Source organism: Lampetra planeri, chromosome 3 (genome assembly GCF_965212315.1).
Source record: "Lampetra planeri chromosome 3, kcLamPlan1.2.h2, whole genome shotgun sequence".
Lineage (NCBI taxonomy): Eukaryota > Metazoa > Chordata > Hyperoartia > Petromyzontiformes > Petromyzontidae > Lampetra > Lampetra planeri.
Window position 1 is genome coordinate 11,199,010 of NC_136109.1, and position 71,148 is coordinate 11,270,157.

Here is a 71,148-nt window from a genome sequence, read left to right on the forward strand (position 1 = left end):
TATTTGGGAGTTTGCGTGTCTCTCTCTCATCATCACGGAGGCTAGGAGATGTTGACTACCTCGCCTGGTGTACAGGAGGTCGTGGTTCGATCCCGACCCTGACGACGCCTCCTGCTGTATATTTGGAGTTTGCGTGTCTCTCTCTCATCATCACGGAGGCTAGGAGATGTTGACTACCTCGCCTGGTGTACAGGAGGTCGTGGGTTCGATCCCGACCCTGACGACGCCTGCTGCTGTGTATTTGGAGTTTGCGTGTCTCTCTCTATCATCATCATCATCATCACGGTGGCTAGGAGATGTTGACTACCTCGCCCGGTATACAGGAGGTCGTGTCACGAAAAAAATTAAAAACATTATTTATTAAAAAACATTTATTTATGTTTGCAGGCGGTGCTCACGGCGGCCTCTACGACAACGTGGGCGCGGGCGTGCCTGGTTCCCGTGGTTCCCGTGGACCCCACGGAGGCGTCCGCCGAGAAGGCGCCGTGCCTGGTGGACACGCCGCAGGGCCCGGCGCACGTGCACCCGTCCTCGGTGGCCCGCGGACTCCGAGGGCCCGGCTGGCTGCTCTACCAGGAGAAGGCAACGAGCGCACGGGCAGGCGCCGGGCGAGCAAGGCCGCGTCGCGTCACTCACGAGCGTGGCGGTCGTCAGCAGCCGTGATCAAACCACCGCTCCCCAGCCCCCCCCCTCCGCCCCCCCCCTGGCAATGTGTTGGATCTACATTGCATGTAGCAATGCGTTGGACCGAGATTGCACGTCGCAATGCGTTGGACCAATTTGCGTTCCCTCCCGGTTGAACAGAGACACTTAAACTTGACGCTTGAACGTAACGGATTCCCGACACCAAAAGTGTGAAATGTCTTTGGGGTTTGGGGGGTTTGGAATGCGATGTCTCAACTAAACACGAACTGTTGCTGTGTGGGAGTACGTCTCACACTTTTGCGTGTGTGTGTGGTGTGTACGGTACGTGCGTGTGTGTGTGTGCGTGGTGTGTACGGTACGTGCGTGTGTGTGTGTTTGGTACGTGCGTGCGCGCGCGATGTGTGCCGTGTGTGTTCGGTGTGTTCGGTGCGTGTGGTGTGTACGGTACGTGTGTGTGTGTTGCGTGCGTGCATGTGTGTGCGTGTGTGTTCGGTACTTGCGTGTGTGCGTGGTGTGTACGGTACGTGCGGGTGTGTTTGGTACGTGCGTGCGGTGCGTGCGGTGTGTGTGTGTGTGTGTGCGTGCGGTACGTGCGTGTCGTCGCCCGTCAGGTGAAGTACGCCCGCGTGAGCGTGCGGGACTGCACCCCCGTGGCGCCGTGCCCCTCGTGCTGTTCGGCGGCGAGATCGGCGTGCGGCACCGCCAGCGCCTCGTCACCGTCGACGGCTGGATCCACTTCCAGGTCAGCCGCGCGGTGTGTGTGTACGTGTGTGCGTGTGCGCGTGTGTGCGCGTGTGTGTGTGCGTGTGCGTGTGTGTGTGTGCGGTTGTTGTTGTGTGTGCGCGTGTGTGTGTGCGCGTGTTTGTGTGTGTGCGTGCGTGTGTGTGTGTGCGCGCGTGTGTGTGTGCGCGTGTGTGTGTACGTGTGCGTGTGTGTGTGTGTGCGTGTGTGTGCGTGCGTGTGTGCGTGTGTGTGCGTGCGTGTGTGTGCGTGTGTGCGTGTGTGCATGTGTGCGCGTGTGTGTGTGTGCGCGCGTGTGTGTGTGTGCGTGTGTGTGTGTGTGTGCGGCGTGTGTGTGTGTGTGTGTGCGTGCGTGCGGGAGCGGTAGTGTAGCGGTTAGCGCTACGCTGCGCTATGAACCCGGCGACCCGAGTTCGATTCCCGCTCATGGCCAACTCCACCAGTGACGATTATCTGAACCGGTCCTGGGCCTCCCCTAGGTCGACTCAGCCTCAAATGAGTACCTGGTGCGGTGTGTAGTGAACATCGCCACTGGGGAGACAAAGGCGGCCGGGCGTGGTGCTGGCCACCCACCCCCTCGTGTACCGTTACGGCCTTCGTAGGTGCTCGCTAACAGCACTTGCCCCTACAGTCTGTTGAGGCTATACGGGGGATCTTTGTCTTTGTGAGTGTGTCGTGTGCCGGCCTTTGTAAGTCCTCGCTAACAGCACTTGCCCCTACAGTCTGTTGAGGCTATACGGGGGATCTTTGTCTTTGTGAGTGTGTCGTGTGCCGGCCTTTGTAGGTGCTCGCTAACAGCACTTGCCCCTACAGTCTGTTGAGGCTATTCGGGGGATCTTTGTCTTTGTGAGTGTGTCGTGTGCCGGCCTTTGTAGCTGCTCGCTAACAGCACTTGCCCCTACAGTCTGTTGAGGCTACACGGGGAATCTTTGTCTTTGTGAGTGTGTCGTGTGCCGGCCTTTGTAGGTGCTACTCGCCGACAGCACTTGCCCCCAACATTCCACTGAGGCTATACGGTGGGGGGGGGGGGGGACCCTTTGTCTTTGTGTTGTTGTTGTTGTTGTTGCGAGCAGGCGCCAGCTCGCGTGGGAGTGATCTTCAGGGAGCTGCGCGTCGCCGTTGACTCGGTGCTTGAGCGCAAGATGGCGAATCCCAAGCTCTCACAGCAGGGTACGGGAGACCGCGCGCGCGCGGCCAAAGGGGCCCGCGCGGCCAAAGGGGCGCGGCCAAAGGGGCCCGCGCGGCCAAAGGGGCCCGCGCGGCCAAAGGGGCCCGCGCGGCCAAAGGGGCCCGCGCGGCCCAAAGGGGCCCCGCGCGGCCAAAGGGGCCCGCGCGGCCAAAGGGGCCCGCGCGGCCAAAGGGGCCCGCGCGCGGCCAAAGGGGCCCGCGCGGCCCAAAGGGGCCCGCGCGGCCAAAGGGGCCCGCGCGGCCAAAGGGGGCCCGCGCGGGCCAAAGGGGCCCCGCGCGGCCAAAGGGGCCCGCGCGGCCAAAGGGGCCCGCGCGGCCAAAGGGGCCCGCGCGGCCAAAGGGGCCCGCGCGGCCAAAGGGGCCCGCGCGGCCAAAGGGGCCCGCGCGGCCAAAGGGGCCCGCGCGGCCAAAGGGGCCCGCGCGGCCAAAGGGGGCCCGCGCGGCCAAAGGGGCGCGCCGGCCAAAGGGGCCCGCGCGGCCAAAGGGGCCCGCGCGGCCAAAGGGGCCGCCGCGGCCAAAGGGGCCCGCGCGGCCAAAGGGGCCCGCCCAGCGTGTCGCCTTGAACAATTCCGAACGCCGTTGTACGGCGTGTACACTGAACACGGGGGGGGGGGGGGGGGGGGGGGGGGGGGGGGATGGCTTTACACGTTGTGTGACGATTATCTGAACCGGTTCCGGGCCTCCCCTAGGTCGACTCGGCCTCAAATGAGTAACCCGGTGCGGTGCGTAGTAAACATCGCCACCGGGGAGACAAAGGCGGCCGGGCGTGGTGCTGGCCACCCCCAACCCCCTCGTGCGCCACCGTGTCGGCCTTAATAGGTGCTGCTTACTCACAGCACTTGCCCCAAACAGTCTGTTAAGGCTACACGGGGATCTTTGTCTTTGGAGCGGTGGTGTAGCGGTTAGCGCTACGCTGCGCTACGAACCCGGCGACCCGAGTTCGATTCCCGCTCACTGCCAACACCACCAGTGGCGATTATCTGAACCGGTTCCGGGCCTCCCCTAGGTCGACTGGGCCTCAAATGAGTACCCGGTGCGGTGTGTAGTAAACCGCCACTGGGGAGACAAAGGCGGTCGGGCGTGTGCTGGCCACCCACCCCCTCGTGTGCCGTTACGGCCTTCATAGGTGCTCGCTAACAGCACTTGACCCAACAGTCTGTTAAGGCTACACGGGGGATCTTTGTCTTTGCCTCGTGCGTGCGTGCAGACGAGCCCGCCATCAAGCTGCTGCTGGAGCTCATCCGGTCCGAGGCCGGCTCCGTGTGAAGTTCACCAACGGGTCAACCAGATCATCTGGGTCATCCAGATGGTCGGATATCATTGGCGTCTGGGTCATCCAGATGGTCAGATATCATCGGCCTTCAGATCATCTGGGTCATCCAGATAGTCAGGATCATCGGCGTCCAGATCATCTCCGATCATCCAGATCGTCAAAATCATCGGCGTCCAAATCATCTCCGATCACCCAGATGGTCAGATTCATCGGCGTCCAGATCATCCAAAGGGGACGATGGGCGCCAACTCCAAAGTGCAGCAGCGGCAAGTGAAGAATCGGGAGAGGTGTTTGTTGCGTGACCTTCAGCGTGTGGGCGGGCGAGCGGGCGGGCGAGCGGGCGGGCGGGCGAGCGGGCGGGCGAGCGGGCGGGCGGGCGAGCGAGCGAGCGACTGAGTTGTCATTGTTTTATTTTGTAACGACCTGCAAAGTGTCCCGAAGCGGTTGACTTGACGTCGTTGGGACGTAATGTGCAGGGGGCGACGTCCCGGTTTTATGACGTCGTCTGTGACGTCGTTTCTCGTTTTACGATGTTTTTTCGCGCGACGTCACGACGTTCGAGAGGCGCGTGACGTCACGACGTTCGAGAGGCGCGTGACGTCACGACGTGGGAGGTGTACGACGTCACTGGGAACCCCCCCCCCCCCCATTAACACATTTCACACGACGTCGCGACGTTCAAACCGTGCGACGTTCAAGGTGTGTGACGTCACGGCGTTCAAATTGTATGACGTCACGCGAAACCCCCCCCCCCTCCCGCCCCCCTCCCATTAACACATTTCACACGATCGTCGCGACGTCCGACGCACGTGACGTCACGGCGTTCAGAGTGCGTGACGTCACGGCGTTCAGAGTGCGTGACGTCCACAGCGTTCAAATTGTATGACGTCACGGGGTTCAGAGTGCGTGACGTCACGGCGTTCAAATTGTATGACGTCACGCGAAACCCCCCCCCCTCCCGCCCCCCTCCCATTAACACATTTCACACGATCGTCGCGACCGTCCGACGCACGTGACGTCACGGCGTTCAGAGTGCGTGACGTCACGGCGTTCAGAGTGCGTGACGTCACGGCGTTCAAATTGTATGACGTCACGGGGTTCAGAGTGCGTGACGTCACGGCGTTCAAATTGTATGACGTCACGGCGTTCAAATTGTATGACGTCACGGCGTTCAAATTGTATGACGTCACGCGAAACCCCCCCGCCCCCCTCCCATTAACACATTTCACACGATCGTCGCGTTGTCCGACGCACGCGACGTCACTGGGTTCAGAGTGCGTGACGTCACGGCGTTAGAAGTGTATGACGTCATAGAACCCCCCCCCCCCCCCGCAATTAACATTTCTCACGAGGTTCATCGTCATAATAAAGCCTTGACGACGGTTGCCGCTGTATCGTGATGTCATCGCTCGCCTGCGAGAGTGAGAGAGAGAGAGCGACACTTTTGACGTTTGCCCCGTGGCCGGCCGGGGATCGTAAGGGACGTGTCAAGCCGACCGGCACGACCCCTCCTCCTCGTTGTTGTTGTTGTTGTACGGGGGAAATTGAGTTTTCAGGTCCATACGGCGGCATTACAGCCGCTTTAATGCGGGCAAATTTTTTATTTCATTGCGATCTTGCATAGCCACCCCTCCGCCCTTCCCCCCCCCCCCTCAAGGCTTCAACATCAGAATTATAAATTGATCGGCTGTGCCCCCCCCCCGCCTCCCCACCTATCACGCGTGGCTTGCCAATCGTCTTAACCCGTGGCCCCGCCACCCATCCGCAGCGGGGCGAGTGGATTTCAGAATTGTTTCCGCCTGAATTCGACGGGCGAATGTGTTATTTGTCTTTATATATACGAGCTAGATACATTTGTATGAATGTAGAGATTGAGGACGGCCGGTCTTGTCTCCCGTACACGCGAGCATCTCTCATCTCGCGGTGTTTTACTGAGCGAGCGAGCGAGCGGTTCAACTTTGTGGGTCTCATCAGCAGCATGTTGTCGGCTTGTCTCACAGAGGCTAAAACCCCTCCCACCGGTTCAATTTTATGGGTCTCATCATCAGAATGGAGTCGGACTCGTCACAAACAAAGGCTACAAACCCTCCCACCGCTTCAATGTTATGGATCTTATCAGCAATTCGTCGGTAGGCTCGTCACAGGGGCTACAAACCCTCCCATCGATTCAACGTTATGTGTCTCATCAGCAGTTCGTCGATAGGCTCGTCACAGGGGCTACAAACCCTCCCATCGATTCAACGTTATGTGTCTCATCAGCAGTTCGTCGATAGGCTCGTCACAGGGGCTACAAACCCTCCCATCGATTCAACGTTATGTGTCTCATCAGCAGTTCGTCGGTAGGCTCGTCACAGGGGCTACAAACCCTCCCATCGATTCAACGTTATGTGTCTCATCAGCAGTTCGTCGATAGGCTCGTCACAGGGGCTACAAACCCTCCCACCGCTTCAACGTTATGGGCCTCATCAGCAGTTCGTCGGCAGGCTCGTCACACAGGGGCTACAAACCCTCCCACCGGTTCAACTTTGTGTCTCATCAGCAGCATGGAGTCGGGCTCGTCACAAACAAAGGCTACAAACCCTCCCACCGGTTCAACGTTATGGGCCTCATCAGCAGTTCGTCGGCAGGCTCGTCACGCAGGCTGCTGGGTCAGTGGTAAGCGATGGGGCTCTGGTGGCGATGGGAAGGCGCGTGCGTGAGTTCGCGTTCTTTCGCATCGGTTTGTGTTTTCACCACCCCCCCCCCCCCCCCCCACATTTTACAACATGAATGAAACCGCGTTCATGAATTAAAGACGGTGATAGAATGGCACCCACCCCCCACCGCACCGCCCACGCGTGTCCCCGACCCTTGTGTTTGACGCCCACGGCCCGCTTGGTGGGACGCGCGCGCTTCTGGATCATTCGGGACGATGTAAAGAGGAGTTCCACTTGACGACGATGATGACGACGATGACGATGCTGATGACGATGACGACGACGACGATGCTGATGACGATGACGAAGATGCTGATGACGATGATGACGACGATGCTGATGACGATGTTGATGACGACGATGGCGTTGGCGATGATGATCATGACGATGGCGTTGGCGATGATGATGACGATGATGACGATGGCGTTGGCGATGACGATGGCGATGATGATGACGACGACGATGATGACGATGACGATGATGATGACGATGATGATGACGACGACGATGATGACGATGGCGTTGGCGATGACGATGGTGTTGGCGATGACCACGACGACGATGATGATGACGACGATGATGATGTTGGCGATGACGACGATGACGATGGCGATGATGACGATGATGATGACGATGCGGTGACCACCGTCTTTGTTCGACGGCTCAGCCAGGAGCCGCGTGCTTCCGCCGCTGCGAGGACGACGATGAGCGGAGTTCGCGTGGCGGTGGCGGTGGCGGCGGTGGTGGTGGCGGTGGCGGTGGCGGTGACGGTGGCGGTAATGGTGGTGGTGGTGGTGGTGATGATGGTGGTGATGGTGGTGGTGGCGGTGGTGGTGATGGTGGTGGTGGTTGATGCCCCTTGACGAGATCAGCAGCGAGGCATTCTCGTGGTTCTCATTTGAATCGCCGTCGACCCGTGCGGTTTGTCATCCCTGTGTAATAATACTCTTGGAGACGGCTTGTGGAATCGGTCCTTTGATTTACTTATTTCAGTTCACAAGCACTCCCCGTTGCTGGCAGGCAACGGGGAGTGTGCAGACAGATCGCAAGAGACGCACCGCCACGTGGCACTCGGAGCCCCGCTCGCGCGTGGCCCCTCTCTCTCTCTTCGTTCCTCGTCTGACCACGTGTCTCTCCTCTCTCCCCTTATTGAATGCCTGGGTCACGTGGTACGCTCCAGCCAATCCTTAATAGTCCTAGGTTTATTCGGTAAAGTCACGTAGGTAAAAAAATGTAAATTAATAAAAGTAACATAAAACAAATTAAAAAATTCACGACGTTTCGGAAGCAACACAAGCCTCCGTCTTCAGGTGGAACCGTCACAGCCACGACAGCTGTATCGAGTACTCTCTTGCGATCTCTCATTTACTTGATACAGCTGTCGTGGCTGTGACGGTTCCACCTGAAGACGGAGGCTTGTGTTGCTTCCGAAACGTCGTGAATTTTTTAATTTGTTTCATTTTACTTTTATTAATTTAAATTTTTTTACCTACGTGACTTTACCGAATAAACCTAGGAGTATGAATCCTTGCAGTCACGAAAGCTTCAAATCTAGAATCCTTAATAGCCTGCGCTGAATGTTCCAGATTCCCCCGTCAACTCACCGGAACCACGCCCCTGACTTGTCTTCCCATTGGCTGAGGCCAAGACCAGCAGAACCAATCACCCTAGCTGACATCCCTCGATCACGCCAGGGCCATGCTCCCAGGCTCTCCCCCCATTGGCTGTGGAGCCGGACCGGCAGAGCCAATCACCACGTGAGCCGGACATAGGCTCTCATTACACCTGTATATCGGTGCCCGACCTTATTACAGGCCAACTCAGACCATATTGGTCAACCCGTGTCCTCTTATACATCTCAACGCTCATCCTACAGTCCCATCACGAGGGAGAAACGCAAAGAAATAGAGAAAGAAACCCCACGTGGTTTTTGCCCGCATTGAAACGGCTGCAACGCCGTATGGACTTGAAAACTCAATTTCCCTGTACAAGAATCTGGGGTAAACCGTACGGGTTGACATGGTATGATACACTACACTATACACTACACTATACACTACACTATACACTACACTACTATACACTACACTACTATACACTACACTATACACTACTATACACACTCCACTATACACTACACTATGAACTACACTATGCACTACACTATACACTATGCACTACACTATTCACTACACTATACCCTACACGACACTACACTACACTATACACTACACTATGCACTACACTATGCACTACACTATGCACTACACTATGCACTACACTATGCACTACACTATGCACTACACTATGCACTACACTATGCACTACACTATGCACTACACTATGCACTACACTATGCACTACACTATGCACTACACTATGCACTACACTATACACTACACTATGCACTACACTATACACTACACTATGCACTACACTATGCACTACACTATGCACTACACTACCACATACCTGTCAACCCCTTATCAGTGCCCTACCTTTTTACAGACCAACTCAGACCTTATTGATCACACCACGTGCCCCCTACTACATATCAACGTTCACCCTCACAAAGTCCCGTCGCAAGGAGAGAAACACAAACAAGCAAATAGACACAAACACATTTGTGTAATTGCCCGCATTGAAACGCCGCCGTACGGAGCTGCAAAACTCAAAATTCTCCGCGCAAAAATCCCGGGGTAAACCGCGCCCATCGATTACTGCTCGACAGCGTGCTAAGCGTCGTGACGTCACAATGAAAGCCGACGTCACAATAAGAGCCGACGCCATTTTCGCGTTGCGTCCGTGACGTCGCTACGCCACCGAACGGATCGGATTTGCGTCAGCGACGTCATCGCGCGCGCGCGCCGCACGAAGCGTCCGTGACGTCATCGCGTCACCCAAAGCGTCCGTGACGTTCGCGCGCCAACCTCACGTAGCGTTCGTGACGTGAGCGCAGCCCATCCTCAGCGAAGCGTTCGTGACATCATCGCGGTCACCTCTGCGTCCGTGACGTCACCGCAGGCACCTCAACCGTCCCGTGACGTCATCGCGTGCAGCCTCGGCGAAGCCTCCGTGACGTCGCCGCGCTGCCCACCTGACATCGCGTGCCGCTTCTGCGAAGTGTCCCTGACGTCATCGCAGCGTACCTCAACCGTCCCGTGACGTCACCGCGCTGCCCACCTGACATCGCGTGCAGCTTCTGCGAAGTGTCCCTGACGTCATCGCAGCGAACCTCAACCGTCCCGTGACGTCGCCGCGCTGCCCACCTGACATCGCGTGCCGCTTCTGCGAAGTGTCCCTGACGTCATCGCAGCGTACCTCAACCGTCCCGTGACGTCACCGCGCTGCCCACCTGACATCGCGTGCCGCTTCTGCGAAGTGTCCGTGACGTCATCGCAGCGAACCTCAACCGTCCCGTGACGTCACCGCGCTGCCCACCTGACATCGCGTGCCGCTTCTGCGAAGTGTCCCTGACGTCATCGCAGCGTACCTCAACCGTCCCGTGACGTCACCGCGTGCCGCCATCGGCGAAAACCTCCGTGACGCGCTCGCAGCCCCAAACACAACCTCGGCGTCCGTGACGTCATCGCGCGGCGGCCACCCACATACGTCATCGCCCAGACACGAACGTCCCTCTCGCCGAACGCAGCGGCCGCCGCGACTCGTCGCTGAGGAGATCTTTCTCGAGAGAAAGATAAAGAGAAGAGAATGGCCTCGTACCGGCTGCGCTGCTCGATCCCGGCACACGACATGGACGTGCGCGGCGTGACGCCGCTGCCGAACACGGCGAGCGGCGGCTTCGCTTCGGTGTCTCGCGACCGCACCGCCTGCCTCTGGGTCCCCGCCGCGGGCCCCGGGTGAGTGTGCGGCGGCGGCGCTGCTCAGGCGAGGCGCTAGGGCCCGCGGGGGATAACGAAACTTAGGCCTCGTCGTCGCTTGCGTGATTTGTTCACCGCTGGATGGATACGGAAGGCAACCAACCACCTCCATCCCACTCCTTCTTAATTATCCTTAATTAACGAGGCTTCACCGTCGTCCCCTTGTTGCGTGACTTTCTTCAATGCGGGGGGAGTTCGTAACGCAAACACCATTTACTTTGTGAGGGGCTTCTCCGCTGCTGGATGAGGGGAGCGAGCGAGGCACGCGGACGTCAACAACATCAACACTTTAACGCGTAGCCGGCGTCGTCGTTGACTTTCGCGCTCAAATGTTAACCATCGTTGAGTGGACGGGGGGGGGGGAGGTGTTAAATGGCGTACGCATTAAAACAATGTGTGTGTCGTTAAACCGGCCACCACCCGACTCGGCTGGGTTTGTGTCGCGTAAACAGAACCGCGGGTGCCAATTCGTTACGAGGATAGAGCACCACCAGCACCACCACCACCACGAGCACCACCACTAGCACCACCACTAGCACCACCAGCAGCACCACCACTAGCACCACCACCACCACTAGCACCACCAGCACCACCAGCAGCAGCACTAGCACCACCAGCACACCACCACACCATCACCACCACTAGCACCACTAGCACCACCAGCACAACACCACACCATCACCACAAGTAACACCACACCAGCACACCACCACTAGCACCACCAGCACCACCACACCATCACCACAAGTAACACCACACCACCACCAGCACCACCAGCAGCACCACCAGCACCACCAGCAGCACCACCACCAGCACCACCACACCATCACCACCACTAGCACCACCAGCACCACCACTAGCAGCACCAGCACCACCACTAGCACCAGCACCACCACACCAGCACCACACTACACCACCACCACTCTACCAGCACCACCATCACTCTACCAGCACCACCAGCACCACCACACCACCACCAGCACCACCACCAGCACCACCACCACACCACCAGCACCACCACCAGCAGCAGCACCACACCACCAGCACCACCAGCACCATACCACCACCACCACACCAACAGCAGCAGCACCACCACACCAGCACCACCACACCGGGCTTTGTTGTTGTGTATTGGAGGGTTAAAGCCGCCACCGCAGCGTTGACGATTCGAGTAGCCGCGTGACGTTCCGTTCGCACTTTATCCGTCGCTTTAAGACGAGGATGATATGGCGATGAGGAGGATTTCTCCACAAGACGATGATGCTGATGATGGTTGTCACGTTCCTCTCTTCATTCCGAGCTGAACGATGTCAAATGCCCGCTGGCAGGTCACGGGGCAGACCCAGGTGCCACGGGTCGACTGACTGAGATGAGTAGCTGATGCACCATCTGTGCCCCCTACTGTGCCAACTTGCTGTGCTTTAGCCACCCGGCGCTCCGCTCGTTGTTGTGAGCGTCGCTCATCCGCCCTCCGTTGTTGTTGGAGGGCGACTGCCTCCAACTGCCCAGTAGCGTCCTTCACGAGCCTCCTCCACAGAGGCCGATCCCGAAACACACACAGACACGCGCGCCAGGCCACATCATCGTCATGATGCCCAATTTTACGTCAGTACATTCTTGATTTGAAGCTTTCGTGACTGTAGGAATTACTCGTTGGTTCTTTCGGTAAAGTCACGTAGAAAGAGAAAATAAAATAAATAATAGATCACGACGTCAGCTCGTTGTTGCCGCGGTTTCGCATTCAGGTGGTCAAAGCGGAGTTGGAATCATCGCTACGATGATCTGAATCGTCGCGTGACGTCATTTATGGGCGGCCCCTAAGCGAGAATCGCCGATACGGCATAGGAACACCTTGGGAGCGACCTACCTACCTACCTGATCGTTAATCTCGACGGAGAGAGAGCGAGATGATGGAATCCTCCTGGGGACTTTCCGAACGTGAAAGCTGTCATTTTTCGATTTAAAGCTTTCGTGACTGCAGGGATTCATCTTCTTGGTTCTTTCGGTAAAGTCACGTCGAAGGGAAGTAATAAAATAATACAGAATAAAACATGATAAAATAATTCTCAGAATTATTTTATTATGTTTTATTTTTATTATTTTATTCTGAGAATTATTTTATCATGTTTTATTTTTATTATTGTATTACTTCCCTTCTACGTGACTTTACCGAAAGAACCAATAAGATCTATTTAAAGCTTTCGTGACTGCAGGGATTCATCTTCTTGGTTCTTTCGGTAAAGTCACGTCGAAGGGAAGTAATACAATATTATGTTATTATATTATTTTATCATGTTTTATTTTTATTATTTTATTACTTCCCTTCTACGTGACTTTACCGAAAGAACCAATAAGATCTATTTAAAGCTTTCGTGACTGCAGGGATTCATCTTCTTGGTTCTTTCGGTAAAGTCACGTAGAAGGGAAGTAATACAATATTATGTTATTATATTATTTTATCATGTTTTATTTTTATTATTTTATTACTTCCCTTCTACGTGACTTTACCGAAAGAACCAAGAAGATGAATCCCTGCAGTCACGAAAGCTTTAAATAGATCTTATTGGTTCTTTCGGTAAAGTCACGTAGAAGGGAAGTAATAAAATAATAACAAATAAAACATAATAAAATAATTCTCAGAATTAAATAATAAAAATAAAACATAATAAAATAATTCTGAGAATTATTTTATCATGTTTTATTCTGTATTATTTTATTACTTCCCTTCGACGTGACTTTACCGAAAGAACAAAAAAAAAAGCTGTCATTGGCAACTGCTAACCAAATCGAAAGTATGCAACGCAGAAGTTTCAAAGTGTCGCGGATTTATTTTTAAGTGTTGGTTTTAGTGTTTTGTACGCAACCAATGTCGGGTAAAACTATAGCACGTTTTCTTAATTTTACTAGGTATGGCCCACAGACCTTTTTATCACAAACGATAGCTCAACGAAGTGGCCTTATTATCGTCGTCATCATCCTGCGGTCGGTTATAGCAGCGGCCAAGTAACTCTAAACGCGTGACGTCGATTCTAAATGTGGAGGGGAAAAAAACGGAGGACCCGGTAGAAAAATCCACGCGACCACGGGGGGAGAGAGAGAGAGAGACACGCAAACCCCAAACATACAGCAGCAGGCATTGTCAGGGTCGGGATCGAACCCACGACCTCCTGTGTACCAGGCGAGCGAGTGAACATCTCCTAGCCACCGTGATGATGATGAGAGAGAGAGAGACACGCAAACCCCAAACATACAGCAGCAGGCATTGTCAGGGTCGGGATCGAACCCACGACCTCTTGTATACCAGGCGAGCGAGTGAACATCTCCTAGCCACCGTGATGATGATGAGAGAGAGAGAGAGACACGCAAACTCCAAATATACAGCAGCAGGCATCGTCAGGGTCGGGATCGAACCCACGACCTGTATACCAGGCAAGGGAGTTAACATCTCCTAGCCACCGTGATGATGATGAGAGAGAGAGAGAGACACACAAACTCCACATATGCAGCAGGCGTCAGGGTCGGTATCGAACCCACGACCGCGTGTACACCAGGCGAGGGAGTTAACATCTCCTAGCCACCGTGATGATGATGAGAGAGAGAGAGACACGCAAACTCCAAATATACAGCGGCAGGCATCGTCAGGGTCGGGATCGAACCCACGACCTCCTGTATACCAGGCGAGCGAGTGAACATCTCCTAGCCACCGTGATGATGATGAGAGAGAGAGAGAGACACACAAACTCCACATATGCAGCAGGCGTCAGGGTCGGTATCGAACCCACGACCTCGTGTACACCAGGCGAGGGAGTTAACATATCCTAGCCACCGTGATGATGATGAGAGAGAGAGAGACACGCAAACTCCAAATATACAGCAGCAGGCATCGTCAGGGTCGGGATCGAACCCACGACCTGTATACCAGGCAAGGGAGTTAACATCTCCTAGCCACCGTGATGATGATGAGAGAGAGAGAGAGACACACAAACTCCACATATGCAGCAGGCGTCAGGGTCGGTATCGAACCCACGACCTCCTGTATACCAGGCAAGGGAGTTAACATCTCCTAGCCACCGTGATGATGATGAGAGAGAGAGACACAAACTCCACATATGCAGCAGGCGTCAGGGTCGGTATCGAACCCACGACCTCGTGTACACCAGGCGAGGGAGTTAACATCTCCTAGCCACCATGGCGCCCGGCTCGATTCCCGGAGCCACGTTGTAGAGCAGCAGCGGGCAGTTGCGACAACATTCATTGTTGTTACGCGATTCCATGCTCCCAAATGTACATGCTCCCCCGATTTGATCCTCAGTTTGGTCAAACAACCGCTGGAGGCAGTGGATTAAGAGAAAGGGGGGACCCCGCGCTGTGCGTGCGCTAATAACGCGAGGGGGGCTGACCGCCCTCCCTGATTTGGCGGCGCAATTTGTTCGGACGGATCCCGCTGTGAGCCTTAAGCACGTACTCTTAGTTCTTTCGGTAAAGTCACGTAGGTAAAAAAATTTAATTTAAATTAATAACAAGTATAACCCGTAAAAACAAAGTTTTTCACTATAAATCCTTTATATGCGTGGCGGCTAGAGTCCTCTCGTCCTCTGGCTTGAGATGGCTGTCACCTATGGGTCAGATGATTGCATGGCAGCATTAAGCAATTGGTAATTAAATATAATATTTTTGTCCTAAAAAGTGTAAAATTTTGGAACAAAAATTTCCACGAACATTAATTGTCACGCACAACGAGTCTGTGTGCAAAATGTCAGCTCAATTGGATCACGGGAAGTGGGTTAAAAAACGACCGAAAGATTTGCACGGTCGCAAGCAAGCAAGTGAACTTAATATAAAGGATTTAAAAACAATAAAATCACGACGTTTCGGAGGCAACACAAGCTTCCGTCTTCAGGCGAAGCTTGTGTTGCCTCCGAAACGTAGTGATTTTATTGTTTTTATTAATTTTAATTTCATTTTTTTTTACCTACGTGACTTTTTTACCGAAAGAACTAAGAGGGTGAATCCTTGCAGTCACGAAAGCTTCAAATCTAGAATCCTTAAGCGCGTTCGTCAAGCGTCAAAGAAAAACACGAAATAAACCAAGGGGGGCAAATTTGACGGCCTCAAAGGTTTTTGCACCCTTAGCCCTGGCGCAAACGCTGTAGGGTGACATCCACCGCCACTTAAGGATCATAATCGGAATCTGTATTATTTATACCAGCGGAATCCGATGAGCTTTCAAGCTCTTGATTTTCACAGATGACCAGGAGGGGCATGGGGTAAGAACGTCACGACAACAGACAGTACAAAAACATGATAGGAGTGCAGAGTACGAGAAAGCTAAACAAATCACACTCAAAACACATCCAAATACAACAATAAACCATCCCCCTCCGACCAGGCAAAGCCCACCGACCCTGCCCACAAATGATAGCTCAAAACAAAGTGGCACATCCTTTGGGCATTTATAGCAGCCAAAATAATCTAAATAATCTTAGTGGCGGATGGCAGCTACTGATGCCGTTGTGTGTGTGTGTGTGCGTGTTACCCTGTGTCTTTGCGTCCTCAATTATTCCGCCCGTCGTGTGTGTGCGCGTGTGTCCGCGTGCGTGTGGGGAGTGGTAGTGTAGCGGTTAGCGCTACGCTGCGCTATGAACCTGGCGACACGAGTTCGATTCCCGCTCACGGCCAACACCAGTGACGATTATCTGAACCGGTCACGGCCTCCCCTAGGTCGACTCAGCCTCAAATGAGTACCTGGTGAGGTGTGTAAACATCGTCACTGGGGAGACAAAGGCGGTCGGGCGTGGTGCTGGCCACCCACCCCCTCGTGTACCGTTCTGGCCTTCATAGGTGCTCGCTAACAGCACTTGCCCCTACAGTCTGTTAAGGCTATACGGGGGATCTTTGTCTTTGTGTGTGTGTGTGCGCGTGTGTGCGCGTGCGTGCGTCTCCGCAGGTCCGAGTTCCGCGAGGCGGCCCGCTGGAAGGCGCACGACGCGTTCGTGTCGTGCGTGTGCGCCCTGCCGCCCTCCGCCGACTTCCCCGCGGGCCTGGTGGCGACGGGAGGCCACGACGGGCACGTGTGCGTCTTCGCGGCCGACACCGTCGGCCCCGCGTCGGTTCCGCTCTACCGGCTCGAGGGCCACGGCTCCACCGTGTGCTGCCTGGCGGCGGGCGGCGACGGCGGCGACGACGGCGGCGGCGGCGGCGGCGCCGTGCCGGCGTTGGCGGGCGTGCTCGTGAGCGGGTCGTGGGACGCGACGGCGCGGGTGTGGCTCCGGGACAAGTGCGTGACCACGCTGCAGGTCTGTCTTGAGCGTGTCGCCTTTGTGTGCGCCGCCTCGCAGTGCGCGTCGCCTGGCACGGGCGCCGTGGTTGACGTCGCCGCCGCTTGGTGGCGAATGGCGGTTGTTGTTTGTTGTTGTTTGTTGCTGTGTGTGTGTGGTGTGCGCGCGTGCTGCCGTGTGCTTGTGTGTCTTTGTGTGCAGTGGCATGTTTGTGTGTGTGTGTGTAGTGGCATGTTTGTGCGTGTAGTTGCGTCTTTGTGCGTGTAGTGGCATGTTTTTGTGTGTATGTGTGTGTAGGAGCGATAGTGTAGCGGTTAGCGCTACGCTGCGCTATGAACCCGGCTACACGGGTTCGATTCCCGCTCACTGCCAACATCAGTGACGATTATCTGAACCGGTCCCGGGCCTCCCCTAGGTCGACTCAGCCTCAAATGAGTACCTGGTGCGGTGTGTAAACATCGCCACTGGGGAGACAAAGGCGGCCGGGCGTGGTGCTGGCCACCCACCCCCTCGTGTACCGTTCCAGCCTTCATAGGTGCTCGCTAACAGCACTTGCCCCTACAGTCTGGTAAGGCTATACGAGGGGTCTTTATAGTGGCATGTTTGTGTGTGTATGTGTAATGGCATCTTTGTGCGTGTGTTTGGGTTGTGGGGAGCGGTAGTGCCGCGGTTAGCGCGCTGCGCTACGAACCCGGCAACCCGGCTTCGATTCCCGCTCACAGCCAACACCAGTATAGATTATCTGAACCGGTCTTGGGCCTCCCCTCGATAGACTCGGCCTGAACTGAGTGGCTGGTGCAATGTGTAAACATCACCACTGGGGAGACAAAGGCAGCCGGGCGTGGTGCTGGCCACCCACCCCCTCGAGCGCCGTGCCGGCCTTCATAGGTGCTCGCTAACAGCACTTGCCCCTACAGTCTGGTAAGGCTACACGGCAGATCTTTATCTCGTTTGTTTGGGTCTTTGTGTGCGTGTGTGAGTCTCTGCGTCTGTGTGATTCTGTGCTTGATGCTGTGTCTTAGCATCGGTGTGCTTTGTGTGCCTGTTTAAACGATGCCGTGTCTTGTGTAGTGGTTCGCGCGCTGCGCTACGAACCCGGAAAGCCGGGTTCAATTCCCGCTAATGGCCACCAAGCAGCGACGATTATCTGAACCGGTCCTGGTGCCACGAGCGCTTTGTGCGGGCATGTTGACACCGCCACGAGGGTGGCCACTCACCCCCCTCGTGTGCCGTGCAGCTCCGCTAATAGCACTTGCCCCAACAGTCCGTTGTGGCTATACGCGGGGCGTGGTCTTTGTCTTTGCACACCTGCATGTGCGCACAGGGGCACGGCGCGTCGGTCTGGGCGGTGAGCGTGCTGCACAAGCAGGGCGCCATTCTCACCGGCTCGGCCGACAAGTCCATCAAGATGTGGAAGGCTGGACGCTGTGAGGTCACCTACACGGGTGAGGCCGGAGGCTCGCGGCCGTCGATCCGTGACACATCCATCCGCTACATTCCATCTGTCGCAGTCCATACGTTGCAATCCATAAGTTGCAATCCATAAGTTGCAATCCATACGTCGCAATCCATACGTTGCAATCCATACGTTGCAATCCATACGTTACAATCCATACATCGCAATCCATACGTCGCAATCCATACGTCGCAATCCATACGTCGCAATCCATCAGTTACAATCCATCAGTGACATTCCATCCGCCACAATTCATCTGTCACAATCCATCCGTCACAATCCATCCATCACAATCCATCCGTTAAAGTCCATACGTTACAGTCCATATATTACAATCCATACGTTACAATCCAACCATTGTAATCCATCTTTTACAATACATTTATTGCACACCAACCATTATTATCCATACATTGCAAGCCAAACGTAAAACGTGAAGCTAGTCATCCGTTACAAATCACCGATTACAATCCATCCAACACAATCCATGGATGCCTACAACGATCAGGATGACAACAACCCAGCCACGTGAGTTTGATTCCTGGCCGCGATCAACACCGTTCACGCGGGTAATATCCGAACCGGTCCTGGGCCTCCCCTAGGTCGACTCGGCCGCGAATGAGTACCTGGTGCGGTGCGTAGTAAAACATCGCCACCGGGGAGACAAAGGCGGCTCGGGGAGGTGGTGGTGTTGGCCACAACCCCACCCCCTCGCGTGTGCCACAGTGCCGGCCTTCACAGCCGCCGCCGCTGCTGCTGCTGCTGCTACACGCCAAGTGCAACTCGCCCCAACGGTCTGTTAGAGGGGCTACGCGATTGGGAGCTTTTGTCTGCGTCGTTCACAGTAGATCTTGTTGCTGGGTGCAGATCGCGTGAATATAAACGTGTCGTTAAACCCGCCACCACCACCACCACCACCACCGTGAGGGAGTTTTGTGTCGCGTAAATAAAGCGTGGCCAATCCGTTACTAGTACAGTGCGCACACCGGTTGCGTGCTGGAGGCTCAAAGCCACCGCAACATTTACGGTTCCCGGCGCGACGTTTCGCCGACAGTCGCAGCCGGCGCTTGCGCTTGACGCGATCTCACCCGTTGGCGGCGAGAAGCGTCCTCCCGCTTACGCGCTTAGTAGACCGCCCTCTGTCGTCGTCGCCCGCGTTGTGTCTCGCCAAAAACTCAAGGCCACGAGGATTGCGTGAGGGGCCTCGTGGTTCTGGGCGGCGGCGAGGAGTTCCTGTCGTGCAGCAACGACAGCAGCGTGCGGCGCTGGGCGCTGGCGGGGCCCTGCCTCTCGACGCTCTACGCTCACACCAACTACGTCTACTCCATCTGCCTGCTGCCCAACACCTCCGGTGGGGGTCGCACGCGGTGGGGGGACACGGGCGGGTGGGGGGGGGGGGACACGGGGGGGGGTGGGGGGGGTACACGGGGGGATACGTGCACAGGGGGCGATGTGTACGGGGAGACAAGGATGGAGACATGCACGGGGGGAGACGGGGGGGGCAGGTGCACGGGGGGAGACGGGGGGGCAGGTAGACGTGGGGAGAGATATACGGCGACAGATATGGGGGTGGGGGGGGGACGACATGGCGGAAGATATGCATGGGGGGAGATGTGTACGGGGAGACAAGGATGGAGACATGCACGGGGGGCGATGTGTACGGGGAGACAAGGATGGAGACATGCACGGGGGGAGACGGGGGGGCAGGTGCACGGGGGGAGACGGGGGGGGGGGGGACATGGTGGAAGATATGCACGGGGGGGGAGGTACACGTGGGGAGAGATACACAGGGGGGGTGGTGGGGGGGGTGGTGAGACACGCACAGGGAGAGACACGGAGGACACACGGGGAAACACGGGGGGACCACACACGGGCAGGCAAGGGCCGCGCGGGAAGATACGGGGGTGGGGGGGTCAGATACGCACAGGGGAGACGGGGGGGGGGGCGACACGGGGAGAGACGGTGTGCACGCGTGTATGTGCACGCGTGTATGTGCGCGCGTGTATGTGCGCGCGTGTATGTGCGCGCGTGTATGTGCGCGCGTGTATGTGCGCGCATGTATGTGCACGCAGGGTTCGTGACGGGAGGAGAGGACCGCACGGTACGCTCGAGCGTGCGTAACCGTGCGTATGTTAACCCATGTGCGTGCGTGTGTTTGTAACTGCGTGTGCGTTAATCCACGCGCGTGCGTGCGTGCGTGCGTGCGTGCAGGGTTCGTGACGGGAGGAGAGGACCGCACGGTCCGCGTGTGGCGCGGCGAGGAGTGCGTTCAGACGGTGCGCCTGCCGGCACAGTCCGTGTGGAGCGTCTGCGCTCTGCCCAACGGCGACATCGTGGTCGCCACCAGGCACGCCCACGCACGCCCACGCATGCACACGCACGCACACGCACGCCCACGCACGCACATCGGGGGAGTTGGACCGGTGACCTCTGGTATTCACCAGGGCGGACGTTAGATTCGACTACGATACTATTCATAGTTCTTTCGGTAAAGTCACGTAGGTAAAACGTTTAGCGAAAGAACTAAGAGTATGCATCCTTGCAGTCACGAAAGCTTCAAATCTAGAATTAATACGATACTATTTTTTTTATTGTACCAGGTAAGGCCCCACTGAACTTCGTAGCTCTTTTTAAATCCTTTATATTAAGTTCGCTTGCTTGCTTGCGCGCTTACGACCGTGCAAATCTTTCGGTCGTTTTTTAACCCACTTCCCGTGAACCAATCGAGCTGACATTTTGCACACAGACTCGTTGTGCGTGACAATTTATTTTCGTGAAAAAAATACTTCCAAAATTTTCCACTTTTTAGGAAAAAAAAAATGTCATATTTAATTTAAAATACCAATGTGATAAAAATGAAACTCTTACTCAAGAAAAACAGAAATGAATAATAAAATAAAACCGATGCCACGCATTTAAAGGATTTATAGTGAAAAACTTTGTTTTTACGGGTTAATTTTTTAGAAACGACCCTGACCATCACAAATGATGGCTCAACGAAGTGGCTAATCGTCGTTTGAAATTTAGAGCAGCCAGATCATCTAGAAACGCGTTGACGTTGAATCTGAATAACAGAGGGGAAAACCGGGAGGACCCGGAGAAAAATTCCACGTGACCACGGAGAGAGCGAGAGAGAGACACGCAAACTCCAAATATACAGCAGCAGCAGGCGTCGTCAGGGGTTGGGATAGAACCCACGACCTCCTGTACACCAGGCGAGGTAGTCAACATCTCCTAGCCACCGTGATGATGATGAGAGAGACACACAACCTCCAAATATACAGCAGCAGGCGTCGTCAGGGGTCGGAATCGAACCCATGACCTCCTGCACACCAGGCGAGGTAGTCGACATCTCCTCGCCACCGTGATGATGATGATGATGAGAGAGACACACAACCTCCAAATATACAGCAGCAGGCGTCGTCAGGGGTCGGGATCGAACCCATGACCTCCTGCACACCAGGCGAGGTAGTCGACATCTCCTAGCCACCGTGATGATGATGATGAGAGAGAGAGACACGCAAACTCCAAATATACAGCAGCAGGCGTCGTCAGGGTCGGGATCGAACCCACGACGACCTCCTGCGTACCAGGCGAGGTAGTTAACATCTCCTAGCCACCGTGATGATGATGAGAGAGAGACACGCAGACGTCAGTGTCGGGATCGAACCCACGACCTCCTGTACACCAGGCGAGGTAGTCAACATCTCCCAGCCACCGCGGCGCCCGATTTGAAACGGCGAACGCTTCTGCGACGAGCCGCGAGCCGCGTCAGCGCCGCGCTGGGCCACGTCACCGCCCAGGCCGCCCCGAGCGCCGTTCCTTCACGTATTGTGTCTTTGCCCGTCGGTTCGCCGGCGCCAACAGCGACGGGCGCGTGCACGTGTTCACGGAGAGCGAGGAGCGAGCGGCGCCAGCCAGCGAGCAGCGCGCTCTCGAGGAGGAGCTGGCGGGCAGCGCCATCGACCCCAAGACCGGCGACCTCGGCGACATCGGCAGCAGCGAGCTGCCCGGGCGCGAGCACCTCGACGAGCCCGGTAAGGAGGGTGGGGGGGGGCGGGGGGGGGGGCCTTAGCCCCCCCCCCGTGCCCCCACCACCAACCCCCGTGTACCCCCTGGGGGCAGAGCCGGGAGGGTTTTCCCCTCCACATTTAGAATCGACGTCACGTGTTTAGAGTGTTTCGCCGTTGCTATGAATGTGCACACGCGGGGATGGTAAGCCGTCACTTCGTTGAGCTATCATTCGTGATGGGCCAGATCGCTTCTGAAAAAAGCCATTATAGATGAGCGGGCTTTACCTGTAAAATTTAAATAGTTTAATTTAAATTTCGATTTAAAGCTTTCGTGACTGCAGGGATTCATCTTCTTGGTTCTTTCGGTAAAGTCACGTAGAAGGGAAACAATCAAATAATGAAAATAAAACATAATAAAATAATTCTCACGACAGCGTCTCCCCGAGAGACCTGGTCTTCACCTGAGGACGGCTGCTTGCGTTGTGGCCGAAACGTCGTGGGAATTATTTTATTATGTTTTATTTTTATTAGTTTAATTTACACTATGGGAACCTCATTTGCCAGTAAAAATATGATAATTGGTTCTTTACCCTTCTATCTGGCAACAAAACTGACACCTTTTTACAAGGAGTCATGTTTGCATAGACCACAATACCTGCAGTCGTAATGCAAACAAAAGAACATAATTCTGATAATGTGCACTAATTTAATCTATGGGGTCTGTGTGTATGTCTATGGGTCTCTATGGGTCTTTGCATCTCCAAGGGGTCTGTCGTTCTACGGGCCTCTGTGTGTCTCTGCGGGTGTCCATGCATCTTTAGTTGGGCGCTGCTAGAAATTTTCACGCGATGACGACGACGACGAGCGATCATTCCCGATAGCTCAGTGGTGCAATAAAAATAGTTGAGTCTCTTGTTGCGTTCGCACCGGTGTGTGCGATCGAGGCACGAGAGACGGGCAGACTCGCCTGATCCGCGAGGAGGGCCGGGTCGAGGCCTACCAGTGGAGCGCGGCGATCGGCGGCGACGGCGGCGGCCGCTGGATCAAGATCGGCGACGTCGTGGGCTCCTCGGGGGCCACGCAGCAGAGCTCGGGGAGGGTCATGTACGAGGGCAAGGTGACACACACCGCACATGCACGCACGCACACACACACACATGCACACACGCACGTACGCACGCACACACGCATGCACGCACGCACACACGTACACACGCGCGCACACAAGCACACACGTACACACGCACGCACACATGCACACACGCATGCACACACGCACACTCGCATGCACACACGCACACACACATGCACACACGCACACACGTACACACGCACGCACGCACGTACGCATGCACACACGCATGCACACACGCACACACGTACACACGCGCGCACACAAGCACACACGTACGCACACACGCACACATGCACACCGCACGTACCCACGCACGCACGCACACCGCACGCACGCACAGAGACAAAGATCCCCACCCCGTGCGTAGCCTTGTAACGGACCGTTGGGGCAAGTGCTGTTGGCGAGTAGCAGCAGCTGTGAAGGCCGGCGCTGTGGCGCACGGGAGGGGTGGGTGGCCAGCAACCAGGCCCCGGTGGCGATGTTTACTACACACCGCACCGGGAACTCATTTGAGGCTGAGTCGACCTAGGGGAGGCCCAGGACCGGTTCAGATAATCGTCACTGGTGTTGGCCGTGAGCGGGAATCGAGCTCGGGTCGCCGGGTTCGTAGCGCAGCGTAGCGCTAACCGCTACACCACCGCTCCCCACACATACAAAGAAAACAAAGATCCCCCGTGTAGCCTTGACAAACTGTAGGGGCAAGTGCTGTTAGCGAGCACCTATGAAGGCCGGCACGGCACACGAGGGGGTGGGTGGCCAGCACCACGCCCGGCCGCCTTTGTCTCCCCAGTGGCGATGTTTACTACACATCGCACCAGGCACTCATTTGAGGCTGAGTCGACCTAGGGGAGGCCCAGGACCGGTTCAGATAATCGTCACTGGGTGTTGGCCGTGAGCGGGAATCGAACCCGGGTTGCCAGGTTCGTAGCGCAGCGCGCCCACCGCTACGCTACTAAACCCCGCTTACACATACACACACTCGGTCACCCGCTCACTCACTCACTCGCACACTCATCAGCCCATCCAGAGGTCGCAACCGGGTACCCGATACCCGTACCCTACCCGATACCCGGCTACCCGTACCCGATCGGGTACGGGTAGCCGGGTATCCGTTTGCGACCCTGGTGCGGCCGGGTACGGGTACGGCTAGAGTCACTGGTGAGTCACCGTGTGTCACTCATTTCCCAACGTCTTGTCTCTTCTCACAATTCAAGTTCCTAGAATCAACCCACCCGCGCCTGCAACATGGCTTCATCCCAGCGGTCGCAATCAGGTACCCGATATCCGGCTGGGTACGGGTAGGGTACGGGTACGGCCGGGTACGGGTACCCGTTTGCGATCCTGGTGCGGCCGGGTACGGGTAAGGAATCAAAACCCGTTTGCGACCTCTGAGCCCATCTCATCTCTCGCCCGTGCCACCCGCACGCTCACCCGCACGCTCACCCGCTCGCTCACCCGCCCGCTCGCCCGCACGCTCACCCGCCCGCTCACCCGCCCGCCCGCCCTGCTGTCGGACACAACAGGAGTACGACTACGTCTTTTCCGTGGACCTCAACGAGGGCGGGCGGCCGCTGAAGCTGCCGTACAACGTGAGCGAGGACCCGTGGGCGGCGGCCAACGCCTTCCTGGGTCGCCACGACCTGTCGTCCCTCTTCCTCGACCAGGTCGCCAACTTCATCGTGGAGAACACGCGCGGCGCCACGCTGGGAGGGGGCGGCGGCGCCGGCGCCGGACAGGCGGACCCCTTCACCGGTGGGCGCCTGCCCTGACTTGAAAAAAATCAAAAATTATTCGGTGACGCTGCCGCACTGAGATGATCGAGATTGCGCTTTGGCTGCTGTAAATCTCCGCGTGGTGAATAAGACGCTTGTGTTGCACTGTCATTTGTGGCCAGGAGGACCTCTTTACCGGCTGGTGCGTGTCCTTTTTTTGGGGTCTTTTTCACTGCTGCTGCTGCTGCTCCATTACTGGTCACTGTTGGAATGTCTTCCTCGAAACCCAATACGCGGTGCAACTAAAATAATATGGAAGGGTGCCACGGTGGCGAGATGTTAACTACCTCGCCTGGTGTGCAGGAGGTTGTAGGTTCGATCCCGACCCTGACACCTGCTGTATATTTGGAGTTTGCGTGTCTCTCTCATCATCATCATCACGGTGGCTATGAGATGTTAACTACCTCGCCTGGTGTGCAGGAGGTTGTAGGTTAATTCCCGACCCTGACGCCTGCTGTGTATTTGGAGTTTGCGGTGTCTCTCTCATCATCATCATCACGGTGGCTATGAGATGTTAACTACCTCGCCTGGTGTGCAGGAGGTTGTAGGTTAATTCCCGACCCTGACACCTGCTGTATATTTGGAGTTTGCGGTGTCTCTCTCTCTCATCATCATCATCACGGTGGCTATGAGATGTTGACTACCTCGCCTGGTGTGCAGGAGGTTGTAGGTTAATTCCCGACCCTGACACCTGCTGTATATTTGGAGTTTGCGGTGTCTCTCTCCCCGTGGTCGCGTGGATTTTTCAACGGGTCCTCCGGTTTTCCCCTCCACATTTAGAATCAACGTCACGCGTTTAGAGTATTTTGGCTGCTATAAATTTGCGCGTGATGATGATGATGATGATACGCCACTTCGTTGAGGTATCATCTGTGGCCAGGTCGCCGTGCCGACTATCATAGGTGCTACTTGCCGACAGCACTTGCTCAAGCGGGTCTGCTAGAGGCTGTCCGGGGGATCTTTGTGTTTTGTGTCGCGTGTGCAGGAGGAGGGCGCTACATTCCAGGTGTTGGTTCCGCACCCCACGGCACCCCCGGTTCACAAGCCACCGCACCCAACCAACGAGACCCATTCACAGGTAACACGTCACGTTCACGGGCGACGCGATACGATCACGGGTAACGTGACACTTTCACGGGTAACGTGACACGATCACGGTCAACATGACACGATCACGGGTAACGTGACACGATCACGGGTAACGTGACACGATCACGGGTAACGTGACACTTTCACGAGTGACGCGACACTTTCACGAGTGACGCGACACGATAACAGGTGACGTGATACGATCACGGTTAACGTGACACATTCACGGCTAACGTGACACTTTCACGGTTAACGTGACACTTTCACGAGTGACGCGACACTTTCACGAGTGACGCGACACTTTCACGGTTAACGTGACACTTTCACGGGTAACGTGACACTTTCACGGGTAACGCAACACTTTCACGGGTGACGTGACACGATCACGGTTAACGTGACACTTTCACGAGTGACGCGACACTTTCACGGTTAACGCGACACTTTCACGGGTAACGTGACACTTTCACGGTTAACGCGACACACGCGACCCGCTCACAGGTAACACGGCACAGTGAGCCCTCGCTTGACGTGTGTGCATTGGTCAGCGCGCTGCGCTACTAACCCGGTCACCCGAGTCTCCATTTCCCTGCCCACCGCCACGGACACCAGCGATGGCGATTATCTGAACCGGTCCTGGGTCTTCATTGGCGCCGCTGCTACTCGCCGAACGGCACTTGCCCCATCAGGTGTGAAGGCTACGCGGTGGGGAACCTTTGTCTTTTGCAGGAGGTGGCGCGTACTTGAGCGGTGCCAAGCCGGACGCCGCCGCCGCCGTCTCCAGCGCGTTCTTCCCGCAGACCAAGGTCGTGACCTTTGACCAGGCCAACGCCTCCGCCATTGTGGGTGAGAGTTCGATTCCCAGCCGCGGTCAGCACGCGTGTGTGTGTAGGTGTGTGTGTGTGTGTGCGTGTGTGTAGGTGTGTGTGCGTGTGTGTGTGTGTAGGTGTGTGTGTGTGTGCGTGTGTAGGTGTGTGCGTGTGTGTGTGTACGTGTGTGTGTGCGTGTGTAGGTGTGTGCGTGTGTGTGTGTGTGCGTGTGTGTGTGTGTACGTGTGTGTGTGTGTGCGTGTGTGTGTGTGTGTACGTGTGTGTGTAGGTGTGTGTACGTGTGTGTATGTGTAGGTGTGTAGGTGTCGACTCAGCCTCAAATGAGTACCTGGTGCGGTGTGTAAACATCACCACTGGGGAGACAAAGGCGGTCGGGCGTGGTGCTGGCCACCCACCCCCTCGTGTGCCGTTCTGGCCTTCATAGGTGCTCGCTAACAGCACTTGCCCCTACAGTCTGTTAAGGCTATACGGGGGATCTTTGTTATCTTTGTGTGTAGGTGTGTGTGTGTGTGGGGAGCGGTGGTGTAGCGGTTAGCGCTACGCTGCGCTACAAACCCGGCGACCCGGGTTCGATTCCCGCTCACGGCCAACACCACCAGTGACGATTATCTGAACCGGTCCTGGGCCTCCCCTAGATCGATTCAGCCTTAAATTAGTGCCTGGTGCGGTGTGTAGTAAACATCGCCACCGGGGAGACAAAGGCGGTCAGGCGTGGTCCTGGCCACCCCCCACCCCCTTCGTGTGCCGTGTCGGCCTTCACAGGCCCTGCTCGCTCGCAAGCACTTGCCCCAACGGTCCGTCAAGGCTACGCGGGGGCGGGGGGATCTTTGTGTTTGTCGACAGCCAAGATCAGCGACCTCAACAAGCAGGTGGCGGAGACTCTGCGCGCGTCCGATGGCGACCTGCAGTCCCTGCAGACTCTGGCGGACTGCGCCACTAGGCCGGAGGCGGGGGAGACGATCACCACGTCTCAGCTCGAAGCCCTGGAGCTCGTGCTGAGCTGGCCAGATGGTACGGCCCAATGATCGTTCGTTCACTCACCGCTCGCCCGCTCAGTCTCTCGCACACACACACACACACAGGTAGTGGTACAGCCAAACGATCGATCATTCGTTAATTCACTCGCTCGCACAGGGCGTTGTACAGCCAAACGATCATTCGTTAATTCACTCGCTCGCACAGGGCGTTGTACAGTCAAACGATCATTCATTCGTTAATTCACTCGCTCACACAGGGCGTTGTACAGTCAAACGATCATTCGTTAATTCACTCGCTCGCACAGGGCGTTGTACAGTCAAACGATCATTCGTTAATTCACTCGCTCGCACAGGGCGTTGTACAGCCAAACGATCGATCATTCGTTAATTCACTCGCTCGCACAGGGCGTTGTACAGCCAAACGATCGATCATTCGTTAATTCACTCGCTCGCACAGGGCGTTGTACAGCCAAACGATCGATCATTCGTTAATTCACTCGCTCGCACAGGGCGTTGTACAGCCAAACGATCGATCATTCGTTAATTCACTCGCTCGCACAGGGCGTTGTACAGCCAAACGATCATTCGTTAATTCACTCGCTCGCACAGGGCGTTGTACAGCCAAACGATCATTCGTTAATTCACTCGCTCGCACAGGGCGTTGTACAGTCAAACGATCATTCGTTAATTCACTCGCTCACACAGGGCGTTGTACAGCCAAACGATCATTCGTTAATTCACTCGCTCGCACAGGGCGTTGTACAGCCAAACGATCATTCGTTAATTCACTCGCTCACACAGGGCGTTGTACAGTCAAACGATCATTCATTCGTTAATTCACTCGCTCGCACAGGGCGTTGTACAGTCAAACGATCATTCGTTAATTCACTCGCTCGCACAGGGCGTTGTACAGTCAAACGATCATTCGTTAATTCACTCGCTCGCACAGGGCGTTGTACAGCCAAACGATCATTCGTTAATTCACTCGCTCACACAGGGCGTTGTACAGTCAAACGATCATTCATTCGTTAATTCACTCGCTCGCACAGGGCGTTGTACAGTCAAACGATCATTCGTTAATTCACTCGCTCGCACAGGGCGTTGTACAGCCAAACGATCATTCGTTAATTCACTCGCTCGCACAGGGCGTTGTACAGCCAAACCCTCATTCATTCACACAGGGAACGGTACAGCCCCAATGGTCATTAACTAATTAAATCAGACAGCTTTGATTAGAACGGATGGCTACATACAGTGCGAAAGAAGTTCAACATAGACTCACACAGCAGAGACCCGTAGACCCACACAGCAGAGACCCATAGACCCACACAGCAGAGACCCATAGACTCACACAGCAGAGACCCATAGACTCACACAGCAGAGACCCATAGACTCACACAGCAGAGACCCATAGACTCACACAGCAGAGACCCATAGACTCACACAGCAGAGACCCATAGACCCACACAGCAGAGACCCATAGACCCACACAGCAGAGACCCATAGACCCACACAGCAGAGACCCATAGACTCACACAGCAGAGACCCATAGACCCACACAGCAGAGACCCATAGACCCACACAGCAGAGACCCATAGACTCACACAGCAGAGACCCATAGACTCACACAGCAGAGACCCATAGACTCACACAGCAGAGACCCATAGACCCACACAGCAGAGACCCATAGACTCACACAGAGACCCATAGACTCACACAGCAGAGACCCATAGACTCACATAGAGACCCAGAGACTCACACAGCAGAGACCCATAGACCCACACAGCAGAGACCCATAGACTCACACAGCAGAGACCCATAGACTCACACAGCAGAGACCCATAGACTCACACAGCAGGGACACATAGACTCACACAGCATAGACCCATAGACTCACACAGCAGAGACCCATAGACTCACACAGAGATCCACAGATTCACACAGACCCACAGATTCACACATAGATCCATAGTTTGTTGTCCTTTCCCCTCGCACCTCCGTTTTAGCACGGTCGGCCACGTACGGTGCGAAAGAAGTTCAACGTACATCCAAAAACTACTAAACTATGTTTTTAGGTAGTCAACATCTCCTAGCCATCGTGATGATGATGATGAGAGAGACACACGCAAACTCCATCCTTCCCCCCCCCCCCGCACCTCCGATTAGCACGGTCGGCCACGTACGGTGTGAAAGAAGCTCAACGTACACAACACATTACATGTGTCCGTGACCCCCCCCCCCTCCACCGTGACCCGCCCCCCGTGTCTCACCCCCCCCCCCACCCGTGTCTCACCCCCCCCCCCCCCCCCCCGTGTCTCACCCCCCCAGAGTTCCTCTTCCCCGCGCTGGACATCCTGCGCCTCTGCCTGCGCCTGGACGTCCCCAACAAGCACTTCCTGGGCGCCGCCTGCGGCCCAGCGCAGCTCTCCCGCCTCCTGGCGCTGACCTCGGCGCCCGGAGCCGCCGGCGCCGCCAGCGCCGCCGCCCCGATGCTGGCGCTGCGAGCGCTCTGCAACGCCTGCAGCCGCGAGCCCGGGCGCCGGCTCATGCGGGAGCGGCGCTCGCGGGTGGTGGAGGGGGCGCTGGAGCTCGTCGGCTCCGACAACCGCAACGTGCAGGTGCCCGGTCACGACCGCGCTGGCACCGAATCTTTAGCACAGAGACTGTGGCACCGAGATTATGGCTCTAGCATTGAGACTATGACACTGAGCTTATGGCACTGAGGCTATGGCTCAGATTATGGCTCTAGCACTGAGACTATGACACTGAGCTTATGGCACTGAGACTATGGCTCAGATTATGGCTCTAGCACTGAGACTATGACACTGAGCTTATGGCACTGAGGCTATGGCTCAGATTATGGCTCTAGCACTGAGACTATGACACTGAGCTTATGGCACTGAGACTATGGCTCAGATTATGGCTCTAGCACTGAGACTATGACACTGAGCTTATGGCACTGAGACTATGGCTCAGATTATGGCTCTAGCACTGAGACTATGACACTGAGCTTATGGCACTGAGGCTATGGCTCAGATTATGGCTCTAGCACTGAGACTATGACACTGAGCTTATGGCACTGAGACTATGGCTCAGATTATGGCTCTAGCACTGAGACTATGACACTGAGCTTATGGCACTGAGACTATGGCTCAGATTATGGCTCTAGCACTGAGACTATGGCACTGAGCTTATGGCACTGAGGCTATGGCTCAGATTATGGCTCTAGCACTGAGACTATGACACTCAGCTTATGGCACTGAGGCTATGGCTCAGATTATGGCTCTAGCACTGAGACTATGACACTGAGCTTATGGCACTGAGACTATGGCTCAGATTATGGCTCTAGCACTGAGACTATGACACTGAGCTTATGGCACTGAGACTATGGCTCAGATTATGGCTCTAGCACTGAGACTATGGCACTGAGCTTATGGCACTGAGGCTATGGCTCAGATTATGGCTCTAGCACTGAGACTATGGCACTGAGCTTATGGCACTGAGGCTATGGCTCAGATTATGGCTCTAGCACTGAGACTATGACACTGAGCTTATGGCACTGAGACTATGGCTCAGATTATGGCTCTAGCACTGAGACTATGACACTGAGCTTATGGCACTGAGACTATGGCTCAGATTATGGCTCTAGCACTGAGACTATGGCACTGAGCTTATGGCACTGAGGCTATGGCTCAGATTATGGCTCTAGCACTGAGACTATGGCACTGAGCTTATAGCTCTAGCACGGAGGCTGTAGGCCTACCACTGAGCCTGTGTGTCCTTGTCTCCCCATGCCCCCATTGACCTTCGTTCCCATGTCCCCCGTGTGTCCCTGCGTGCGTCTCCCCGCATGTCCCCACGCTTCCCCCCTCGTGTCTCCCCGCGCGTCTCTTCCCACATCTCCTCCCCACATCTCCTCCCCACATCTCCTCCCCACATCTCCTCCCCACATCTCCTCCCCACATCTCCTCCCCACATCTCCTCCCCACATCTCCTCCCCACATCTCCTCCCCACATCTCCTCCCCACATCTCCTCCCCACATCTCCTCCCCACATCTCCTCCCCACATCTCCTCCCCACATCTCCTCCCCACATCTCCTCCCCACATCTCCTCCCCACATCTCCTCCCCACATCTCCTCCCCACATCTCCTCGGCGTGCCCCTCCCCACATCTCCTCCCCACATCTCCTCCCCACATCTCCTCCCCACATCTCCTCCCCACATCTCCTCCCCACATCTCCTCCCCACATCTCCTCCCCACATCTCCTCCCCACATCTCCTCCCCACATCTCCTCGGCGTGCCCCTCCCCACATCTCCTCCCCACATCTCCTCCCCACATCTCCTCGGCGTGTCCCCCCCGCCCCGCGCGTCTGCAGGTCGCTCTGGCCACGCTGCTGCTCAACTACGCCGTCCTCCACAACGAGTCCTCCTCCTCCGCGTCGTCCCCAAACGCCGCCGCCGCCGCCGACGACGATGACGAGGCGATGACCCAGCTGTTGTCGGCGGCCGTGGCGCTGCTGGAGCGGCGGCCGGACCCCGAGGCGTCGTTCCGGCTGCTCGTGTGCGTCGCCACGCTGGTGCTACGCCGCGGCGGCCGCGACGGCGGCGACGCCGCCCGCAGGCTGAGCGACGCGCTGGGGGTGAGGGCCCACGCCGAGCGGTGCGCCGGCCTGCCGGGGGCGCCGGCAAAGCTCGCCGAGTGCGCGCGCTCGCTGCTGGCCTTCCTGTGATGGGCGCGGGTCGATTAGGGTGGTGGGCGGCGGGCGGGGTGGGCGGTCACGTACGGTGCGAAGGAAGCTTAAACGTGTCGGACAAAATGGTTTTGCGAGTCCAGGACGTGGAGGCCACAGAGTGGGGGATTGTTGAAGAACGGCGGCAGGGGGTGGGGGGGGGGGGGGACGGGGCACCCGGTGAGGCACGTGGTGGGTGGGGTACAGTGGGACACCGCGGGGAGTTTAGTGAGACGTGGGGTAGTTCAGTGGGACATTGGGGGGGGGGGGGGGGGGAGTTCAGTGGGACAAGGGGGGGGAGACACTGCTTGCGTGTCGTCCAGCGGACACGCGTACAACTTCCTTGGCGCCGCAAGTCGCCAAACCGCGCTGATCGGAGGAGAGCGCGTGCGGCCACCTTGCGGCCACCTTACGGGCCCCGCGCGAGCGTTGGGATTGGGCGCGTGGGGTGGACCACAGCGACGACGCACGGCAGGGCGTGCGAGGAGGGGGGGGGGGGGCGACACGGAGATTGTTGTTGGACTCAGAAGTTTAATCTTTTAGTCTCCTGGTTAAGTGACGGCGACGGGCGCCGTTTGCCACCGAGTGGCGTTGGCGCCCCCCGCGGCGCCTGCGCCAGGCTAGGTGCACTTTCAAGGCCGCCACGTGAAGCGTCGAAGGCTCGCCGCCGCTGGCAGGAGGAGGTCACGGGACAGGCCCAGGTGGTGCCGTGCGTTGACTGAGATGGCTGGCAAATGCACCAGCTTACCCGTGCCAACTTGGTCAAATTTAAAGACAACTGCACACATGCGTACGCACACACACAAAGATAAAGATCCCCCGTATAGCCTTTCCAGACTGTTGGGGCAAGTACTGTTAGCGAGGGGGTGGGTGGCCAGCACCACGCACGGCCGCCTTTGTCTCCCCCAGTGGCGATGTTTACGACGCACCAGGTACTCATTTGAGGCCGAGTCGACGTAGGGGAGGCTCAGGACCGGTTCCGATAATCGTCACCGGTGTTGGCCGCAACCGGGAATCGAACTCAGGTCGCCGGTTTTGTAACGCAGCGTAGTGCTAACCGCTGCACCACCACTCCCCCTGTAAACACGTGGGGGGGGGGGGGGGGGTGGCACGTGCCCCCCCCAGTGATCCTATCGAAATCCCTCATTTCGATCGGATCATTGGGGTTTATTAGTAATGCATCGGCATGTTGCGACCCGCACTGCCACTGTGTAGCATATTATTACGTGCCAGGGACTCGATGAGTTGATAGGACAATAGTCTGAGTCCACAATTGGCAATACGTAACGGCAAAGCGGTTATAAGTGACTCACAGAATTGTGCGCAGTTGCGTATACACAGTACACGACTTCATCTTCTTGGTCCTTTCGGTAAAGTCACGTAGAAGGGAAGTAATAAAATAATAAAAATAAAACATAACAAAATAATTCTCACGACGTTTCGGCCACAACGCAAGCAGCCGTCCTCAGGTTGGAGAACAGGTCTGTCGACAGAATTATTTTGTCATGTTTTATTTTTATTTTTTTATTACTTCCCTTCTACGTGACTTTACCGAAAGAACCAAGAAGATGAATCCCTGCAGTCACGAAAGCTTTGCATCGAAAGGACACGACTTCCCTGAAGGCGTTCACCTTCAGCGAGCGCGATGCCGATCACACGACGCGGTTCCGATTCGACCCTCGATCGATGGCTGCGTCATCGCCGCACACGCGTCGAATAGCAAGCGAGGGACAAGTCCTCACTCACTAACAACTCCTTACTTACCAACACGTCCTTACTTGCTAACAACTCCTCTTGTCATTTTTCATTGCTGGACGGGTTGCCACCTCTACCTGAAAATCCTGGCTCCTCCGCCATTGCGTGTGATGATGTCAGGGGCACGTGTGTGTCGTTAACCCGCCACCCGACACGGCCAATCGGAGATTTGTCAACGAAACGTACCCCCCAACTGGTTACTCGTTCAGCAGTCACCAGCTGTGTGTTTGGAGAGGTGAGCCTGCGACAACTGACTACGCCCTCCCCACTCCCCCACGCCAAAGACGAGATGTATAATACTGCCTCACCTTTACACCCTCCGTGCACCTGTACATTGAAATTGCCCCGGTGGGTTTCCCTGTACAATGTATATTGGATTTGTGCGCGAGGCTGCGAGCGAGATTGGTTTTAAAGATTTCTCGCCCCCAAAATGGTTGAAAAAAAATAAAATTAATTGAACTTTACGGGGGTTTTTTTTTTGTTTTAAACTCCCCCACAGCGTGCCGCGAGGTTTTTTTTTTTTTTGGTGCGGGACCTTTCCAACGTTGCCTCAGCCGAAGATGATAATCGAGTGACCATTCTCATGTAAGCCATCGTCACGCCAGCGCTCGGGTCAATCCTCGCAAACACGGGGGGGGGGGGGGTGCTCACAGCGCGGCACTTTCAGACGCCCCGCTTCTGCGGCCGTCTGGAACGCTCTTTGGATATCAGGAAGCCGTTAGGACCTGTGCACTTTTAAAATCATCATCTAGTTTGACAAACTAAAACTGATTTTTAAATCCTTTATATTAAGTTTGCTTGCTTGCTTAGGACCGTGCAAATCTTTCGGTTGTTTTTAACCCACTTCCCGTGATCCAATCGAGCTGACATTTTCCACACAGACTCGTTGTGCGTGACAATTTATTTTTTGCGTGAACATTTTTTTCCAAAATTTTACACTTTTTAGGACAAAATTATATTTAATTACCAATTGCTTAATGGTGCAATGCAATCATCTGACCCATAGGTGGCAGCCATCTCAAGCCAGAGGACGAGAGGACTCTAGCCGCCCCGATGCCACGCATATAAAGGATTTATAGTGAAAAACTTTGTTTTTACGGGTTATACTTTTTGTTTCATTTGAACCCCCCCCCCGCACCTCTGATTTACACGGTTGGCTATGAAAGAAGTTCAACACAGATGTGTTCAGATTAAAGATTTTTCTTGGGTTAGATTGCCAACATGTTTTGTAAACTCGCCTACACCTGGACATTACCAAAATACTGTTAGAGCAAACCCACAACATTTTACGATTTAAGTACTTTGACGTTTCGCGGGCTATTACAACCACCAGCTTCGTCAGGAATCTGATTCCGACCCTGCCGATGCCTGCTGTTTACTTGGAGTTTGCGTGTCCCTCTCATCACCACGGTGGCTAGGAGATGTTTCCTACCTCGCCCAGTATGCAGGAGGTTACGAGTCCGATCCCAACCTTGACGACGCCTGCTGTATGTTCGAAGTTTGCGTGTCTCTCTCTCTCTCTCCCAGTGGCTTTTTCTCCAGACTCCTCTGGTTTATTTTTTCCCCCATTGAGAATCAACGTACGTTGACTTATCGGCAGCCGCTATAACATTTCCACGCGATAAGCCGCTTCTCGTTGGAACTATCATTTGCGAGCGCTTCTGAAGAAGAACTCCACGTAGCTCAGTGGGGCCCTTTGCCTGCTGCGGAGGGAGCTGGTAGGAACGTTGGGTTGCTCGGTCAATGGCCTGCAGGGTCAACGGCGGCGTGGTGTATTCCGCAAATATGGCCGACTGAGGGCGGGCACAAGCCGGCGTGAGTAGGTTAAACGTTGAGTTTTATAAGGGCACCACGGGGTGACCAGCCCCTCCCCACCCAGCCCCACCCCTCCCAGCCCCTCCCCACCCAGCCCCACCCCTCCCAGCCCCACCCCTCCCATTTTTGGATGTACGACGGACGGACACAATAATCCCCTGTGGGCTGGTGTAACCAGGAGGTTCCTACCAGTAAAATAGTTTAGCTTTGAGGTTAGCGAGTCGAGAAGTGAGCGAGTGGTGAAATCAGAGGCCATTCTTCTTTATTTGACAGCACACACACAAATCACGAACTCCAGTCATGCTACAAAGAGCAGAATTGTTCAAGGAAAGCGGTCGGCCCGTTTTTTAACAGGCACATTAACCAGGTTTGTGGCGCAGTGGGCTTGATCAATACGGTTAAGTCTGAAACTTTTGAACAATTCGATGAACCTGTCAAAATAATTCATTGGGGAAGCCGCTGGGAGCTACGCGCTTTTAAAATCGATCTCGATTTAAAAAAAAACTCATTTCGTTTGAACTGCCTTGTTGTCAAGCCCCCCCCACCGCATCTCCAATTTAGCACTGTTGGCTACGTACGGTGCAAAAGAAGTTCAACCGTACACACTCACCCAGAGAGCCATAGACTCGCACAGAGAGCCATAGACTCGAGCAGAGAGCCACAGACTCGCACAGAGAGCCATAGACTCACGCAGAGAGCCACAGACTCGCACAGAGAGCCATAGACTCGCGCAGAGAGCCACAGACTCGTGCAGAGAGCCACAGACTCGCGCAGAGAGCCATAGACTCGTGCAGAGAGCCACAGACTCGCGCAGAGAGCCACAGACTCGCGCAGAGAGCCACAGACTCGCGCAGAGAGCCACAGACTCGCGCAGAGAGCCATAGACTCGTGCAGAGAGCCACAGACTCGCCCAGAGAGCCAGAGACTCGCGCAGAGAGCCACAGACTCGCGCAGAGAGCCACAGACTCGTGCAGAGAGCCATAGACTCGTGCAGAGAGCCACAGACTCGTGCAGAGAGCCACAGACTCGCGCAGAGAGCCACAGACTCGCGCAGAGAGCCACAGACTCGTGCAGAGAGCCGCAGACTCGTGCAGAGAGCCACAGACTCGCGCAGAGAGCCACAGACTCGCGCAGAGAGCCACAGACTCGCGCAGAGAGCCATAGACTCGTGCAGAGAGCCAGAGACTCGCGCAGAGAGCCACAGACTCGCGCAGAGAGACACAGACTCGCGCAGAGAGACACAGACTCGCGCAGAGAGCCACAGACTCGCGCAGAGAGCCACAGACTCGTGCAGAGAGCCACAGACTCGCGCAGAGAGCCACAGACTCGCGCAGAGAGCCACAGACTCGCGCAGAGACACAGACTCGCGCAGAGAGACACAGACTCGCGCAGAGAGACACAGACTCGTGCAGAGAGACACAGACTCGTGCAGAGAGCCACAGACTCGCGCAGAGACACAGACTCGCGCAGAGAGACACAGACTCGCGCAGAGAGACACAGACTCGTGCAGAGAGCCGCAGACTCGTGCAGAGAGACACAGACTCGCGCAGAGAGACACAGACTCGTGCAGAGAGCCACAGACTCGTGCAGAGAGACACAGACTCGCGCAGAGAGACACAGACTCGCGCAGAGAGACACAGACTCGCGCAGAGAGACACAGACTCACGCAGAGAGCCACAGACTCGTGCAGAGACACAGACTCGCGCAGAGAGCCACAGACTCACGCAGAGAGCCGCAGACTCGCGCAGAGAGCCGCAGACTCGTGCAGAGAGCCACAGACTCGTGCAGAGAGCCACAGACTCGCGCAGAGAGACACAGACTCGTGCAGAGAGCCACGGACTCGCGCAGAGAGACACAGACTCGCGCAGAGAGCCACAGACTCGTGCAGAGAGACACAGACTCGTGCAGAGAGCCACAGACTCGTGCAGAGAGCCACAGACTCGCGCAGAGAGACACAGACTCGCGCAGAGAGCCACAGACTCGCGCAGAGAGCCACAGACTCGCGCAGAGAGCCACAGACTCGCGCAGAGAGCCACAGACTCGCGCAGAGAGCCACAGACTCGCGCAGAGAGCCACAGACTCGCGCAGAGAGCCACAGACTCGCGCAGAGAGCCACAGACTCGCGCAGAGAGCCGCAGACTCGCACAGAGAGCCGCAGACTCGCGCAGAGAGCCGCAGACTCGCGCAGAGAGCCGCAGACTCGCGCAGAGAGCCACAGACTCGCGCAGAGAGCCACAGACTCGCGCAGAGAGCCGCAGACTCGCGCAGAGAGCCGCAGACTCGCGCAGAGAGCCGCAGACTCGCGCAGAGAGCCGCAGACTCGCGCAGAGAGCCGCAGACTCGCGCAGAGAGCCGCAGACTCGCGCAGAGAGCCGCAGACTCGCGCAGAGAGCCGCAGACTCGCGCAGAGAGCCGCAGACTCGCGCAGAGAGCCGCAGACTCGCGCAGAGAGCCGCAGACTCGCGCAGAGAGCCGCAGACTCGTGCAGAGAGCCACAGACTCGTGCAGAGCCACGGACTCGTGCAGAGAGCCGCAGACTCGTGCAGAGAGCCGCAGACTCGCGCAGAGAGCCATAGACTCGTGCAGAGAGCCACAGACTCGCGCAGAGAGCCACAGACTCGTGCAGAGAGCCACAGACTCGTGCAGAGAGCCATAGACTCGTGCAGAGAGCCGCAGACTCGCGCAGAGAGCCGCAGACTCGCGCAGAGAGCCGCAGACTCGTGCAGAGAGCCGCAGACTCGCGCAGAGAGCCGCAGACTCGCGCAGAGAGCCGCAGACTCGCGCAGAGAGCCGCAGACTCGCGCAGAGAGCCGCAGACTCGCGCAGAGAGCCGCAGACTCGCGCAGAGAGCCGCAGACTCGCGCAGAGAGCCGCAGACTCGCGCAGAGAGCCGCAGACTCGCGCAGAGAGCCGCAGACTCGCGCAGAGAGCCGCAGACTCGCGCAGAGAGCCGCAGACTCGCGCAGAGAGCCGCAGACTCGCGCAGAGAGCCGCAGACTCGCGCAGAGAGCCGCAGACTCGCGCAGAGAGCCGCAGACTCGCGCAGAGAGCCGCAGACTCGCGCAGAGAGCCGCAGACTCGCGCAGAGAGCCGCAGACTCGCGCAGAGAGCCGCAGACTCGCGCAGAGAGCCGCAGACTCGCGCAGAGAGCCGCAGACTCGCGCAGAGAGCCGCAGACTCGCGCAGAGAGACGCAGACTCGCGCAGAGAGCCGCAGACTCGCGCAGAGAGACGCAGACTCGCGCAGAGAGCCGCAGACTCGCGCAGAGAGACACAGACTCGCGCAGAGAGCCACGGACTCGTGCAGAGAGCCACAGACTCGCGCAGAGAGCCACAGACTCGCGCAGAGAGACACAGACTCGTGCAGAGAGACACAGACTCGTGCAGAGAGACACAGACTCGTGCAGAGAGCCACGGACTCGTGCAGAGAGCCGCAGAGAGCCGCAGACTCGCGCAGAGAGCCGCAGACTCGTGCAGAGAGCCACAGACTCGTGCAGAGAGCCACAGACTCGTGCAGAGAGACACAGACTCACGCAGAGAGACACAGACTCACGCAGAGAGCCACAGACTCGTGCAGAGAGACACAGAGACTCGCGCAGAGAGCCACAGACTCGTGCAGAGAGCCGCAGACTCGCGCAGAGAGACACAGACTCACGCAGAGAGCCACAGACTCACGCAGAGAGCCACAGACTCGTGCAGAGAGACACAGACTCGTGCAGAGAGACACAGACTCGTGCAGAGAGACACAGACTCACGCAGAGAGCCGCAGACTCGTGCAGAGAGACACAGAGACTCGCGCAGAGAGCCGCAGACTCGCGCAGAGAGACGCAGACTCGCGCAGAGAGACACAGACTCGCGCAGAGAGACACAGACTCGCGCAGAGAGCCACAGACTCGCGCAGAGAGACACAGACTCGTGCAGAGAGACACAGACTCGTGCAGAGAGCCACAGACTCGCGCAGAGAGACACAGACTCGTGCAGAGAGCCGCAGACTCGCGCAGAGAGACACAGACTCGTGCAGAGAGACACAGACTCGCGCAGAGAGCCGCAGACTCGTGCAGAGAGACACAGACTCGTGCAGAGAGACACAGACTCGTGCAGAGAGACACAGACTCGTGCAGAGAGACACAGACTCGCGCAGAGAGACACAGACTCGCGCAGAGAGACACAGACTCGTGCAGAGAGACACAGACTCGTGCAGAGAGACACAGACTCGCGCAGAGAGACACAGACTCGCGCAGAGAGACACAGACTCGCGCAGAGAGACACAGACTCGTGCAGAGAGCCGCAGACTCGTGCAGAGAGCCGCAGACTCGCGCAGAGAGACACAGACTCGCGCAGAGAGACACAGACTCGCGCAGAGAGACACAGACTCGCGCAGAGAGACACAGACTCACGCAGAGAGACACAGACTCGCGCAGAGAGACACAGACTCGTGCAGAGAGCCGCAGACTCGCGCAGAGAGCCGCAGACTCGCGCAGAGAGCCACAGACTCGTGCAGAGAGCCACAGACTCGTGCAGAGAGCCGCAGACTCGTGCAGAGAGCCGCAGACTCGTGCAGAGAGCCACAGACTCGTGCAGAGAGCCACAGACTCGCGCAGAGAGCCGCAGACTCGTGCAGAGAGCCGCAGACTCGTGCAGAGAGCCACAGACTCGTGCAGAGAGCCACAGACTCGTGCAGAGAGCCACAGACTCGTGCAGAGAGCCACAGACTCGTGCAGAGAGCCACAGACTCGTGCAGAAAGCCGCAGACTCGCGCAGAGAGCCACGGACTCGTGCAGAGAGCCACAGACTCGTGCAGAGAGCCACAGACTCGTGCAGAGAGCCACAGACTCGTGCAGAGAGCCACAGACTTGTGCAGAGAGCCGCAGACTCGCGCAGAGAGACACAGACTCGCGCAGAGAGACACAGACTCGTGCAGAGAGCCACAGACTCGTGCAGAGAGCCACGGACTCGCGTAGAGAGACACAGACTCGTGCAGAGAGTCACAGACTCGTGCAGAGAGCCACAGACTCGTGCAGAGAGCCACAGACTCGCGCAGAGAGCCACAGACTCGTGCAGAGAGCCGCAGACTCGCGCAGAGAGCCACGGACTCGCGTAGAGAGACACAGACTCGTGCAGAGAGTCACAGACTCGTGCAGAGAGCCACAAACTCGTGCAGAGAGCCACAGACTCGCGCAGAGAGCCACAGACTCGTGCAGAGAGACGCAGACTCGTGCAGAGAGCCACAGACTCGTGCAGAGAGCCACAGACTCGTGCAGAGAGCCACAGACTCGCGCAGAGAGCCACAGACTCGTGCAGAGAGCCACAGACTCGTGCAGAGAGCCACAGACTCGCGCAGAGAGACACAGACTCGCGCAGAGAGCCACAGACTCGCGCAGAGAGCCACAGACTCGCGCAGAGAGACACAGACTCGCGCAGAGAGACACAGACTCGCGCAGAGAGACACAGACTCGCGCAGAGAGCCACAGACTCGTGCAGAGAGCCAGACTCGTGCAGAGAGCCACAGACTCGCGCAGAGAGCCACAGACTCGTGCAGAGAGCCACAGACTCGTGCAGAGAGCCAGACTCGTGCAGAGAGCCACAGACTCGCGCAGAGAGACACAGACTCGCGCAGAGAGCCACAGACTCGTGCAGAGAGCCAGACTCGTGCAGAGAGCCACAGACTCGCGCAGAGAGCCATAGACTCGTGCAGAGAGCCGCAGACTCGCGCAGAGAGCCACAGACTCGTGCAGAGAGCCAGACTCGTGCAGAGAGCCACAGACTCGTGCAGAGAGCCGCAGACTCGCGCAGAGAGCCACAGACTCGTGCAGAGAGCCGCAGACTCGCGCAGAGAGCCACAGACTCGTGCAGAGAGCCGCAGACTCGCGCAGAGAGCCACAGACTCGTGCAGAGAGCCGCAGACTCGCGCAGAGAGACACAGACTCGTGCAGAGAGCCGCAGACTCGCGCAGAGAGACACAGACTCGTGCAGAGAGACACAGACTCGTGCAGAGAGACACAGACTCGCGCAGAGAGACACAGACTCGCGCAGAGAGACACAGACTCGCGCAGAGAGACACAGACTCGTGCAGAGAGACACAGACTCGCGCAGAGAGACACAGACTCGCGCAGAGAGCCACAGACTCGCGCAGAGAGCCACAGACTCGTGCAGAGAGCCGCAGACTCGTGCAGAGAGCCACAGACTCGTGCAGAGAGCCACAGACTCGCGCAGAGAGCCGCAGACTCGCGCAGAGAGCCGCAGACTCGTGCAGAGAGCCACAGACTCGTGCAGAGAGCCACAGACTCGTGCAGAGAGCCACAGACTCGTGCAGAGAGCCACAGACTCGTGCAGAGAGCCACAGACTCGTGCAGAAAGCCGCAGACTCGCGCAGAGAGCCACGGACTCGTGCAGAGAGCCACAGACTCGTGCAGAGAGCCACAGACTCGTGCAGAGAGCCACAGACTCGTGCAGAGAGCCACAGACTTGTGCAGAGAGCCGCAGACTCGCGCAGAGAGACACAGACTCGCGCAGAGAGACACAGACTCGTGCAGAGAGCCACAGACTCGTGCAGAGAGCCACGGACTCGCGTAGAGAGACACAGACTCGTGCAGAGAGTCACAGACTCGTGCAGAGAGCCACAGACTCGTGCAGAGAGCCACAGACTCGCGCAGAGAGCCACAGACTCGTGCAGAGAGCCGCAGACTCGCGCAGAGAGCCACGGACTCGCGTAGAGAGACACAGACTCGTGCAGAGAGTCACAGACTCGTGCAGAGAGCCACAGACTCGTGCAGAGAGCCACAGACTCGCGCAGAGAGCCACAGACTCGTGCAGAGAGACGCAGACTCGTGCAGAGAGCCACAGACTCGTGCAGAGAGCCACAGACTCGTGCAGAGAGCCACAGACTCGCGCAGAGAGCCACAGACTCGTGCAGAGAGCCACAGACTCGTGCAGAGAGCCACAGACTCGCGCAGAGAGACACAGACTCGCGCAGAGAGCCACAGACTCGCGCAGAGAGCCACAGACTCGCGCAGAGAGACACAGACTCGTGCAGAGAGACACAGACTCGCGCAGAGAGACACAGACTCGCGCAGAGAGCCACAGACTCGTGCAGAGAGCCAGACTCGTGCAGAGAGCCACAGACTCGCGCAGAGAGCCACAGACTCGTGCAGAGAGCCACAGACTCGTGCAGAGAGCCAGACTCGTGCAGAGAGCCACAGACTCGCGCAGAGAGACACAGACTCGCGCAGAGAGCCACAGACTCGTGCAGAGAGCCAGACTCGTGCAGAGAGCCACAGACTCGCGCAGAGAGCCATAGACTCGTGCAGAGAGCCGCAGACTCGCGCAGAGAGCCACAGACTCGTGCAGAGAGCCAGACTCGTGCAGAGAGCCACAGACTCGTGCAGAGAGCCGCAGACTCGCGCAGAGAGCCACAGACTCGTGCAGAGAGCCGCAGACTCGCGCAGAGAGCCACAGACTCGTGCAGAGAGCCGCAGACTCGCGCAGAGAGCCACAGACTCGTGCAGAGAGCCGCAGACTCGCGCAGAGAGACACAGACTCGTGCAGAGAGCCGCAGACTCGCGCAGAGAGACACAGACTCGTGCAGAGAGACACAGACTCGTGCAGAGAGACACAGACTCGCGCAGAGAGACACAGACTCGCGCAGAGAGACACAGACTCGCGCAGAGAGACACAGACTCGTGCAGAGAGACACAGACTCGCGCAGAGAGACACAGACTCGCGCAGAGAGCCACAGACTCGCGCAGAGAGCCACAGACTCGTGCAGAGAGACACAGACTCGCGCAGAGAGACACAGACTCGCGCAGAGAGACACAGACTCGCGCAGAGAGCCACAGACTCGTGCAGAGAGCCACAGACTCGCGCAGAGAGACACAGACTCGTGCAGAGAGACACAGACTCGTGCAGAGAGACACAGACTCGCGCAGAGAGCCACAGACTCGCGCAGAGAGACACAGACTCGCGCAGAGAGACACAGACTCGCGCAGAGAGCCACAGACTCGTGCAGAGAGCCACAGACTCGTGCAGAGAGCCACAGACTCGTGCAGAGAGACACAGACTCGCGCAGAGAGCCACAGACTCGTGCAGAGAGCCACAGACTCGCGCAGAGAGCCACAGACTCGCGTAGAGAGACACAGACTCGTGCAGAGAGCCACAGACTCGTGCAGAGAGCCACAGACTCGCGCAGAGAGCCACAGACTCGTGCAGAGAGCCACAGACTCGCGTAGAGAGACACAGACTCGTGCAGAGAGCCACAGACTCGTGCAGAGAGCCACAGACTCGCGCAGAGAGCCGCAGACTCGTGCAGAGAGCCGCAGACTCGCGCAGAGAGCCACAGACTCGCGCAGAGAGCCACAGACTCGCGTAGAGAGACACAGACTCGTGCAGAGAGCCACAGACTCGTGCAGAGAGCCACAGACTCGCGCAGAGAGCCACAGACTCGCGCAGAGAGCCACAGACTCGCGCAGAGAGCCACAGACTCGTGCAGAGAGCCACAGACTCGTGCAGAGAGCCGCAGACTCGCGCAGAGAGACGCAGACTCGCGCAGAGAGACACAGACTCGCGCAGAGAGACACAGACTCGCGCAGAGAGACACAGACTCGCACAGAGAGCCACAGACTCGCGCAGAGAGCCGCAGACTCGTGCAGAGAGACAGACTCGCGCAGAGAGACAGACTCGTGCAGAGCCACAGACTCGTGCAGAGAGCCACGGACTCGCGTAGAGAGCCAAAGACTCGCGCAGAGAGCCGCAGACTCGCGCAGAGAGCCATAGACTCGTGCAGAGAGCCGCAGACTCGTGCAGAGAGCCGCAGACTCGTGCAGAGAGCCGCAGACTCGTGCAGAGAGCCACAGACTCGCGCAGAGAGCCAGAGACTCGTGCAGAGAGCCACATACTCGCGTAGAGAGCCACAGACTCGCGCAGAGAGCCACAGACTCGTGCAGAGAGCCACAGACTCGTGCAGAGAGCCGCAGACTCGCACAGAGAGCCACAGACTCGTGCAGAGAGCCGCAGACTCGTGCAGAGAGCCACAGACTCGTGCAGAGCCGCAGACTCGTGCAGAGAGCCGCAGACTCGCGCAGAGAGCCACAGACTCGTGCAGAGAGCCACGGACTCGTGCAGAGAGCCACGGACTCGTGCAGAGAGCCACGGACTCGTGCAGAGAGCCACGGACTCGTGCAGAGAGCCGCAGACTCGTGCAGAGAGCCACAGACTCGTGCAGAGAGCCGCAGACTCGTGCAGAGAGCCACAGACTCGTGCAGAGCCACAGACTCGTGCAGAGAGCCACAGACTCGCGCAGAGAGCCGCAGACTCATGCAGAGAGCCGCAGACTCGCGCAGAGAGACACAGACTCGCACAGAGAGCCACAGACTCGCGCAGAGAGCCGCAGACTCGTGCAGAGAGACAGACTCGCGCAGAGAGACAGACTCGTGCAGAGCCACAGACTCGTGCAGAGAGCCACGGACTCGCGTAGAGAGCCAAAGACTCGCGCAGAGAGCCGCAGACTCGCGCAGAGAGCCATAGACTCGTGCAGAGAGCCGCAGACTCGTGCAGAGAGCCGCAGACTCGTGCAGAGAGCCGCAGACTCGTGCAGAGAGCCACAGACTCGCGCAGAGAGCCAGAGACTCGTGCAGAGAGCCACATACTCGCGTAGAGAGCCACAGACTCGCGCAGAGAGCCACAGACTCGTGCAGAGAGCCACAGACTCGTGCAGAGAGCCGCAGACTCGCACAGAGAGCCACAGACTCGTGCAGAGAGCCGCAGACTCGTGCAGAGAGCCACAGACTCGTGCAGAGCCGCAGACTCGTGCAGAGAGCCGCAGACTCGCGCAGAGAGCCACAGACTCGTGCAGAGAGCCACGGACTCGTGCAGAGAGCCACGGACTCGTGCAGAGAGCCACGGACTCGTGCAGAGAGCCACGGACTCGTGCAGAGAGCCGCAGACTCGTGCAGAGAGCCACAGACTCGTGCAGAGAGCCGCAGACTCGTGCAGAGAGCCACAGACTCGTGCAGAGCCACAGACTCGTGCAGAGAGCCACAGACTCGCGCAGAGAGCCGCAGACTCATGCAGAGAGCCGCAGACTCGCGCAGAGAGCCACAGACTCGCACAGAGAGCCACAGACTCGCACAGAGAGACAGACTCGCGCAGAGAGACAGACTCGTGCAGAGCCACAGACTCGTGCAGAGAGCCACGGACTCGCGTAGAGAGCCAAAGACTCGCGTAGAGAGCCACAGACTCGTGCAGAGAGCCGCAGACTCGTGCAGAGAGCCACGGACTCGCGCAGAGAGCCGCAGACTCGCGCAGAGAGCCACAGACTCGCACAGAGAGCCACAGACTCGCGCAGAGAGCCGCAGACTCGTGCAGAGAGCCACGGACTCGCGTAGAGAGCCAAAGACTCGCGCAGAGAGCCGCAGACTCGCGCAGAGAGCCATAGACTCGTGCAGAGAGCCAAAGACTCGCGCAGAGAGCCGCAGACTCGCGCAGAGAGCCATAGACTCGCGCAGAGAGCCGCAGACTCGCGCAGAGAGCCGCAGACTCGCGCAGAGAGCCGCAGACTCGCGCAGAGAGCCATAGACTCGTGCAGAGAGCCACAGACTCGCCCAGAGAGCCATAGACTCGTGCAGAGAGCCATAGACTCGTGCAGAGAGCCAGAGACTCGCCCAGAGAGCCAGAGACTCGCCCAGAGAGCCAGAGACTCGCGCAGAGAGCCAGAGACTCGCGCAGAGAGACGCAGACTCGCGCAGAGAGACACAGACTCGCGCAGAGAGACACAGACTCGCGCAGAGAGACACAGACTCGCACAGAGAGCCACAGACTCGTGCAGAGAGACAGACTCGCGCAGAGAGACAGACTCGTGCAGAGCCACAGACTCGTGCAGAGAGCCACGGACTCGCGTAGAGAGCCAAAGACTCGCGCAGAGAGCCGCAGACTCGCGCAGAGAGCCATAGACTCGTGCAGAGAGCCGCAGACTCGTGCAGAGAGCCGCAGACTCGTGCAGAGAGCCGCAGACTCGTGCAGAGAGCCACAGACTCGCGCAGAGAGCCAGAGACTCGTGCAGAGAGCCACATACTCGCGTAGAGAGCCACAGACTCGCGCAGAGAGCCACAGACTCGTGCAGAGAGCCACAGACTCGCGCAGAGAGCCGCAGACTCGTGCAGAGAGCCGCAGACTCGTGCAGAGAGCCACAGACTCGTGCAGAGCCGCAGACTCGTGCAGAGAGCCGCAGACTCGCGCAGAGAGCCACAGACTCGTGCAGAGAGCCACGGACTCGTGCAGAGAGCCACGGACTCGTGCAGAGAGCCACGGACTCGTGCAGAGAGCCACGGACTCGTGCAGAGAGCCGCAGACTCGTGCAGAGAGCCACAGACTCGTGCAGAGAGCCGCAGACTCGTGCAGAGAGCCACAGACTCGTGCAGAGCCACAGACTCGTGCAGAGAGCCACAGACTCGCGCAGAGAGCCGCAGACTCATGCAGAGAGCCGCAGACTCGCGCAGAGAGCCACAGACTCGCACAGAGAGCCACAGACTCGCGCAGAGAGCCGCAGACTCGTGCAGAGAGACAGACTCGCGCAGAGAGACAGACTCGTGCAGAGCCACAGACTCGTGCAGAGAGCCACGGACTCGCGTAGAGAGCCAAAGACTCGCGCAGAGAGCCGCAGACTCGCGCAGAGAGCCATAGACTCGTGCAGAGAGCCACAGACTCGTGCAGAGAGCCGCAGACTCGTGCAGAGAGCCACGGACTCGCGCAGAGAGCCGCAGACTCGCGCAGAGAGCCACAGACTCGCACAGAGAGCCACAGACTCGCGCAGAGAGCCGCAGACTCGTGCAGAGAGCCACGGACTCGCGTAGAGAGCCAAAGACTCGCGCAGAGAGCCGCAGACTCGCGCAGAGAGCCATAGACTCGTGCAGAGAGCCAAAGACTCGCGCAGAGAGCCGCAGACTCGCGCAGAGAGCCATAGACTCGCGCAGAGAGCCGCAGACTCGCGCAGAGAGCCGCAGACTCGCGCAGAGAGCCGCAGACTCGCGCAGAGAGCCATAGACTCGTGCAGAGAGCCACAGACTCGCCCAGAGAGCCATAGACTCGTGCAGAGAGCCATAGACTCGTGCAGAGAGCCAGAGACTCGCCCAGAGAGCCAGAGACTCGCCCAGAGAGCCAGAGACTCGCGCAGAGAGCCAGAGACTCGCGCAGAGAGCCGCAGACTCGCGCAGAGAGCCGCAGACTCGCGCAGAGAGCCGCAGACTCGCGCAGAGAGCCGCAGACTCGCGCAGAGAGCCGCAGACTCGCGCAGAGAGCCATAGACTCGCGCAGAGAGCCGCAGACTCGTGCAGAGCCGCAGACTCGCGCAGAGAGCCATAGACTCGCGCAGAGAGCCGCAGACTCGCGCAGAGAGCCGCAGACTCGCGCAGAGAGCCGCAGACTCGTGCAGAGCCGCAGACTCGTGCAGAGCCGCAGACTCGCGCAGAGAGCCGCAGACTCGTGCAGAGAGCCACAGACTCACGCAGAGAGCCGCAGACTCGTGCAGAGAGCCGCAGACTCGCGCAGAGAGACACAGACTCGCGCAGAGAGCCGCAGACTCGCGCAGAGAGCCGCAGACTCGCGCAGAGAGCCACAGACTCGCGCAGAGAGCCGCAGACTCGCGCAGAGAGCCACGGACTCGTGCAGAGCCACGGACTCGTGCAGAGAGCCACAGACTCGTGCAGAGAGCCACAGACTCGCGCAGAGAGCCACAGACTCGCGCAGAGAGCCACAGACTCGCGCAGAGAGCCACGGACTCGTGCAGAGAGCCACAGACTCGTGCAGAGAGCCGCAGACTCGTGCAGAGAGCCACAGACTCGTGCAGAGAGCCACAGACTCGTGCACAGCCGCAGACTCGTGCAGAGAGCCGCAGACTCGCGCAGAGAGCCACAGACTCGTGCAGAGAGCCACGGACTCGTGCAGAGAGCCACGGACTCGTGCAGAGAGCCACGGACTCGTGCAGAGAGCCGCAGACTCGTGCAGAGAGCCGCAGACTCGTGCAGAGAGCCGCAGACTCGTGCAGAGAGCCGCAGACTCGTGCAGAGAGCCACAGACTCGTGCAGAGCCACAGACTCGTGCAGAAAGCCACAGACTCGTGCAGAGAGCCACAGACTCGTGCAGAGAGCCGCAGACTCGTGCAGAGAGCCATAGACTCGCGCAGAGAGCCACAGACTCGTGCAGAGAGCCACAGACTCCTGCAGAGAGCCACAGACTCGTGCAGAGAGCCACAGACTCGCGCAGAGAGCCAGAGACTCGCGCAGAGAGCCGCAGACTCGCACAGAGAGCCGCAGACTCACGCAGAGAGCCGCAGACTCGCGCAGAGAGACACAGACTCGTGCAGAGAGCCACAGACTCGTGCAGAGAGCCGCAGACTCACGCAGAGAGCCGCAGACTCGTGCAGAGAGCCACGGACTCGCGTAGAGAGCCACAGACTCGCACAGAGAGCCGCAGACTCGTGCAGAGAGCCACAGACTCGCGCAGAGAGCCGCAGACTCGTGCAGAGAGCCACGGACTCGCGTAGAGAGCCACAGACTCGCGCAGAGAGCCATAGACTCGTGCAGAGAGCCACAGACTCGCACAGAGAGCCACAGACTCGTGCAGAGAGCCGCAGACTCGCGCAGAGAGCCATAGACTCGTGCAGAGAGCCATAGACTCGCACAGAGAGCCACAGACTCGTGCAGAGAGCCGCAGACTCGCGCAGAGAGCCATAGACTCGTGCAGAGAGCCATAGTTTGCCCTTCTCCTACACCTCCGATGACCACGGTTGGCTACGTACGGTGCGAAATATGTTCAACGTACACACATATTTCAAGTATTTTTCCCTTGGAATGATTGCGGCAAGAGTAGTGCACGGTGCGGCAGGGGGGGAGCCAAGTGGCCGGAGGGGTGTAATTTAAAAAACGCATTCCATGAACGGCGCACGAAATCGTGTTCGGCGAGTTTTATTCTTCTTCTTAAGCGGCTGGACTACGACGGCTGCCGCTGTTGTTGACGGTCCCAGCGCCGCTACGACACAGCAGACCAGGTTCAACCCCTGGCGATGGAGTCTACGGACACGTTTAACTTCTCGCGCCACCGTACCGTAGCCAACCGTGATAGCCGGAGGTGCCGCGGGTGGTTGAGGGGGGAGGACGTCAAAACGAAAAAGACGCAAAAAAAAGCAGTTTGGGAAGAAATGAGTTTCCAATCTCGATTTGAAGTCACAGAGCTCCCCAGTTGCTTCCTAATACGGCGGGGCTCCTTTGACTTGCGAACGAGTTGGTTTCCACAGGTCTTTTCGCAAGTCCAACTTTTACTCCCTGTCGATTCAAAATGGGTTTTACTGCGTGTACACGAAATACGGGGGAATGGCTTTAAGTTGTATAATCTCCTGCAGATGTAGATGCCACTGGTTCATGTTCTGCAGATGTAGATGTCACTGGTTCATGTTCTGCGCATGTAGATGTCACTGGTTCATGTTCTGCAGATGTAGATGCCACTGGTTCATGTTCTGCAGATGTAGATGTCACTGGTTCATGTTCTGCGCATGTAGATGTCACTGGTTCATATTCTGCAGATGTAGATGCCACTGGTTCATGTTCTGCAGATGTAGATGCCACCACCGCCATCAATTGCCCGGCGGTTGAGCACGGTCACAACAGGCAACTGGGATGTACGGACCAGGTTTGTTCGTATCTCAAGTAGAGTGTTCGTAAGTGGAGGACAGTCCCTGTATCGGAAGGCTACAGACATGCAGTGTTGGCCATAACATGGGGGGGTGGGGGGAGGAGGGTGGAGTCCCCTACCCACCTCCCCCCCCCCCTAGGTCGACTCAGCCCAAAAGATTACCGCGGTGTAGGCAGCGAGGAGAAACACGCGCAGAGCTGGGCCCTGCACAAACGGGCAGCATGCTACCACCACCACAACCGCCCCCACCACCGCCCCCACCACCACCACAACCGCCCCCACCACCGCCCCCACCGCCACCACAACCGCCCCCACAACCGCCCCCACCGCCACCACAACCGCCCCCACCGCCACCACAACCGCCCCCACCACCACCACAACCGCCCCCACCACAACCGCCCCCACCACCACCACAAACGCCCCCACCACCACCACAACCGCCCCCACCACCACCACCACCGCCCCCACCACCACAACCGCCCCCACCACCACCACCACAACCGCCCCCACCACCACCACAAACGCCCCCACCACCACCACAAACGCCCCCACCACCACAACCGCCCCCACCACCACCACCGCCCCCACCACCACCACAACCGCCCCCACCACCACCACCACAACCGCCCCCACCACCACCACAACCGCCCCCACCACCACAACCGCCACCACCACCACCACAACCGCCCCCACCACCACCACTGCCCCCACCACCACCACAACCGCCCCCACCACCACCACAACCGCCCCCACCACAACCGCCCCCACCACCACCACAAACGCCCCCACCACCACCACAACCGCCCCCACCACCACCACCACCGCCCCCACCACCACAACCGCCCCCACCACCACCACCACAACCGCCCCCACCACCACCACAAACGCCCCCACCACCACCACAAACGCCCCCACCACCACAACCGCCCCCACCACCACCACCGCCCCCACCACCACCACAACCGCCCCCACCACCACCACCACAACCGCCCCCACCACCACCACAACCGCCCCCACCACCACAACCGCCACCACCACCACCACAACCGCCCCCACCACCACCACTGCCCCCACCACCACCACAACCGCCCTCACCACCACCACAACCGCCCCCACCACCACCACAACCGCCCCCACCACCACCACAACCGCCCCCACCACCACCACAACCGCCCCCACCACCACCACAACCGCCCCCACCACCACCGCCCTCCCGTCCCCACTCCGCCACTGACGGGCGCGGTGAAGTATGGCCAATAACGCCCTTCGCGATCGACGCGTGGCATCGCAAGGCCTGCATCCAGCAGCGGGTTAAGAGCGTTGCATTTTTTTAGAAACGAGATAACAGCGCTCGCCTCAATGTGCACCGAAACAAAAAAAACTATCAAATCGAGAGGCTTCGAGTCTTTTAACCCTCTCAACACCACGTCCGAGACGTCCGCAAAGTTCGCAGGGTTGTGTGTCACGTGCTAGCGGGTTTGGCATTAAATTAATATTCATAGTAGTAGTAGTCGCAGCAGGAGCCGTGCCCGTTGTTCTCATAAAGACGTCGCTACTCACCCGCAGAGAACCGCAGCGGCACGACCGCCGCCACTCTACGATAGCCGGCGCCAAAATCAGTGCCACGCCCGTACACCCCTTCCCGCCCGGCACGGCCCTTCCTTGCGTGAGCCCTCGGTACTAGCGCCTCCTTCCTTCGCGACCCACCGATGAAGTCGATTTAACATTTTTGATTTTCGTTTATTTTTTCCCCGACGACGTTCGACGCGCGTCAACATCGGAGGAGCGACGTGAAAGGGTGAAATCTTTTCGGCGGCATCGAGGAATTCAATTTGACCCTGAGAACAACGTGCAGTGGTGGGGGGGGGGGGGGGGGGGAAAGCCTGGGAGGATCCCGGTCATCTTTCGTGCAATGGTGTACAGGCCACGATGTTGCTTCAGTGATTGGGCAGCATGACCGAGGCTTCGGCGCTATCCTGCAGAAAGGGGGCACGGGGCGGTGGGTGGAGAGAACAAGAGATTCGGGACAAACGTCGCCAAATTGTTTATGGTCCACGAACAACATTTCCATGAGATTTAAACGAAGCAAATTTTTTTTTTTCCCCGATTTAAAGCTTTCGTGACTGCAGGGATTCATCTTCTTGGTTCTTTCGGTAAAGTCGCGTAGAAGGGAAATAATAAAATAATAAAAATAAAACATCATAAAATAATTCTCACGACGTTTCGGCCACAACGCAAGCAGCCGTCCTCAGGTGAAGAACAGGTCTGTCGGGAAGACAGCGTCTGAATGAAACAGCCCAGGATTGGAGCGTATAAATATGCTAAATTCATCTTGATATGCAAATTATTTTGTCAAGGCCCTCTTCTTCCCCCTCCAACCCAGCTTAAATATACGCTCCAATCTTGATGGTGTTTCATTCTTCACCTGAGGACGGCTGCTTGCGTTGTGGCCGAAACGTCGTGAGAATTATTTTATTATGTTTTATTATTTTATTACTTCCCTTCTACGTAAACTTTACCGAAAGAACCAAGAAGACATTTTTTTTTTCTTTACCATTAGTAAGGTCCCACTGAGCTGGGTAGCTCTTTTTCGGAAGCGACCCTGACCGTCACAACCACGTGGGCTCTTCTTCATCATCATCATCACGTGGAAATTTACAGGTAGGAACAACAGGTTCCACACTGACCACCAGGGATTATTTGTCTGTCTGTCTGTCTGTCGTGCATATCCGGAATTCCGCCCACCCATGCACCTCCCCACCGAACACCGAGCTACGCCGCGATTGGTTGACGATGTCGGGGAGGGTGGGTGGGGGGGAAGGGTCAACACGCCCACTCATCCAACTGCCCCCCCCCCCCCTGAACGCCGCGCTGTCCAACCAAGTTCTTACCTGCCCACTCCGAAGGAACGTGTTATAGTAGCAGCCAAATACTCTTAAGACGCGCAATGTCGATTCTAAATGAGGCGGGGGAATAAACACCGGAGGACCGGGAGAAATTTCCACGCGACCACGGGGAGAGAGACAAACTCCAGATATACAGCAGCAGCAGCAGGCGTCGGGGGTCGGTATCGAACCCAAGATCTCCTGCACACCAGGCGAGGTGGTCAACATCTCGCTACGGGGACCCGTTTGCGACCCTGGTGCGGCCGGGCACGGGTAGACCGTGAGTCACTGGTGAGTCCCCGTTTGTCACTCATTTCCCAACGTCTTGTCTCTTCTCACGATTCAAGTTCCTAGAATCAACCCACCCGCGCCTGCAACATGGCTTCATCCCAGAGGTCGCAATCGGATACCCGTACCCGATACCCGGCCGGGTACGGGTAGCCGGGTATCGGGTAGGGTACGGGTACCCGTTTGCGACCCTGGTGCGGCCGGGTACGGGTAAGGAATCAAAACCCGATTGCGACCTCTGGGCCACGTACCTTGAGCTCCTGCAGGGTCCGGCTCCAGTCCTGGGCCGCGATGTAGGGCACCACGTTCACCAGCAGGCTGGTCACCTTCGCCGCGTTCTGCCGGAACGTCGCCATCACCTTCTCCACGCTCACCTGCGGTGCGGGCGGGCGGGCGGACGCGCGCCGACGGCGGTTAAAAGTTTCGGCATCGCCGCCGACGACGCCGGCGTGGTCGCGAGCTGCTGCCGTGTACAGCAGCAGCAGCAGCAGCGACCGAAGCCGTAGTCTTCTCTTCCGAATCGCCGAGGCCTACGTGAAAACTATGTGCGATGAATGCGTCCAGTGGAGGAGGGCCGTTGCTCAGAAACGTCTCCTATTATGTTACGGTGGCGAGGAGATGTTGACTACCTCGCCTGGTGTGCAGGAGGTTGTGGGTACGATCCCGACCCTGACGTCTGCACGTCTCTCTCTCACTCATCATCATCACGGTGGCTAGGAGATGTTAGCTACCTCGCCTGGTATACAAGAGGTCGTGGGTTCGATCCCGACCCTGACGTCTGCATCTCTCTCTCTCATCATCATCACGGTGGCTAGGAGATGTGGACTACCTCGCCTGGTATACAGGAGGTCGTGAGTACGATCCCGACCCTGACGTCTGCGTGTCTCTCTCTCATCATCATCACGGTGGCGAGGAGATGTTAACCACCTCGCCTGGTGTACAGGAGGTCGTGGGTTCGATCCCTGTACGCCAGTCGAGGTAGTTAACATCTCGCCGCAGTTTAGAGTGGGTGGGCGAGCGCGAGTGATTGCGGAGTGCTTCGAGGTGTTGACATTGTGTCTGCCGGCCGAGTCGGCCCTTGGGAAGAAAATCATGCTTTACTTGGGCGAAACAAACTTCAGATTCCGTTACCGTCCCATCTCTTTCGCAAGCACCCCCCCCACCCACTCAGACGCTCACAGTCTCTGCCACCACCAGTACCCCCCCACCCCACGCCCCCACCCACCCCACGCCCCCACCCACCCCACGCCCCCACCCACCCCACGCCCCCACCCACCCCACGCCCCCACCCACCCCACGCCCCCACCCACCCCACGCCCCCACCCACCCCACGCCCCCACCCACCCCCCCACCCACCCCACGCCCCCACCCACCCCCCCACCCACCCCACGCCCCCACCCACCCCACGCCCCCACCCACCCCACGCCCCCACCCACCCCACGCTCCCACCCACCCCACACCCACTCCACCCCCCACCCACCCCACGCCCCGCCAACCCCCCCCCCCCCCCCGGTGCCGCCCGCCGCCCGCACCGGCTCGTCGCTGTCCCTCCAGCAGTCGTAGTCGGTGACCATGGCGACGGCGGCGTAGGGCAGCGCCAGCTCGCGCGCCAGCACGCACTCGGGCACGCTCGTCATGTTCACGACGTGCGCCCCCCAGGCGCCGAACAGGCGGCTCTCGGCGCGGCTCGAGAAACGGGGCCCCTCGATGGTGACCACCGTCCCGGCCACGTGCGCCCGTACGCCCAGCTCGCGCGCGCACGCCGCCAGGGCCTGCGCCGTGCGTGGTGGGGGGGGGGGGTGGGGGGGTGGGGCGGACGGGGGGGGTAAGAATCGCTGCGTCAGTGCCGTGTAGCAGCGGCGGCGGCGGCGGCAACGACGACCGCCGTGGACACGGACCACCACAGCTTGGGTAACGCCGCGGGTCACAATAGCGCGTCGCAATAGCGGGTCGCAATAGCGGGTCGCAATAGCGCGTCGCAATAGCGGGTCGCAATAGCGGGTCGCAATAGCGCGTCGCAATAGCGGGTCGCAATAGCGGGTCACAATAGCGCGTCGCAATAGCGCGTCGCAATAGCGGGTCGCAATAGCGCGTCGCAATAGCGCGTCGCAATAGCGTGTCGCAAAAGCGTGTCGCAAAAGCGTGTCGCAATAGCGGGTCTCAATAGTGCGTCGCAATAGCGGGTCGCAATAGCGGGTCTCAATAGCGTGTCACAATAGCGCGTCGCAATAGCGGGTCTCAATAGCGCGTCGCAATAGCGGGTCGCAATAGCGTGTCGCAGCGAGCTTATTATTTTTTTTAATCTCCTGGTTAAGTGACGACGTCGCGACGCTCGTGCCAGGCGACGTGCACGTCGAGGCTGTCGGCCGCGGCGTCACCTGGCGCAGGCGCGGGCAGAACGGCTCGGCGATGGGGATGTGGCACACGCCGGGAGGGCCGCCCCCCGCCCCGTCGTAGAAGGTCTGCTCCCGCTTCGTCGTCCTGAGCAACGGCGGCGGCGGCGAGGATGACAATAAACGACCGTGATGACAACGACAACAACCAACGACGAGGATGACAACAACAAACAATAACAAACAACAACAACAACAACCAACCGACGACGACCACCGCCGTCCCCGGGGGCCAACCAACCAGCACGAGCGAGCCGGTCACGTGACCAAACCACCTGCCGCCTCTCCCCCGCAACTGCGTGACCACCACGCGCCGCCCCCCCCCCTCCCCCTCTTGCTCCTCCACAACGCGACGCGCGTCTGCACGTGACGTTGAACTTCTCCCGCACCGCGCGTGGCCGACCGTGCTAACAAAAACAGGCCCCTGCGGGTTGGGCTGGTAGGAACGAATAACCAAAGAATAGAAACATAATGTATTATTACACTTGTTTAGCCAGGAAAGCCTCACTGAGTGTAGGGTCCTGCCAAGTGTTTGCAGTAGGGGGCGATGTTGCTACACCTAATCGGACGTCGGACGGACGATATAATCCCTTCGTTCCTACCAGTAAAATAGTTCTTATCGGAGTTGCAGGGAGCACCGATGAAGGATTCACTCCGCACCTCCCGTGCCGGCGTTGTCGCGAGCCGGGCTGCCGGGCCCCTGCCCGGCGCCGGCAGCCCGGCGTTGCCGGCGTAAAATGGCCACCGGCCAGCCGCGTACCGGTCGATGAACTGGTCGAGGAAAACGAGGTCGCCGGGCCGGATGTCCTCGCGGAGCGAGCCGCAGGCCGTGGTGGCGAGGAGGTGCGTGGCGCCCGCGGCGCGCAGGGCCCACAGGTTGGCGCGGTAGTTGACGCGCGACGGCGCCAGCGAGTGGCCGCGTCCGTGGCGGCCGAGGAGCAGGCACGGCACGGGCCCCACGCGGCCCGAGATGATCACATCGGACGGCTGAGAAGAGGGGAGGGGGGGTGTGAGCCGGACAACGACGTGGGGAGAGACATTGCAGTGTGTGTAGATTGCTTACTAGTACAGCACTCCGGCGGTGTGTTGGAGAGTAAACCCACTACATTTACAATTGGGGCGCGTCAAGTTTTGAACGTGATAATTGGTTCTTTACCCTTCTATCTGGCAACAAAACTGACACCTTTTTACAAGGAGTCATGTTTGCATAGACCGCAATACCTGCAGTCATAATACAAACAAAACAACATAACTCTGATAAAAAAAGTGTCAGTTTTGTTGCCAGATAGAAGGGTAAAGAACCAATTATCATATTTTTACTGGCAAATGAGGTTCCCATAGTGTAGATGCTTGCCCCGAGCTCTCATACTCCGATGGTGCATTGTCGTTGAGTTGTGCGCCTTTTGGCGTCATCTGGTCCAACCCATGTGAGACTAGGCTCTAAGGAAAGCTGTCTCGGGTGTGGATCAATCAACTTTAAGGACAGTGCACATTATCAGAGTTATGTTCTTTGTTTGTATTATGACTGCAGGTATTGCGGTCTGTGCAAACATGACTCCTTGTAAAAAGGTGTCAGTTTTGTTGCCAGATAGAAGGGTAAAGAACCAATTATCATATTTTTACTGGCAAATGAGGTTCCCATAGTGTAGAAGTTTTGAACGGTTCGTCGCAACCGTGGGGTTCTTACGGGAGGCGTTAAAAGTTTACGATGTCACCGTTAACCGAGGGACTATTGCATATAGCTCAAGTGGGCCTTACCTGGTCAATAAATAAACAAGTAAACCCGTAAAAACAAAGTTTTTCACTCTAAATCCTTTATATGCGTGACGGCTAGAGTCCTCTCGTCCTCTGGCTTGAGATGGCTGCCACCTATGGGTCAGATGATTGTCTGCCACTATTAAGCAATTGGTAATTAAATATTTAATTTGTTTTCCCTAAACAGTGTAACATTTTGGAAAAAAAATTTCACGAAAATTCATTGTCACACACAACGAGTCTGTGTGGAAAATGTCAGCTCGATTGGATCACAGGAAGTGGGTTAAAAAACGAGCGAAAGATTTGCACGGTCCTAAGCAAGCAAGCAAGCGAACTTAATATAAAGGATTTAAAATATATTCGCCTGTGGAGGACGCGGGGATCGATCCCACGACCTTTGGCATGGGAAGCGAGGGCGCTACCAACTGCGCTACTCCGCCACGGCCTGTGGAGGGGTTACGCTCTGGGCTCTTACACTCTGACGTTCAGCCAAAGCCATGAATGCGTTCTATTTGAATATATGTAAAATATTTTTTTTTTGCCTAAAAAGTGTAAAATTTTGGGAATTTTTTTTCACGAATAATAATTGTCTGGCACAACGAGTCTGTGTGCAAAATGTGAGCTCGATTGGATCACGGGAAGTGGGTTAAAAAACGACCGAAAGATTTGCACGGTCCTAAGCAAGCAAGCACGCAAGCAAGCAAGCACGCAAACTTAATATAAAGGATTTAAAAAGTTAAACCGTTAATGTCTCCCCGTTGTTGTTGTTGTTTGTTGTTATTGTTGTAGCGCCCGTACCTTCCCATAGGGAGTGTCCACGTGGATCTCCTGCCGGTCCTCCAGAATGTCGGGGTCATCCAGACCCGTGCCCCCGATGATCCCAATCTGTCCGGGGGGGATGGTGGCGGCAAGGGAACGGGGGGGGGGGAGACAGGGGTCAGAGTTACAAGATGAACACATTTCACGTTCCGAGACGCCCTGAAAGCTTCAGTGGCGGGGGGTGGGGGTCCCCGTTCACCGCCGAATCTCGGTATCGAGCGAGCAGGTTCGGCGTTAAATGTTGATTCGGAGAGAGACGGAGGAGTAACGGCCCGTTGTCGTTACGAAGACGCCGTTACTCAGCCGTAGAGAAGCGCCAAAACCTGTGCCAGGCGCGCCCCTCCCCTCCGTGTGGCATTGCGGGAGCCTCAGTTCGTCTTCAGGGTCAAAAAGTTATCTTGTTTTTAAGTTTTCCTTCTGATTCCGTTGCGATGACGTACGGACACGTCATCGCAAGCCCTTTCCCGTGGATAATATTGACAACAGGTTTTTTTTGGGTTTAGATTGCGATGACGCGACGGTAAAAGGGTTCGAGTTGATCTCCTGTTTAAAACCAGGCTCAGGACGTGAGAGACCGAGTGAGGAGGAGGAGGTTTTACACGAGGCAGGCTTTCGCGACCAACATCATCCCCAGTAGAGGTTTTGCGGGTGCGATCGCGTAAATATACATTATTGCCTTAAGGCTTTCGCGACTGCAGGAATTCATATTATTGGGTCTTTCGGTAAAGTCACGTGGATAGGTTCAAAGATGACGTGACTTTACCGAAAGACCCAAGAAAATAAAAACACAACGTTGTGTCGTTAAACCCGCCGCCGCCGCCACCACCCGACACAGCCAATCAGCAAGAGGGGGGGGGGGGCGGGGCTTTGAGTCACGTGCACAAAACGCGGCCAATTCGTTACCGGTAACAGCGCTCACCGGGTGAGAGGTTGGAAAGCGAAACCCACAACGACATGGACCACGGCGGGGAGGTGAGTCTCGTTCGCGAGAGCGACCCGGGGTCGCGGGAGACGCGACGCGGGCCAAATAAGAATGCCGCGGAAACGAAACCGGAGTAATGCGAGTCGACACGTGACCCACGCACCACCTCCCGTCCAGCGGCACCCATGTGAAAACATCCAAGGTTATATATATATGTATGTTTTACGATGTACGTTTCAAATCAGAATATTTATTTATCCTGGGAGGAATCTGACGAGCTAAAATTAACCCGTAAAAACAAAGTTTTTCACTATAAATCCTTTATATGCGTGGCATCGGTTTTATTTTATTATTCATTTCTGCTTTTTCTTGAGTAAGAGTTTCATTTTTATCACATTGGTATTTTAAATTAAATATGAAAAAAAAAATTTTCCTAAAAAGTGGAAAATTTTGGAATTTTTTTCACGAAAATAAATTGTCACGCACAACGAGTCTGTGTGCAAAATGTCAGCTCGATTGGATCACGGGAAGGGGGTTAAAAAACGACCGAAAGATTTGCACGGTCGTACGCGCGCAAGCAAGCAAGCAAGTGAACTTAATATAAAGGATTTAATAAAAGCACTTCTTCCCCCCCCCAACAACACCCAGTTCGGTTTCGCAGATGTAAATCGATTGATTACCCCAAATAAAATCGGGAATACAGATTCCCACGATTTGCAAATGGGGTGAGACCTAACCTGGGTGGAGGGGGGCTAGGAGACTGGTGTGCTACGGAATTCCCAAAAAAAAAAATTTGGCTCTTCTTGTTATTTTGGTTGCAAGAAGCCCTCTGGCCGAGATCAATGCTCATTTGTAAATCGTACAGGACTCGTGTGCGAGCTCTGGGGCCCACACTGCGTGTTCTAAATGGTCATGTCAGAAGGCACCGGGGTCTACACATCAGGAAACTATTTTATTTTTAGTTTATTTGACCAGGTAAGGCCGTACCGAACTGCTACATAGCTGATAATTGTTTTTTTACCCTTCTATCTGGCAACTGTGGTTGTGTGGATTTTTTCTCCGGGTTCTCTGTGTGTTTAGAGTATTTTGGCTGCTGCTATACATTTCCACACGGTGATGATGAAGCCACTTCGTCGAGATCTCATTTGCGATGGTCAGGGTCGCTTCTGACGAAGAGCTACGTACCACAATTGGAACCTCATTTGCCAGTAAAAAAATATGATAATTGTTTTTTTACCCTTCTATCTGGCAACAAAACTGACACCTTCTTTACAAGGAGTCATGTTTGCATACACCACAATACCTGCAGTCATAATGCAAACAAAAAACATAACTCTGATAATGTATGCATAACTCTGATAATATATGCAGGACAGTGCATACATTATCAGAGTTATGTTTTTTGTTTGCATTATGACTGCAGGTATTGTGGTGTATGCAAACATGACTCCTTGTAAAGAAGGTGTCAGTTTTGTTGCCAGATAGAAGGGTAAAAAAACAATTATCATATTTTTTTACTGGCAAATGAGGTTCCAATGGTGGTACGTAGCTCTTCGTCAGAAGCGACCCTGACCATCGCAAATGAGATCTCGACGAAGTGGCTTCATCATCACCGTGTGGAAATGTATAGCAGCAGCCAAAATACTCTAAACACACAGAGAACCCGGAGAAAAAATCCACACAACCACAGGGAGAAAGCGAGAGAGCCATTCAAACTCCACATATACAGCAGGCGTCAGGGTTGGGATCGAACCCACGACCTCCTGTACACCAGGCGAGGTAGTTAACATCTCCTAGCCACCGTGATGATGATGAGAGAGACACGCAAACTCCAAATATACAGCAGCAGGCGTCAGGGTTGGGATCGAACCCACGACCTCCTGTATACCAGGCGAGGTAGTTAACATCTCCTAGCCACCGTGATGATGATGAGAGAGACACGCAAACTCCAAATATACAGCAGCAGGCGTCGTCAGGGTCGGGATCGAACCCACGACCTCCTGTACACCAGGCGAGGTAGTTAACATCTCCTAGCCACCGTGATGATGATGAGAGAGACACGCAAACTCCAAATATACAGCAGCAGGCGTCGTCAGGGTCGGGATCGAACCCACGACCTCCTGTACACCAGGCGAGGTAGTTAACATCTCCTAGCCAAAATCAACTCTTGCATGGTTTCAAGCGCTGGGGAGGCTACGTTGTCTGGAGGCTCAGAATGGCCATGTCAGAGACAACTTCTTAACCCGGCAACCTTTGAGAACGCGGGTTCAACCCCCCCCCCCCCAATATTCAAATATGCTCAAAATGTCCCCCCCAATATATTGCTATAAACAATATTTAAAAAAAAAAGTGTCTATGCTATGTAAATAAAAATAATTTGCTAAACCTTGGCCACAATATCTGGACTCGTCTTCATATAAAAATGCATAGAGTTCCTTTTATACGGTTGTGGTTATGGTTATACTTTATAAATCCCTAATCTCTGCCATTACATGAAAGAAAAGCAAAAAAAAAGTTAAAACAGAGCAGTGTAATACAATACACTATTAGACATTATTGTCAAAAATAGATAAAAAGTCCATCCCACGTGTCAGTGAATTTTTTTAATATTTTAGGCAGGGAATGAGTTTTTAAATGTAGTTTTTTTTTCTGGGGGGGGGGGGGCCCTAGCCCCCCTGGGAGATTTGGCCCTCCCCAATGTTCGCGACGGCCTTGGTTCAATCAGACCTCCGGTCTCTCCATCTCTCGCTCCCACTCGATGGGTTCCTGACGGATGCGGTTCAGCATCACTCGTACGAGAGGAGACGGAGCGATGAAATACAACAGAAAATATAATAACAAGTAAACCCGTAAAAACAAAGTTTTTCACTATAAATCCTTCATATGCGTGGCATCGGGGCGGCTAGAGTCCTCTCGTCCTCTGGCTTGAGATGGCTGCCACCTATGGGTCAAATGATTGTCTGGCAGCATTAAACAATTGGTAATTAAATATTTAAATTTTTTCCCCGAAACAGTGTAAAATTTAGGAAATTTTTTTTCACGAAAATGCATTGTCACGCACAACGAGTCTGTGTGCAAAATGTCAGCTCGATTGGATCACGGGAAGTGGGTTAAAAAAACGACCGAAAGATTTGCACGGTCGTAAGCAAGCAAGCGAACTTAATATAAAGGATTTAATAATCATAATCCGCGAGGAAGAGCTTGGAAGCTCATCGGATTTCTCCAGGATAAGAATACGGACTCTGATCGTGGGCAGGCGACGGATGGGATGTATCGATAACATCGCAAAGGTTGGGCTGCTGGGTTGACCCCTCGTGGGGTCGGCTGCTGGGTTGACCCCTCGTGGGGTCGGCTGCTGGGTGACCCCTCGTGGGGTCGGCTGCTGGGTTGACCCCTCGTGGGGTCGGCTGCTGGGTTGACCCCTCGTGGGGTCGGCTGCTGGGTTGACCCCTCGTGGGGTCGGCTGCTGGGTGACCCCTCGTGGGGTCGGCTGCTGGGTTGACCCCTCGTGGGGTCGGCTGCTGGTTGACCCCTCGTGGGGTCGGCTGCTGGGTTGACCCCTCGTGGGGTCGGCTGCTGGGTTGACCCCTCGTGGGGTCGGCTGCTGGGTTGACCCCTCGTGGGGTCGGCTGCTGGGTTGACCCCTCGTGGGGTCGGCTGCTGGGTTGACCCCTCGTGGGGTCGGCTGCTGGGTTGACCCCTCGTGGGGTCGGCTGCTGGGTTGACCCCTCGTGGGGTCGGCTGCTGGGTTGACCCCTCGTGGGGTCGGCTGCTGGGTTGACCCCTCGTGGGGTCGGCTGCTGGTTGACCCCTCGTGGGGTCGGCTGCTGGGTTGACCCCTCGTGGGGTCGGTTGCTGGGTTGACCCCTCGTGGGGTCGGCTGCTGGGTTGACCCCTCGTGGGGTTTAGGGGTGGTGCCTTCGTGTCCAGCAGTGGATAGAGATCGTGGCTGGATGATGATGACGACGACGATGATTATGAAGATGATGAAGATGACGACGACGAAGATGATGACGATGATGATGATGATGAAGAAGATGATGAAGAAGATGATGACGATGATGATGAAGAAGATGATGACGATGATGATGAAGAAGATGATGAAGAAGATGATGAAGATGACGACGACGAAGATGATGACGATGATGATGATGATGACGATGATGATGAAGAAGATGATGACGATGACGAAGATGATGACGATGATGATGAAGAAGATGATGACGATGATGATGAAGAAGATGATGACGATGATGACGACGATGATGAAGATGATGACGAACAGAGCCGCTCTTCGGATTTGGAGAGTAGAACCGCGCCGCGTTCCGGCAACGAACACGTGCGTTACTGTACAGAGACAAAGGTCCCCCGTGTAGCCTCTAGCAGACTGTAGGGGCAAGTGCTGCTAGCGAGCAGCACTTATGAAGGAGACAAAGCTTCCCCGTGTAGCCTCTAGCAGACTGTAAGGGCAAGTGCTGTTAGCGAGCAGCACTTATGAAGGAGACAAAGCTTCCCCGTGTAGCCTCTAGCAGACTGTAGGGGCAAGTGCTGTTAGCGAGCAGCACTTATGAAGGAGACAAAGATCCCCCGCGTAGCCTCTAGCAGACTGTAGGGGCAAGTGCTGTTAGCGAGCACCTATAAAGGCCGGCACGGCACACGAGGGGGGTGGGTGGCCAGCACCATGCCCGGCCGCCTTTGTCTCCCCAGTGGCGATGTTTACTACACACCGCACAAGGTACTCATTTGAGGCCGAGTCGACCTAGGGGAGACCCAGGAACGGTTCAGATAATCGTCACTGGTGGTGTTGACCGTGAGCGGGAATCGTAGCGCTAACCACTGCACCACCGCTCCCCTTAGGCCACGACACACAAAGACACTCACACACGGACACACACACAGACACACAAAGACACTCACAGACACACACAGACAAAGATAAAAGATCCCCCGTATAGCCTCGACAGACTGTAGGAGCAAGTGCTGTTAGCGAGCACCTATAAAGGCCTACACACACAGACACACATTCACACACACAAAGACACACACAGACACTCACACACAGGCACTCACACACAAAGACATTCACACACAGACACTCACACACACACACACAAGACACACACACACAAACACACAGACACTCACACACACACAAAGACACACACAAACACACACACACAGACACTCACACAAAGACACACACAAACACACACACACAGACACTCACACAAAGACACACACAAACACACTCACACACACAGACACTCACACAAAGACACTCACACACACACAGACACTCACACACACACAAAGAACACACACACACAAAGACACAACCACACAAAGACACACACACAAACACACACACTCACAAAGACACACACTCACAAAGACACACTCACAAAGACACAACAACAACCACCACCATCATCATCATCAGCCATGATTGATCCACTGCTGGATTGAAGTTTCCGACGCAACCGCCCGTTGCGATGTAACTAACAACAACAAACAAACAACAACAACAGCAACAACAGTCGAAGGGGCGGCGGGTGAGAGACGCCTTCGTTGACTAATTCAGGTCGTCGTCATCGTCGATCGAACACGGGTCGTTTACCTTCACGGCAGCCATAGCGGGTTCGAACACGCGCGCAAACACCGCCCCCCGCCCCCCCCCCGCTAATGTCAAAGGCCGCGATGGTTTCGTCCAAACGGATTTAAGCCACGCCCCCAACCCCACAATCCCCCCCCCCCCTTCTGAGTTGACTTTCCCACAGTTGGACTCGCCCAGCCGCGCGCTGTGCTTTATAGATGGGGGAGGGGGAGGGATGTACCACTGTGAACTGTGGGGGAGGGGGGGGGTTGGGTTAATCCATTAGAAATGTTTGTACAGGTATGAACGATCTTCTTGGTTCTTTCGGTAAAGTCACGTAGAAGGGAAGTAATAGAATAATAAAAATAAAACATGATAAAATAATTATCAGAATAAAATAATAACAAATAAAACAAATAAAACATAATAAAATAATTCTCAGAATTATTCTCAGAATTATTTTATTATGTTTTATTTTTATTATTTTATTACTTCCCTTCTACGTGACTTTACCGAAAGAACCAAGAAGATGAATCCCTGCAGTCACGAAAGCTTTAAATAGATCTTCTTGGTTCTTTCGGTAAAGTCACGTAGAAGGGAAGTAATACAATAATAAAAATAAAACATGATAAAATAATTCTCAGAATTAAATAATAAAAATAAAACCAAATAAAATAATTCTGAGAATTATTTTATTATGTTTTAATTTTTATTATTTTATTACTTCCCTTCTACGTGACTTTACCGAAAGAACCAAGAAGATGAATCCCTGCAGTCACGAAAGCTTTAAATCGAAAGGTATGTCGGTGATTGAAAGTTGTTTTTGATAGGCGCATGGTTGAGTAGGAGCGGTGGCGCATCGGTTAGCGGCACTTTCCCGGTGAAATCGAGCGTGGTATTTGAACAAGTATAACCCGTAAAAACAAAGTTTTCACTCTAAATCCTTTATATGCGTGGCGGCTAGAGTCCTCTCGTCCTCTGGCTTGAGATGGCTGCCACCTATGGGTCAGATGATTGCATTGCACCATTAAGCAATTGGTAATTAAATATAATAATTTTGTCCTAAAAAGTGTAACATTTTGGAAAAATTTTTCGCGAACATTAATTGTCACGCACAACGAGTCTGTGTAGAAAATGTCAGCTCGATTGGATCACGGGAAGTGGGTTAAAAAACGACCGAAAGATTTGCACGGTCCTAAGCAAGCAAGCGAACTTAATATAAAGGATTTAAAAATAGATTTGTAGCTCATTGGATTCCTCCGCACTGAGTGCTCATTTGAGGCTGAGTCGACTTACACAACAACAACCGCCATTCGCCACTAAGTGGCGGTGACGTCACCACGACGCTTGTGCCAGGCCATGTGCACCTTGAGGCCACGTGAAGTGTCGAACGCCCGCTGGCAGGAGGTCAGGGGGCAGACCCAGGTGCCACGGGTCGACTGACCGAGATGACCTGTGCCCCCTACTGTGCCAACTTGCTGTGCTTTAGGCACCCGGCGCTCCGCTCGTTGTTGTGAGCGTCGCTCCTCCGCCCTCCGTTGTTGCTGGAGGGCGACTGCCTCCAACTGCCCAGTAGCGTCCTTCACGAGCCTCCTCCACTGAGGCCGATCTTGACACCGCTGGTACCAGTCATCGGCAAGTCCACTCAGCTCCACGTCCTCCTGTACCACATCACTCCATCTCTTCTCTAGCCCGTGCCGCGCCCGTTTAGCCCCCTCGATCCGGCCGAACAAAAGCTGTTTAGGCATGCGGTAGCTGGGCATGCGGGCTACATGGCCCAGCCAACGCAGCCTTGCCTGCCGGAGGAGCTCACTGATGGGACTTTGCCCAGATCTTTCAAGGATTTGTGAGCTCCTCACACAATCCAGCCTGGTTAAACCCAGGATGGATCGTAGGCAGGCCAGCCTAAATGTTTCCAACCGGCGAAGATGCTCCACTAGGGGGGTCCACGTTTCGCAAGCGTAGAGAAGGGAGGGAATGACCGTGGCCGAGAAGACCTGAAGCTTCGTGCGGAGCGACAGACCAGGTAGCTTCCACACAGCGTTACGCAACCGATGAAAAGATATTGCCGCTCCCCACACACACAGATACACACACACAGATGTCACCGTTAGAATCAAATGATTTAGACTGGAGGAATCCGATGAGCTATGAAGCTCTTTGTGTGTGTACTGCGGGGAGCGGTAGTGCTGCAGTTAGCACGTCGCGCCTGGTTCGGAAATCCGAGTTCGATTCTCGCTAACGGCCACCAACACCACCGGTGATGATGATCTGAACCGGTCCTGGGGCCTTCCCCTAAGTCGACTCAGCCTCAAATGAGTACCTGGTGCGGTGTGGTGTCGTAAACATCGTCACTAGGGAGACAAAGGCGGCCGGGCGTGGTGCTGGCCACCCACCCCCTCGTGTGCCACAGCGCCGGCCTTCGTAGGCGCTTGTGTTGCCTCGGAAACGTCGTGATTTTAATTTTATTTTAATTTAAAATTTTCACCTACGTGACCTTACCGAAATACCCTATGAGATCTCTCAAGGACAGTGCATATTATTATCATTATCAGAGTTGCTTCGTTTTGTTTGCTTTTTTGACTACTTGTGTTGTGGTTATTGCAAACACGATGCCTTGAATAAAGGTGTCAGTTTTGTACCAGTTTAAAAGGGTAAAAACCTACTACTACAATATGAAAACCCTTCAGGTGTAGTAGCGAAAATCAAACGCCAGGTGGCAGCAGACACACGCGCACGCAATTAAATCACGAATTCCATTTGGCCGTCCTTCAGCACCCCGAATCAATAGAGCGGACAAAAGCCATCTTTGCCGAATCGATCTGCCCCTCCGCATTATAAAAAAAAACAACAACATTGTTTTACACATCCCATCAATCACACGACCCTTCTGAGAAGACGCACCCTGTGGGGCCCCAGTGTAGCGACATCGATCTGAGCACGCCCCGACTCCACCCTAATATTGCGAGCCAATACTCTTAGTAAAATTTCGATTTAAAGCTTTCGTGACTGCAGGGATTCATCTTCTTGGTTATTTCGGTAAAGTCACGTAGAAGTGAAGTAATAAAATAATAAAAATTAAACATAATACAATAATTCTCACGACGTTTCGGCCGCAACGCAAGCAGCCGTCCTCAGGTGAAGACGGCTGCTTGCGTTGTGGCCGAAACGTCGTGAGAATTATTTTATTATGTTTTATTTTTATTATTTTATTACTTCCCTTCTACGTGACTTTACCGAAAGAACCAAGAAGAATACTCTTTAGTTCTTTCGGTAAAAGTCACGTAGGTAAAAAAATGAAATTAAAATGAATAAAAATAAAATAAAAAAATCACGACGTTTCGGAGGCAACACAAGTCTCCGTCATCGGGTGGGACCGTCACAGCCAGATTAGCTGCATCAAGTGAGGCAGGGATTCCAAGATGCAAGCTCTTGACTACGTGACTTTACCGAAAGAACTAACAGTATGAATCCTTGCAGTCACGAAAGCTTCAAATCTAGAATTGCGAGCCAATCTTAAAAAAAAAAAAATCAAAACATTTCTTTGCTGTGCTTTCATTTCTCCGATTCGGGCTCCAACACCCCCCCCCTCCGTCATAGGAACGTGGAATTTCCAGGGTAACTAATGACGATGACTGCTTTCGCCCAATGCTTGATCCAACCGGGTCAATGCTAAGTCAGCCACCCCCCTGACCGGCATTTGATTCGGGTAATTGAATTGAATTCACGTAATTGCATCACGGCGCCTGTGCAAAATTGGGATCTCAAAGATCCCCCGTGTAGCCTCTAACAGACTGTAGGGGCAAGTGCTGTTAGCGAGCAGCACCTACGAAGGCCGGCACGGCACACGAGGGGGTGGGTGGCCAGCACCACGCCCGACCGCCTTTGTCTCTCCCAGTGGCGATGTTCACTACACACCGCACCAGGCACTCATTTGGGGCTGAATCGACCTAGGGGAGGCCCAGGACCGGTTCAGATAATCGTCACTGGTGGTGTTGGCCGTGAGCGGGCATCGAACTCGGGTCGCCGGGTTCGTAGCGCAGCGTAGCGCTAACCGCTACACCACCGCTCCCCATCAGCCCCAACAAAACTAAGCACCTTGCCTGGGTATTTTGTACCATCGGACACTCCACTCCCACAACTCCCAATTGGTGATAGGGCAGTTGTGGAGAGAGTGGAGAGTTTCCCATACCTGGGCAGTGTGCTTATGACCGGCTCCGGTTTGACAGCAGAGGTCTCACTCCGAATCAGTCGAGCGGCAATATCTTTTCATCGGTTGCGTAACGCTGCTGTGTGGAAGCTACCTGGTCTGTCGCTCCGCACGAAGCTTCGGGTCTTCTCGGCCACGGTCATTCCCTCCCTTCTCTACGCTTACAAAACGTGGACCCCCCTAATGGAGCATCTTCGCCGGTTGGAAACATTTAGGCTGGCCTGCCTACGATCCATCTTGGGTTTAACCAGGCTGGATTGTGTGAGGAGCTCACAAATCCTTGAAAGATCTGGGCAAAGTCCCATCGGTGAACTCCTCCGGCAGGCAAGGCTGCGTTGGCAGGGTCATGTAGCCCGCATGCCCAGCCACCGCATGCCTAAACAGCTTTTGTTCGGCCGGATCGAGGGGGCTAAACGGGCGCGGCACGGGCTAGAGAAGAGATGGAGTGATGTGGTATAGGAGGACGTGGAGCTGAGTGGACTTGCCGATGACTGGTACCAGCGGTGTCAAGATCGGCCTCAGTGGAGGAGGCTCGTGAAGGACGCTACTGGGCAGTTGGAGGCAGTCGCCCTCCAACAACAACGGAGGGCGGAGGAGCGACGCTCACAACAACGAGCGGAGCGCCGGGAGGCTAAAGCACATAAAGTTGGTACAGTAGGGGGCACAGGTGGTGCATCAGCCAGTCATCTCGGTCATCTCGGTCAGTCGACCCGTGGCACCTGGGTCTGCCCCGTGACCTCCTGCCAGCGGGCGTTTGACACTTCACGTGGCCTCAAGGTGCACATGGCCTGGCACAAGCGCCGTGGTGACGTCTCCGCCACTTAGTGGCGCATGGCGGTTGTTGTTGTGTGTGTTAGTGTGTGTGCGTGTTAGTGTGTGTGTTAGTGTGTGTGTGCGTGTTAGTGGGGAGGGGCTGGGTGGGGAGGGTGGGAAGGGGCTGGGTGGGGAGGGTGGGAAGGGGCTGGGTGGGGAGGGTGGGAAGGGGCTGGGTGGGAGGGTGGGGAGGGGCTGGGTGGGGAGGGGTGGGGCTGGGTGGGGAGGGGCTGGGTGGGGAGGGTGGGAAGGGGCTGGGTGGGGAGGGTGGGGTGGGGCTGGGTGGGGAGGGGTGGGGCTGGGTGGGGAGGGGCTGGGTGGGGAGGGTGGGAAGGGGCTGGGTGGGGAGGGTGGGGTGGGGGCTGGATGGGGAGGGGTGGGGCTGGGTGGGGAGGGGCTGGGTGGGGAGGGTGGGGTGGGGCTGGGTGGGGAGGGTGGGGTGGGGCTGGGTGGGGAGGTGCTGGTCACCCCGTGGTGCCCTTATAAAACTCAACTGTTGTCACCTCACCAAGCTGCTTGGCGA

At 56.3% G+C, this 71,148-nt stretch overlaps 3 protein-coding genes across 3 annotated transcripts; 2 read left to right on the forward strand and 1 right to left on the reverse strand.

The window, feature by feature from the left end:
• The first annotated feature begins 362 nt into the window (after positions 1-362).
• LOC144737754 (uncharacterized) lies at positions 363-4,116 on the forward strand. Its single transcript, XM_078620616.1, has 4 exons — positions 363-582; positions 1,257-1,387; positions 2,460-2,556; positions 3,782-4,116. The coding sequence occupies exons 1-4, from the start codon at positions 378-380 to the stop codon at positions 3,838-3,840; spliced, it is 492 nt and encodes a 163-aa protein (XP_078476742.1). The 5' UTR covers positions 363-377; the 3' UTR covers positions 3,841-4,116.
• Positions 4,117-9,785: 5,669 nt separating this feature from the next.
• PLAA (phospholipase A2 activating protein) lies at positions 9,786-32,859 on the forward strand. The gene is made up of 13 exons (XM_078620650.1): positions 9,786-10,403; positions 16,372-16,720; positions 18,027-18,147; positions 19,339-19,509; positions 20,370-20,505; positions 22,026-22,195; positions 23,116-23,288; positions 24,830-25,058; positions 26,064-26,156; positions 26,894-27,010; positions 27,838-28,005; positions 30,300-30,589; positions 32,349-32,859. Exons 1-13 carry the CDS (start codon positions 10,255-10,257, stop codon positions 32,700-32,702), a joined length of 2,520 nt encoding a protein of 839 aa, XP_078476776.1. The 5' UTR covers positions 9,786-10,254; the 3' UTR covers positions 32,703-32,859.
• A 19,807-nt stretch (positions 32,860-52,666) lies between these two features.
• On the reverse strand, positions 52,667-65,715 carry LOC144737763 (S-methyl-5'-thioadenosine phosphorylase-like). The gene is made up of 7 exons (XM_078620627.1): positions 65,627-65,715; positions 59,067-59,153; positions 57,274-57,500; positions 56,499-56,601; positions 55,653-55,892; positions 54,372-54,494; positions 52,667-52,923 (listed from the first exon to the last, which is right to left on the reverse strand). Exons 1-7 carry the CDS (start codon positions 65,639-65,641, stop codon positions 52,885-52,887), a joined length of 834 nt encoding a protein of 277 aa, XP_078476753.1. The 5' UTR covers positions 65,642-65,715; the 3' UTR covers positions 52,667-52,884.
• Between the last annotated feature and the right edge of the window lie 5,433 nt (positions 65,716-71,148).

Excerpts from the sequence above, each read along its gene's own strand:
- LOC144737754 (XM_078620616.1), top strand. The coding sequence starts at position 378 with ATGTTTGCAGGCGGTGCTCACGGCGGCCTCTACGACAACGTGGGCGCG. Across the intron at positions 583-1,256 it reads GGCTGCTCTACCAGGAGAAG|GTGAAGTACGCCCGCGTGAG; the intron begins GCAACGAGCGCA and ends GTCGCCCGTCAG. Across the intron at positions 2,557-3,781 it reads TCCCAAGCTCTCACAGCAGG|ACGAGCCCGCCATCAAGCTG; the intron begins GTACGGGAGACC and ends GCGTGCGTGCAG.
- PLAA (XM_078620650.1), top strand. The coding sequence starts at position 10,255 with ATGGCCTCGTACCGGCTGCGCTGCTCGATCCCGGCACACGACATGGAC. Across the intron at positions 10,404-16,371 it reads GTCCCCGCCGCGGGCCCCGG|GTCCGAGTTCCGCGAGGCGG; the intron begins GTGAGTGTGCGG and ends GCGTCTCCGCAG. Across the intron at positions 27,011-27,837 it reads CAACGCCTCCGCCATTGTGG|CCAAGATCAGCGACCTCAAC; the intron begins GTGAGAGTTCGA and ends GTTTGTCGACAG.
- LOC144737763 (XM_078620627.1), bottom strand. Across the intron at positions 56,602-57,273 it reads CTCGACCAGTTCATCGACCG|GACGACGAAGCGGGAGCAGA; the intron begins GTACGCGGCTGG and ends GCCGTTGCTCAG. Across the intron at positions 52,924-54,371 it reads GGACCCTGCAGGAGCTCAAG|GATAGCGCCGAAGCCTCGGT; the intron begins GTACGTGGCCCA and ends CCCTTTCTGCAG.